General features: G+C 48.3%; 1 protein-coding gene and 2 non-coding genes across 3 annotated transcripts; 2 read left to right on the forward strand and 1 right to left on the reverse strand.

Annotated features, from left to right (window-relative positions):
• Positions 1–24,065: 24,065 nt before the first annotated feature.
• Positions 24,066–55,125, forward strand: MAP2K3 (mitogen-activated protein kinase kinase 3). Its single transcript, XM_049776929.1, has 12 exons — positions 24,066–24,270; positions 38,684–38,750; positions 39,026–39,074; positions 40,427–40,540; positions 40,919–41,038; positions 42,280–42,396; positions 44,081–44,132; positions 45,294–45,421; positions 45,830–45,907; positions 51,891–52,030; positions 53,994–54,039; positions 54,571–55,125. The coding sequence occupies exons 1-12, from the start codon at positions 24,222–24,224 to the stop codon at positions 54,652–54,654; spliced, it is 1,044 nt and encodes a 347-aa protein (XP_049632886.1). The 5' UTR covers positions 24,066–24,221; the 3' UTR covers positions 54,655–55,125.
• LOC126014918 (U2 spliceosomal RNA) lies at positions 42,742–42,927 on the forward strand. The gene has a single exon (XR_007497866.1). It is a non-coding gene; the product is annotated as a U2 spliceosomal RNA (small nuclear RNA).
• Positions 55,126–69,661: 14,536 nt separating the features above from the next.
• LOC126015116 (U6 spliceosomal RNA) lies at positions 69,662–69,768 on the reverse strand. The gene has a single exon (XR_007498011.1). It is a non-coding gene; the product is annotated as a U6 spliceosomal RNA (small nuclear RNA).
• Positions 69,769–71,030: the final 1,262 nt, after the last annotated feature.

Genomic DNA, 71,030 nt, shown 5'->3' on the forward strand with positions numbered 1-71,030 from the left:
TTTTTTTTTACTTTGACATTAATCACATTAATATATTTGGTTAATAGATTACAATGCTTTATAATCTAATATATTAAATTAACAACCAGCGATAGAGCACATACCTTCCAGGTGTGTGAAGCCTTGGATTTACTTTCTGGTACCATGTACACATTAAAAACAAAACAAGGGGGCCCGGAGAGATAGCACAGTGGCGTTTGCCTTGCAAGCAGCCGATCCAGGACCAAAGGTGGTTGGTTCGAATTCCGGTGTCCCACATGGTCCCCCGTGCCTGCCAGGAGCTATTTCTGAGCAGACAGCCAGGAGTAACCCCTGAGCACCGCCGGGTGTGATCCAGAAACCAAAAAAAACCCAAAAAAACAACAAAAAAAACCAACAAAAAACAAAAAACAAAACAAGGGGGCCGGAGAGATGGTATGGAGGTAAGGTGTTTGCCTTGCATGCAGAAGGACAGTTTTCGAATTCCAGCATCCCATATGGTCCCTGGAGCCTGCCAGGAGCGATTTCTGAGCCTAGAGCCAGGAGTAACCCCTGAGCGCTGCCAAGTGTGGCCCAAAAACGAAAACCCAAAACCAAAACCAAAACAAAACAAAACAAAAACAAAGAAAAGCAAACAAAGCCAAAATAACACCAACTTTTGCAAAGGTGTTTGATAGAAAAAGCACACAGAGGGCCAGAGCAATAGTATGGCTGATAGGATGCATGCCTTGTACATCTCTGGCATTCCATATGGTCCCTGAGTACAACCAAGAGTGAATCCTAAGTTCAGAACCAGGAGTAACCCCTGAGCACCTCCAGACCTGCACCTACCCACCCAATAAAGCACATAGAAAGATACCATCTCCTGTTATCTCCACAGGCACCAGCCCATCTGGCCAGGTGGAGAGTTTCACCAATGGTATGAAAATTCCTTTTATTTTATTTTTGGTATTTAATTTTTATTATTTTTTTTGAGGGGGGCCACATTTGGTGGTGACCAGGTGTAACTTTCAGTTCTGTACTGAAGAATTACTCCTGATGGTGTCTGGGGGACCATATGAGATGCTGAGGATCAAACCTATATTGTCCCGTGCAAAACAATTGCTCTATGAGAAATACTGAAGTTTCTTTCATGTCACAGACCCAGAGCAGATGGGAGCATTTTTTCCTGAAGGTTCCAGTATGGCAGAGAGTGAGTGGCAGAGAGTAGTTCACATTAGCTGTGGAAAAAGCTGCATTTGAGGTATGGGATATCATCCTCCCATGACTTGAACCATCTCCAAGACAAGGTGGTCACTGCAGCTGGCTCTGATACTGCATTTCTCTCTCAATCTAAATACAGGCTTGAGTCACCAGCCCATGGGAACACTGCTCGCTGGTTGGGAGAAGCAGGGCAGTCATGGAACTAAGTGAGTAATAGGCATCCTGGTTGCCTCCTGCAGATGTCTGAATAAGTCTCAGTTCTGGGCAGGGTTGGGGGTAGGAAATGAATTCCTCCATTATGGCCTCAAGGGCTCTCCAGCACCCTCACCCCCAAACAAATTCTTCTTTCAACCCAAGAATATTTACTGCCACCTCCATGGCAATTTCCCAAGATCAACCCCTTCAGCCCTTCTCCTGCTTCCCACTCCTGCTCTGGGCTGGAACAGACCTGGAAAACAAGTATTTCCGAGAAAGGGAGGTGTCAGAGCAGAGTTGGTGTGACCTGCAACCCTGGTCAGTACTTCATTCTTGGACTCTTCCCCTAGCCTGTTCTCCTGGCTTCTCAGGAATTAGCCATGCTTGTCTGAAGAACTTTCTATGCTCTGTGAAATAAATGATAAACAACCCCACTGTTATGTTTTCGGTCCACACCTGGTGGCGCTCAGAACTTACTCCTGTGCTCAGAGATCACACTTCCTCTCGGGAAGACTATATGGGGTTGAACATGATTCAGCTGCATACAAACCAATTGCTTTACCTCCTGTACTATTTCTCTGGCACACCCCACATTTTACAGATCTTTTCTTTCTTTTTTAGAAGAATATATAAATAAACTCCAGCTAGGACATAATTTATTTAACTTTAAACCAGTCTTTTTGGTTTTGGGGTCACACCTGGCAGCACTCACAGGTTACTCCTGGCTCTACGCTCAGAAAATTGCTCCTGGCAGGCTTGGGGGACCATATGGGATGCCGGGATTTGAATCATCTTCCTTCTGCATGCAAGGCAAACACCCTACCTCCATTCTATCTCTTCGGCCCTTGAATCAGTCTTTTTTTTTTTTTTTTTTTTTTTTTTTTTTTTTTTTTTTGGGTCATACCCGGCAGCACTCAGGGATTTCTCCTGGCTCTATACTCAGAAATCGTTCCTGGCAGGCTCAAGGGACCATATGGGATGCAGGATTCGAACCTCCGACCTTCTGCATGAAAGGCAAATGCCTTACCTCTGGCCCCTGAACCAGTCTTTTTAAAAATAATATCTTTATTTAAGCACCATCATTAAAAACATGTCTATAGTTGGATATCAGTCATAAAAAGTACACCCCCTTTACCAGTGCAAACTTCCCTTCACCAATGTCCTCTATCTCCTTTTTCCTCCACCCCCTGCCCATCGCTCAGGGGATACTCCTGGCCCTTCACTCAGAAATCGCCTCAGGCAGGCTGAGGGAATCATATGGGATTCTGGGAATCAAACAAGAGTCCCTCCCAGGTTGGCTGCATGCAAGACAAATACCCTACCATGTGCTATCTCTCCTGTCCCCGAGACAGGCATTCTATTTCTCTCACTATCATTGTCATGATAGTTGTTACTGTAGTTATTTCTCTAACTGCACTCACCACTCTGTGGTAAGCTTCATATCATGGGCCAGTCCTTCCAACTCTCATCTCTATTGTCTCTGGGTGTTATTATACTGTCTTTTTATTTTTTTTTAAATCCCACAAATGAGACTATTTTGTGTTTTATCTTTTTCCCTCTGACAGTCTCTATGTCCATCCATGTATATGCAGATTTCGTGATTTTATTTTTTCTAACAGATGTGTATAGTATTTCATTGTGTAGATGTACCACAGTTTTTTTTAGCCACTTATCTGTTGTCAGGCACCTGGTTTGTTATCAGATTCTGGCTATTGTAAATAGAGCTGCAATGAACATAAGAGTGCAGGGGCATTTTTGTGTTGTGTTTTTGTGTTCCTAGTTTTATCCCTAGGACTGGGATAGCTGGATCATATGGGAACTCAATTTCCAGTTTTTTTGTTTTATTGTTTTTTTTTTGGTTTTTGGGCCACACCCGGTGACGCTCAGGGGTTACTCCTGGCTATGCGCTCAGAAGTCACTCCTGGCTTGGGGGACCATATGGGACGCTGGGGGATCGAACCGCGATCTGTCCAAGGCTAGCGCAGGTAAGGCAGGCACCTTACCTCTAGCGCCACTGCCCGGCCCCCAATTTCCAGTTTTTTAAGGAATCTCCATATTGTTTTTTTATTTGGGGGGCGGTGGGTTTACACCTGGCGGCGCTCAGGGGCTACTCCTGGCTCTTCACTCAAAAATCGCTTCTGGCAGGCTGGGTGGACCTAATGGGATGCTGGGATTTGAACCATTGTCTGTCTTGTATCCTGTGCGCAAGGCAAACATCCTAACACTGTGCTATCTCTCTGGCCCCTCTTCACATTGTTTTCCAGAAAGACTGGATTAAACAGCATTCTCACTAGCAGTGAATGAGAATTCCTTTCTCCCCACATCCCTGCCAGCACTGATTGTTTTTGTTCTTTGTGATGTGGGCCAGTCTCTGTGGCGTGAGAAGGTACCTTATTGTTTTGATTTGCATCTCCCTGATGATAGGTGATATAGAGCATTTTTTCATGTGCCTTTTGGCCATCTGTATTTCTTCTTTGAAGAAGTGTCTGTTCATTTCTTCTCCCCATTTTTTGATGGGGTTAGATTCTTTTCTTGTTAAGTTCTTCCATACCTTGATATCTTAGATAATAGCCCCTTATCTGATGGGTATTGGATGAATAGTTTCTCCCATTCCATGAGTGGCCTGAGTCAGTCTTAAATGTAAAGCTAATTAAGGAAGGATAAAGAACTCTTTGAGGAAGGAAAAAATATAATTGGTTCTCAATTACAAACAGAACATATTGCTATTAGAAATATAAAAATATGGGCCCGGAGAGATAGCACAGCGGCGTTTGCCTTGCAAGCAGCTGATCCAGGACCAAAGGTGGTTGGTTCGAATTCTGGTGTCCCATATGGTCCCCCATGCCTGTGTGGAGCTATTTCTGAGCAGACAGCCAGAAGTAACCCCTGAACACCGCCGGGTGTGACTCAAAAAAACAAAAAATAAATAAATAAATAAAAATAAAAATATTGGGGCTGGAGAGATAGCATAGAGGTAAGGTGTTTGCCTTTCATGCAGAAGGACGGTGGTTTGAATCCCGGCATCCCATATGGTCCCCTGTGCCTGCCAGGGGCGATTTCTGAGCATAGAGCCAGGAGAAACCCCTGAGCGCTACTGGGTGTGACCCTAAAACCAAAAAAATATATATTATATATATTTTAAACAAATTCTAAGGCATTAAAAAAAGTATATCATTCATGAAAACTTCTTTCAAAGTAAAAACGATTATTTTTAGTTGATAAAAATACTGCCCAAGAAAATCATCTTAAGGACAAATGAAACCTGTAACACCTTATTTGAGTATAAAGTAAATATCCTTAAAACATGCGATTGGGGGCCCGGAGAGATAGCACAGCGGCGTTTGCCTTGCAAGCAGCCGATCCAGCAAAGGTGGTTGGTTCAAATCCCGGTGTCCCATATGGTCCCCTGTGCCTGCCAGGAGCTATTTCTGAGCAGACAGCCAGGAGTAACCCCTGAGCACCGCCGGGTGTGGCCCCCCCCAAACAAAACAAAACAAAACAAAACAAAACAAAACAAACATGCGATTGAGGGGCCGGCGAGGTGGCACTAGAGGTAAGGTGTCTACCTTGCAAGTGCTAGCCAAGGAAGGACCACAGTTTGATCCCCTGGTGTCCCATATGGTCCCCCCAAGCCAGGGGCGATTTCTGAGTGCTTAGCCAGGAGAAACCCCCGAGCATCTAACGGGTGTGGCCCGAAAAACCAAAACAAAACAAAAAAAAAAACCAAAAAAACATGTGATTGCAAAAACAAAAACAAAAACATGTGATTGCAGATACTAGAAAACAGAATGAAATGGAGTAAGCAAATGCAAACCCAACTGAAAATGTGAAAAGATTATTTCAGAAGTATCAAATTAAATGCCCAAAGTAAAATTTTATTGTGAATATATTAAGAATCACCGAATAGAGAATAAAATAGATAAGAATAAAAACCTAATAAAGAGCAGGGGAGGTAGCCCTTATGCTTGCGCCACTGCTCTGGTCCCCACCAGGAGTGATTTTTTTCTTTTTTCTGGTCTTTGGGTCACACCCGGCAGCGCTCAGGGGTTACTTCTGGCTCTGTGCTCAGAAATCACTCCTGGCAGGCTCGAGGGACCATATGGGATATTGGGATTCGAACCATCGTCCTTCTTCATGCAAGGCAAATGTCTTACCTCCATGCTATTTCTCCGGCCTGCAGGAGTGATTTCTAAGCAGAGAGCCAGGAGTAACCCTTGAGCACTGCTGGGTGTGACCCAAAAAACAAAAACAACAACAAAAAAGTTTCACAACTAGAGTTCCTTGAGAAGCCAGGAAACATACTTTTTTTTTAATTGTTTTATTAAACACCATAGTTTACAAAGTGGCTCATAATTGGGACCAGAGCGGTGTTACAAGAGGTAGGGTAGATGCTATCAAGGATGGACCTCGGTTTGATGTCCCATATGGTCCCCCAAGCCAAGAGTAATTTCTGAGCGCATAGCCAGGAGTAACCCCTGAGTGTCACTGGGGTGTGGGCCTAAAAACAAAAACAAGCAAACAAAAACAACAAAGTGGCTCATAATAAAACTGTTTCTGGCACTTAATATTCCAACACCAATCCTATCAGCAGTATACATTCCTTCCACTATTGACCCCAGTTTCCTACCATTCCCCAAGACTGCCCTTGGAAGGCAAAAACAAAAGTTATTTTATATTGTTTGTTATAATTGAATAATAATGGAATTAAAAAATAACCCTCAGTAAAAGACAATTTGTAAAAATTGCTTGTTTTAGTTTTGGGGCCATATCTGGTGCTAATGGGGGTTACTCTGGGCTTTGCACTTAGGATTTATTCTTGGTAGGCTCATGGAATGCTGGAGATCAAACCCGGGTTGGCTGTGTGCAAGGCAAACGCCCTATCTACTTAACTATGGCTTTAACCCTGTGAATTTTTTTTAAATCTCAGGAGGCAAACACCCTATCTACTGTACTATGGCTCTAACCACAGGAATTTTTTTTAAATCTCAGAGGGAAATATAAAAATATTTATAAATATAAATATAGAACTATTTTAAATATTCTTAAGTCATTGTCTGAAGGTTTCCTAAGAGATTTGCTTCTAGTTGATCATTTTGTGCTGTTTCTGTTTAAGGTTAGATGATTTCTAGACTACTTTCCATCTAATTTTCTCTCACTGGGGTGTCAGTATTGAGGAATTGGAGGTGTTGTGTGGGTGCATATACAGCTGCATGCTCTAGGAAATCTATGACTATTGGAACTGAGCAGATGATGAGTTTACATGGCTTTGGCTTGTGGAATGTGGGTGAAGTTACTGAAGCTTCCAGAAGTATGAGGGTCAGGGGAGGTTGCCCGTCCCAACTTAGAAGACCCTAGAATTATTTTTTTTTACCTCAAAACTGTTCTTGGAGTTTTTGTTAATCTTCAGAAATTAGTTATGAAACATGTCGTGGCTCTGTGTGTGTGTGTGTGTGTGTGTGTGTGTGTGTGTGTGTTACTGCTGCTAGGACTTCAGCAGGGCAGGGACTTAGTTCACACTCTTCCCAAGGGAGCCCCAAAGTTTTTCATCAGAAGATTGGTGTATTCATAAAGTTAGTATGAATCTGTGGAGTTGGACCAATGAGTTTACATGGCGGCAATAGCTCTTTATTTCCTAGAAGTGCTTGTTATAGCGCTCTACTGAATCCCTATCCAGGATAATCCTTGACTTCAGACTAGGCAACTTGACCCTCAATCTCTCTGTGGTAGGTCCCTCCAAAGGATTCTCCAAGGGGTCCTTTTCCCAATGTGGCCATCCTGCCAAGACCAGAACCATAAGTCCCCAGCCAGATGCTGCATTATACTCCCACCCGCTGGGTTCCAATGTGCCTGACCCCTTCAGGACAGGCTTCTTGTCTAGTAGCAGGTGCCAATCTGGACATTTATCTTCCTGTTCCCACCTCAACTGGGGTCTTTCCCCTCCTGTCCTAGGTCCTGTATCCCCTGACCAACAGCACAGCCTTGCAGATAGCAGCCATGGCCCCCAGGAGAGCATGCTGGGGTGGGGGAAGGTCACTGTGCCAGCTCAGAACTGCGGGCTTGGCCTGCAACCTGCCTTGGCTGGAGTGCAATGCAGGGATCTGCTGGGTGTTAGCTCTGGGCCCAGCAGTGGCTGCTTTTACAGAGTCTTTGTGCCTCAGCTCTGGGCAGAGACTTGTGGCTGAATATATGGTTCACTTTAACTGTTAAAGTGTGTTAAAGTGAAGCAGTGTCAAAGTAAAACAGTTCCACAAGGCTTGTGAGTACAAGCCAATAGCTGGTTTCTCCCACATTTAGACCAAAAGGAATTGGGCATCTAATGCAGTGAGTTTTGTTGTGGACTCTGCGAGCCAGGGTCTCCTGAGACAGACTGAGGCTGGTCCATCTCACAGCTGATATTCTAGTGGAGTCATCTCCAGCTCTTTACTCTTCTTTCCTCATTTTGCAATCATCTGTTTATACTGCTGTTTCTTCTCTCTATTTTTACTGATATGGGGGCCACATCCAGTGTTCCTTGTGGGCCATGCTGTCTTGGAGGAGGGTCACAGATAAGGACTGAATTATACTTAGGGCATGGCTGTGAATGGAGGCAGTGTCCCCTTAGCCTGACAGAGACATGTCACACAGCTATATCCTGGTGAAGTCAGGACACTCTTCAGATTTGAAAGCCATCATCTGTATGCAGGCATTGGGGGAACACTAGAGATATCCAGGCAAGCAATTCTGGCTTGATTTCTCCTGATCAAGTAATTTGTCATTTTGTGGGGTTCAGATAAATTGTGGGTTAGTCATTTGTCCATGACTGCAGTGATTTCTTAGATACCCCAGTGGTTGGAGTAATTCCAAGATCCCAAGGATTCTTGGTAATAAGTTGCATCTTCTACTAGAATCAGGCTGCTCTGTGGGATGAAGGTATGTTTCCTTCCTGGCATCAGGACTGAGTAAGCTGCCTGAAGCCTGGTACCTCAGTTACCTTGTCTGCAAGATAAGAATTTAAACCACTATGATTAATTAAGAGCCAAATTATGGGGTTGGAATGCAACATTATTGGTCAACTCCTGATCCCATTCTCTGCCATGTGTGAGAAAAGCTGGGGTTCCGGGATACCTAGACCCACCATTAAGGTGGCCATTGTGTTTTGGGGTCATCCTATATTATTGGGGTAGGACAGATACAATATTCCCACCATCAGCGGCAAAGAACTAGTGTCTTTCCAAAAGGCAATGGTGGTAGGAGAATGGCGGGGGATGGGTGCTTGCATTTCTCAGTAAAAACAGAGGGGACTGCAAACCATGTTATGGAAGTTTAGGGGGAAAAGGTAGGAAAATTCTCCAGATGACAGTCCAGCAAGAGTTTTGCTATTGCCTGCAGCCTTTGATACCTCTCTCTGAAACTCAGTTTTCTCACCCATTAAATGGAGAGGATGATAACTGTATGCCTTGCTTGCTAGGTTGCTCAATGCTTCTCTCTATTCTGCAGTGGTTCTGTGGGCTTGTGCCATGTACAGGGTACACTGGAGGGACCAAAAGAGAGTCCTGGTACTTCTGTAGCCTGTATCTTACTGAAGATGCCCAGAGGATGGACTATGACAGATTAGCACCTTAGCAGATGCTCAAAAACAGCACTTGCAGCAGCTGGAGAGAGAGTACAGTGAGTAGTGTACTTGCCTTCCATATGGCCAACCATTTTCTTCTTCTTCTTCTTCTTCTTTTTTTTTTTTTTTTTTTTGGTTTTTCGGCCTACACACATTTAATGCTCAGGGGTTACTCCTGACTAAGGCTCAGAAATTGCCCCTGGTTTGGGGGGACCATATGGGACGCCGGGGGATCGAACCGCGGTCCTGATCCTTGGCTAGCGCTTGCAAGGCAGACACCTTACCTCTAGCGCCACCTCGCCGGCCTCTTCCTCTTCTTCTTCTTCTTCTTCTTCTTCTTCTTCTTCTTCTTCTTCTTCTTCTTCTTCTTCTTCTTCTTCTTCTTCTTCTTCTTCTTCTTCTTCTTCTTCATTTTTCTGGGTCACACTCGGCAGCGCTCAGGGGTCACTCTTGGTTCCATGCTCAGAAATTGCTCCTGGCAAATTCCAGACCATATGGAATGCTGGGATTTGAACCACCGTCCTTCTGCATGCAAGGCAAACTCTCTACCTCCATGCTATCTCTAACATGGCCCTCTAACCATGTTCTTTTATCTATGGCATCTAATATGGCTCTGAGAGCACTGCTAGAAATGATTCCTGAGCATAGTATTAGTAGTACCTCTGAGCACCACAAGGTGTAGTCCAAACTAAATATATAAAAACAAGTTAATTAAAAACAAAAAACAGCACTTGCTAGGGCAAGAGAGATAGGGCACTTGCTTTGTATGTGGCCAACCCAGGTTCCCGCATAGTCCTTGAAAGGGTAAGAAGATGGAAAAAGCAAGCAGGCCATTCCTGACCCAGGCAGCAGTGTTTGCAGAGAGAGGTTTGGGAAGAAAACCCTGGGCTGGGAATGGTTAGACTGGGGAGCCAGCTGAAAATTTTCTGTTTAGGGAACCTTGACAAGGATTGGAACTTGGCCAGCCTATATTTTAGAAGGCTACCTCTGGCTGAGAAGGAGCTGGGAGCTGGAAGCTCACAGAGTAGGAGGAGGAGGTGGAGAAAGAGGAGAGAAGGGGACTGAGACTGTCCCCGAGAACGCCATAGAAGAAACAGCTCCTGTTCTGCCATGCTGGCTCTGGTCAGCAGAGGGCGCCATGGCCAGCCAGCAGAGGACGAGCCAGGGGGAGCATGCAGACAGCAAAGTGTGTGGCTCCTTTCTTAGACACGTGTGTGGCTCCTTTCTTAGACACGTGTGGTACTCCGTGTGCATTGACTCCACATGACTGAATATACTTGTATGTGGCACTGTGTTCCTGTGTGCGCACGTGTTTGGGTATTTATGTTTCCTTTCTTCCTTCCTGAGGTTCATTGCTTAGCTATGAACCTCTTAGCACGTTTTTGTGGTGTCTCACAAATTCTGTTAGCTCATATCCTCATTCTTATTACTTCCAGAAATCCTTTTCTATCTTCTCTGATCCTCTGGTTGTTCAATAGTGAGCAGTTTAATTTCCGGGTGCTTGAGTTATTTCTTCTTTTCTGCTTGTGATTGATTTTACTTATTTTTAGTGCATGCATCATTGCCTGAGAAGATAGTTGATACGGTTTCATTCTCTAGACTTTAAGGAGTTAGGTTTTGTGGCCCAGCATTTAGTCTATTTTGGAGAATGCCCTGTGGATTGACTAAGAAGGCATATTTGGCTTTTAGGAGGATGAAAAGCCATATATATCATCTGTTAAGTCCTTCTCTTCCATTTCTTCTTTTAAAGCCAGTATTTCCTTGCTGAGTTTTAGTCTGGTTGATCTCTAGAGAGGTAATCAGAGTGGTGTTAAAGTTTCCAACTATTATTGCTAGCAATGTCTTCCTTCAAGTTTGTTTGTTTGTTTTGGGCCACACCTGACAGTGCTTAGGGGTTACTCCTGGCTCTGTGCTCAGAAATCACTTCTGGCAGGTTTGGGGGACCATATGGGATGCGGTGGATTGAACCCAGATTGGTCACATGCAAGACAAACACCCTTCCCTCTGTGCTATCGCCCTGGCTCCATATGCAATTTCTTAAAAAATTACACTAATTTTGTAATTTTGTGTAAAATTGCGTCATGTGTAAATTGTGTAAAATTGTATCTTGGAGTTTTTCTAGTTGGGTTTATTTTTGCTGGGACCCTTGAGAGCGATGAGTGGATAAGGAGTATTTATCCACTCATCTGTTTTTGAGCATTTGTGTTGTTTCCAGATTTTTTTTTTTTTTTTGGTTTTTGGGCCACACCCGGTAACGCTCAGGGTTTACTCCTGGCTATGTGCTCAGAAGTTGCTCCTGGCTTGGGGGACCATATGGGACACCGGGGGATCGAACCGTGGTCCATCCAAGGCTAGCGCAGGCAAGGCAGGCACCTTACCTTTAGCGCCACCGCCCGGCCCCTGTTTCCAGATTTTGACTATTTGTAAATAGTGCTGCAATGAACATAATGGTATAGATGTCTTATCTGGGTTGTGCCATTGTACCCCTAGGGGGTTTGTTCCAAGGAGTGGGATTGCTGGGTCATATTGAAACTCAATTGCTAGATTGTTGAGTAATGACCATATTGATTTCCAAAAAGGCTGGATCAGTCAACATTCCTACCAACACCGAATGAGTTTTTCCTTTCCCCATGCCCTTTCTTATACTGGTTGTTACTGTTATGTTTTTGATGGGTGCCATTCTCTATATGCTGCTTTCAATATTTTATCTCTATCCTGGATTTTCATCTCCTGATTAGGATGTGTTGAAGTATTTTTTCTTTCCTTTTCTGGGGAGATGGGCACACTCAGTGGCACTCAGGGTTTACTCCTGGCTCTGTGCTGAGGAATCACTCCTCTACGACTTTGGGGACCATATGAGATGTTTGGGATTGAACCCAAATCAGCCATATGCAAGGCAAACACCCTCCCCATTGTGCTATCTCTCTGGTGCCCTTGGGGTATTTTTATTTGTGTCTCTTTTAGCTGGTCTGGTACCCTTGAATCTGGGTGTATGTACTCTTCAACTCTGGAAACTTCTCAGTGATTATTTCTTTGACTTTAGACTTTTTATTTTATATTAAAACAACACACTGGTAAGAATTTTCCATAGTTGAGGAGTACAGGCACCCATATCCAAGAACTCTGAAAGGACCCAGCAATCATAGACCCAACTAGAAAAACTCCAAGACACATTGTACTCTGAATTCCAAAACCCAAGGCAGAATATTGAAACTCAGAAGAAACTCACATACAAAAGGAGTCCTGGAAGATTCACAGATCAATCAAATGGAACTTTGAGCCAGCAGGAATGAAGGTTATATAGAAAAAAACACCATGGAACTCAATGGAGTGAACTAGTCACTGAGAATATTCTATCCAATGAAATTATTCTGATTTAAAGGAGTGATACAGAGCTTCATGTACAAGCAGCAGCTTAGACCATTCATAGCCTTGAAGTAGGGAACTCCTGAATGGGGGTCCATGGGAGGCTGTTTCAGAGGAAATGAGGAAGAAACAGGTAATCAAGGCAGCCCTCATGGAAGAGCATAAGTAACCTGACAGGCCTTACCAGCATGCCCTGCCTCTCATTGGCATTCATGACATCACAGATGACCTCATAGAGCAGGGGCTTTCAGGTCTCCTAATTCTGAGGGGTGAGGAGCCACAGAAAGTTCTGTTGCTGAAAGAGAAACAGGAGTTTCTGGAACAGGAGTTTCAGTTGAAGCAAGAGGTTGTCGACCACAAATGTGGTGCAGCTCATTCTGCTGTTGTATTGTGCTTGCTTTCTGCTTAGGGAATGGAAGATTGTGCCATGTAGGACTCTCTCCCCACTTCTCTGCTCCAGAGGGAAGAGCAGAACACCCTGGCCTTTTCTATCCTCCCACCAGACAACCTGAAGGAATCAGAGGGAGACTCTCAATGGACAGCAGCGCCTAGCACTGGCCCCTGGATGACGATTACTCTGGATCCAGCTGTCACCTGGGCATTTCCTGCGACTCAGAGTCCCACAGTCTTTCTCCTGAGCACGAAGCCCATTCAGAGTCCCACAGCCCATGGAGCTCATGGGCGACCACGTCACATCTAGCTGCCAAGCTCTCTGCTCCATGGTCAGGCCCTATCTTTCCTGGGCATCTCTGCTCCTGGTACAAGGTCGACACCCCACCTCCCTTCCCCGTTTCACCAGGAACCTAGACTTGGGCACCAGCAATGCCAGTGAGGTCAACTCCTGTGTGCTGAGCGAATAGCAGGGAAAAAAAGATGTCTACACACACAACCACACAGGAAACAGACACGTAGTCACACAGACTTCATGTGAAGACACATAGCCACACATGCATATATAGTCACACAGAGACATGTGTGATTAGAGAGACATAGGAACATGTATGTAGATAGACATAGTAAGACCCAGACAGTACATAGACATACAATCACACACACAGACATGTGCTATGGATTCCTGGCCTCCCCTTCCCTCTCCACAGGAACCAGGCATGTGAGGCCATTCTGCACCCCAGCCTGTCCCCACTTCATGCCCACTGTGGCAGCCCAGACAGCCACAGTCCATGCAGTGGTTCGCTTCTCTCCACCTTATGTTCATAAGGTGCTATGTACCCCCAAGAGTACTTGTGTGTCTTTCTCCTTGGAGCACATCTTTCATTAGTCCGAACTCCTTCAGCCCCGTCCTACATTGCTCCTCAGCACCCATCCATGTCCCTGGGTCCAGTTGCAGCACTGAGGTGAGAGTACCTACAGGAGTGGCCAGGCCCATTGTCAGTCTGGCTGGCAGGTCCATACCAGGATGATTACACCAGTCCTCATGACCAGGTGGAACTGACTACATATTTGCTGCCAGAGAATGGCCAAATGCCCATTCAGAGGGAACTGGAAGATGCGACTCAAGAGCCCCACAAGTAACCAAAGCCTGCCACTCTTTCCTGTCCTCCACAGATGTTGGCCCCTGCATCAGCAGTGACAGTGAGAACAGCAAAGGTGGCAGCCATGGTGGGGACTTTGAAGACAGGGCAGCATCAGGGACAGTGGCAGTGATGGCATGAGCAGCAAAGGCAGTATCAGTGATGGCAATGGCACTATAAGAGGCAGCAGCAATGAAGGTGGTAGCATCAGCAGAAGCAGCAGCAGAGGCAAAGGTAAAGGCGGTGATAGCAGTAATACTAGTGGCAGCAGCCGCTTTGGTGACATACGGTGCAGCAGCAGCAAGGCCAGCAGGCCTGGTGATCTCAGCATGTCCAGCATCATCAGTTCTCTCAGCAAGGCCAGCAGCATCAGTCTAAATGGGACACTAGCTTTGATAGTCTCAGCATGTTTACTACCATCAGTGCTCTCAGTGGGACCAGCAGCATCAGTGTTCTCGGTGGGTCAAGAGGCCATGGTGGCCTCAGCAAACCCAGCGGATTGAGCAGTTTGGGTGGCCTTGGCAAACCCAGAGAACTGAGTGTCTTGGGTGGTCTCAGTGGATCCAGTGGCTTGGATGCCCTTGGTGGACACAGTGGCTTCAGTGACCTTGGAGGACCCAGTGGCTTGGGTGGCCTTGGAGGATCCAGTGCCCTTGGAAGTTTTAGCAGACCCAGTGGTCTCAGAGGTCTCGGTAGACCCAGGGGCATTGGTGATGGCAATGGCAATATCAGAGGAAGCATCATCAGAGGGAGGGGCAGAGGCAGAAGCAGAGTTAGAGGCAGCATCGGTGGTGATTTTACTGGCATCAACCACCTTAATGATATCCAGAGCAGCACCAGCAGCAAGGCCGGCAGCATGCTAGTCTCAGCATGCCCATGAACATCGATCTTCTCAGCAAAACCACAGCATTCGTGGTCTCGGCTGGTCAAGTGACAGAGTGGTCTTGGTGAACCCAATGGCATGGGTGGCCTCGGTGGAATCAGAGCAATCGGTTAACTCAGCAGAACCGGTAACACTGAAGATGGACTTTCCAAAGAAGGTCAAGTCTGTGGGCTGGGTCACCTCCTGATTATAGGGCTTTGGGAGACACAGGCCCAGAGTCTGGCAAGTGCTGCCACCAGGGACATGGTTTAGAGGCATCCTGAGTTTGGGGAGAGTGTGAAGGTGCTGATGCCTCACCGTGGCCATAACTGGGTGTTCAGAGCTCCCCTTCCCACATATACATCCACATACCTATACACACACTTGACACGCACATACCACACTAGAGGCACATATGTACATAACACACACTCACATCCCTCCACATACATGCTCAACATATCTATGCTTAACACAACATGCCTATACAACACTTTTAAGCACCTACCCACACTGAACAGTCATACTTCACATTCAAACATCCACAAGCTCATCCACTTGTGCCCAGGAGTTCCCCTGGAAGGGTCAGGAGAATGGCAGCTGCCCAAGCAGTGAATGGCAGGACAGGGTGGGAGAGAGAAGGAATGGAAGTTTTCGGCAGGAAGGTGTGTCCTTGGTGGTGCAAAGGAAGCGAGGCAAAGACGCCCTCTCCCCAGAGCAGGCCAATTTAGCACAGCATAGGGGGCCTGGCTAAATCTAACATCCCCTCCAAGGAGACCCCCAGAACTGGCCCCGGCCCTGTTGAGGAGAATGTGTGAGGGAGTGTGCCCAAGAATCCTGCCTTGCATTACAATGAGTGAGTTTGGTGCACTGACTGGCTGAGATCCATTTTCCAGGTCCAGACTGTTGACCTCCTCAGTGCCTGAGGGCTCAGATAAGGCTGGGGACAGGCTCTGCCTATGCTGTCTCCTCACTTCATCACATAATAAAGGCAGACTAATGTGACTTGATGTGACTTTTTTTTTTTTTTTTTTTTTTTTACAAAAATGCTCCCTTCGATCTGGTCAGTGGATATACATATTTACAAGGACAAAATAGGTGAGGGAAAGGGAATCTTCATTATTCAAATGGGTTTGTCCCGAAACCATCCAAGGCCCTGACAGACTGGCTTGGTCTAGCCTCAGCCCTAGCTGGGTCCCCAGTCAGGGAGGAAGCAAGTCTAGTGGGTAGGGAAGAGTCGGGGAGGGAGAAAGTACAGGGAGAGGCCCCAGTCAAGGGTATGTCCAGCTGGAAGGGGATTGTCCTGCCCCAACCAGTCCCAGTCTGGAGTGGGGTGTCCAGCTTTGACTGGCCCAGAAGGGAGGCCTGAACTCTGGTAGTAGTAGCACCGGGTAGTAGTGTGAGAGGAGCTAGCGAGTACATCCTGGGAGGGTTCTGGGAACACTTGCACTGACTGGGCCAGGAGGTCACCCCCCATCCCCCAACTGACCCTGTTAAGGGGAGCCAGAGGGTTTTCTGGCTGCAGAGCTGTGATGAGGGCACAAGAAACATAAGTGGGCACTGCCATGGGTCCTGCTGAGACACTAGCTGGAACCCTCGTACCCACACCAGCTCGAGCCACACTGGCTCCTCGGCCCTGAGGCCCATACTGCTCTGGGTGTCCTTCAGCTCCTTTCCTGCACATGATGAGCCCATGAATGAGCCACATTCAGGGGCCTGATGACCCAGTGTCAGAGACGACAGCAGTGGGAGGACTCCCAGATAAGGGAGCATCCCGGCTCACACATACCCACACACCGTGTGCACTGATGGTCAAGTCAGCTGGGAGACTGTCCAGACCCCAACATGACCAGCCCCTCTGCATGCCAAGGGAGGAGCTTGCTGTGGCAATGGATCCATTGAGGTGCTAGTTCAGGCTGACTGAGTTCCAGCCAGTGTCATCTGGGGAGAGTGAGCAAGACAAGCAGGACCCTCTGCAAGCACTCCAAAGAAGAGGTAGGAGGAGTAGCCTGGCTGTTAGAAGGGCCTCCACCCAGGCCATGGACACAGGAGGGCAGCACACAACAGTTTTCGTGGAGGTTCACATCATCCCTCTACTGCAAACACAGGCTGGCCATGACACAGGTTCTGGTCAGGACTGATACACTATTGGATTATTGGTCCCACCCTAATCAATATTCATACTCTAGGGCAATGGTCCTTAAACTACGGCCCGCAGGCCACATATTGTATTTATTCCCATTTTGTTTTTTCACTTCTAAATAAGATATATGCAGTGTGCATAGAAATTTGTTCATAATTTTTGTTTTTCCTATAATCTGGCCCTCCAACAGTCTGAAGGACAGTGAACTGGCCCCCTGTTTAAAAAGTTTGAGGACCCCTGAGTCTAGGGTGTAATCTGGTGATGGGATTATTAGATTATTCCCTATTTGGTATTCCTCTTCCACCCTAGGTGTGGCTTGGTTCTTGTTAATAAAAGCAGGAGTCAGAGGAAGGCAGGCGCTCATTCTTCGGTATTCTTCCACTAAACTGCATTCCTTCTTAGGAGCAGAAAGCTTGTATGGTAGGATTCTTAGCTTGAGCACTGGATTTCCTAAACCTGTTGTACTTTTTTTTAACTCTGTGGATTATTTCCTGCATCAACATTTGCTTCCAGACCCGGTCTCACCAGACCTTCATTCTGGAACAAGGCACTCCGGTTAGAGATGTCGCATGATGGACCTGAAACTGTAAAAGGAATATGACAGGGACTCTGCCGCCGACTGGTGAGCTGTTCATTTTGTTGCTTCTCAGGTGGATTTGCTATTAGTCTTACGAATCTTTTGGTTCAATGTGATGTCATTTGCTTGTGCTTTGGTTGAAGGACCCTGGCTTTTCATGCATTAGTGGTGGCTTTCCTTGTTTTTTTTTTTCATTTTGTATGTATCTTGAGAATCAAAAGATTCGGGTTGAATTCTCTAACCTCGCATTAAAATTTGATGAGGCGCAGACTGATTATTCTAAACTTGCTTTAAAAGTTTTTGAAGCTCTTTCTAATAGTTCTAAAAGGTCTATAAAGCCAAATATTGGAAAGTCATTTCCTGGGGCCAGAGTGATGGTGCAGTGGTAGGGCATTTGTTTTGCACATGGCTGACCCAGGACATACCTGTGTTCGATCCCAGGGTTTTCATATGGTCTCCTCAATGTCCCGCACCTACTCCCATAATGCCATGCACCACATTCCCTGACTAATGTTGTTTTTTTTGTTTTTTGTTTTTTTTTTTTTTGTTTTTGGGCCACACCCGTTTGACACTCAGGAGTTACTCCTGGCTATGTGCTCAGAAATCGCCCCTGGCTTGGGGGGACCATATGGGATGCCGGGGGATCGAACCGCGGTCCGTTCCTTGGCTAGCGCTTGTAAGGCAGACACCTTACCTCTAGCGCCACCTTCCCGGCCCCGACTAATGTTTTTTTTTTTTTTTTTTTTTTTGGTGGTTTTTGGGTCACACCCCGCAGTGCTCAGGGGTTATTCCTGGCTCCATGCTCAGAAATTGCTCCTGGCAGGCACGGGGGACCATATGGGACGCCGGGATTCGAACCGATGACCTTCTGCATGAAAGGCAAACACCTTACCTCTATGCTATCTCTCCGGCCCCCCGACTAATGTTTTTTAATCAGAATTTTATTCCTGATTCTCTGGGTTCCTGATGATTCTTTTATCACCCCCGGCAGGCACAGGGGACCATATGGAATGCCGGGATTTGAACCAACAACCTTCTGCATGAAAGGCAAATGCCTTACCTCCATGCTATCTCTCTGGTCCCTCCTGATGATTCTTATGTTGTTCCTCTTGAATTCATTCTAGAGTTCTCTCATTTGTTGTTCATTTAATTTGAGCCTTGTCCTATATCTCCAGCTGTTGTCTGGATATTTTCTGCATTTCATTTTGGAGTGCATTGATATTTTCCTCAGCTGCTGCTGTTCTGCTACTAAGGCCTTCCAGCGAGATTTTCATTTTACCTACCAAATTTTGTTTTGTCATTTGTTTGTAGTTTTCTGATTTCTGCTTTCAAATTGCTTTATGCTTTATTGGCTATAGGTTTCATTGTTTTTTGGGGCTCGGTAAACAGCCTCAAAATATTTCATCTAGGGGCCGGAGAGTTAGCACGAAGGAAGGATGTTTGCTTTGCATGCAGAAGGACAGTGGTTTGAAAATTGGCATCCCATATGGTCCCCCGAGCCTGCCAGGAGCGATTTCTGAGTGTAGAGGCAGGAGTAACTCCTGAGCGCTGCTGGTGTGACCCAAAACCCCCCAAAATTCATCTAAAAGGTCCTTATCTGAGATATCATATAGATGGTTAGAGCTGGCTGAGTTTTCAGGGCTCACTAATATTTCTTTGCACACTAAGTGTGGTGGTTTTCTATTCTATTTTTTCATTGAACCTGCTGCAGATTGGGCATGTGTCTACCCAGTTCATGATTTGCACCCCTTCACCATGGGGGAGCTCTTTAGGGGAGTCCTCTTGTAAATTCTCTCTTCACTCCCTGTCAATAATTCCATATTCTGGATCTGAAATAGTGGTAAAGTGCTTGCATGGACCTTGTAGTGCCAGTGGGATGAAGATTTTGCTGTCATGGTAGGCTGGGCTCTAGAATTCTAGAACTTTGTGTGTGTGTGTGTGTGTGTGTGTGTGTGTGTGTATTTGTGGCCAGCAGTGGGCTCAGAGGCCAGCAGCGCCACTGAGGGGTTACTCCTGGCTCTGTACTCAGGAATTACTCCTGTCAGGCTTAGGGGACCATATGGGACGCTGAGGAGAGTACCACATTGGTTACATGCAAGGCAAATGCCCTATTCTCTGTTTTTTGTATTCTGTATTTTGACCCCTAAGTTGATTTAAATATAGTGTGCTTGAGAGCAGCCATGCTACTCTAGACTGAGTTCAATATAATATTCCACTGTTCTTCCCTGTAAGACATAAAGTGAAACACATCCAAACATTTTGGGAGTTGGGCAGGTTTCTGGGTTGGTGCAAGGCATGGAGTGAAAAATGCACATCCTACTGACCTGCAGTAGATGGATATCTTCATTTGTGTTTGGGCTGAGGAAAGGGGGCTTACAAGACTGTGACTGTGAAGGGCATGTGAAAGAATATCTGAACATGGGGCCTTTCCTCTCCTACTGCTCTATTATTCCTCACCAGTCACTCAGCTTAGTCCTTTGCACATACTGTTTCCTGAGCCTGGAATGCTCTTCCCTGATCTCCTCAGGCCTGTGCTAGTAGGTTGCCTTCTATGACTGCCCCTTTTCAAGTTACAGCCTCCAGCTCTAGACACATCCTGTCCCCTTCCCTCCTCTTCCCTGTGGCACTTAACTTGTTCTGACTGAGATGACTGAATATGGGTATTTTGCTCCTCTGGCTTATGCACAGAAATCATCACTACCAAGAGAGAGAGGGGATTATTTATTGGGGTGCCCTTGCCCCAAATGATCCACACATTTTAAGTGCTCAATAAAACACTGTTGAATAGCTGGTTGATAGTTGAATGAAGAAGCGATCCTCTTAGATCCTGACTAAAGACTAGCTTTTCTCTAGCTACCTCAGGTCTCAGTCACTTCACTTCACACCCACAATTCTACTTGTTCATACCCCTTTATGCTTCATGCCTCAGTTTCCCTGGTCCTTCAGAGAGGAACACTTGGGACTTTTCTTCTAGCAGTCAGGGTAGGAGACAGCCATTTGAATTTGTTGTTTGTTTTGGTTAGCCACAGCTAGGGATATTCAGAGATTACTCCTGGCTCTGCACTTAGTAATCATTCCTGGCAGTGCTTGGGTACCGTATGAGATGCTGAGGATAGAATGCAGGCTTGCTGTATGGAAAACAAATGCCTTACCTGCTACACTACAGCTACAGCCTCTGAGGCAACCAGTTGTGATTCGCTCCAATGTCCATTCTAGTTTCAGAATGGAGGTACTATTCATTCCTGGTCCTTTTCACTTCTTAGAGGCAAAGGAGGCTAACAGGTGGTTGCTGCAAGCTCTTCACCTGCTGGGAAGAATATGCAAAGCTTCACATGCTCACATAGCAGCAATGTAGCACCACCACTGCTTTCAGTCTGAGCTCCACTCTTCAATCCTTTTCAGTTTCTCTCTCACTTTTCTTTCAGTGTTTCGGGCCATCCCTAGCAGTGGCCAGGGACCTATTCCTAGTTCTGTGCTCAGGAATCATTCCTGAGATGCTGTGGGGACCCTATGTGGTACTGGGATTTGAACCAGGGCCGGTCACATGCAAGGCAAGTGCCCTTGCATGTATATTATCTCTCCAGCTATCTTTCTGTTTGGCTTTTGGCCAATACCCAGTAGTGCTCTGGCTCTGTGCTTGGAGAACCGCACAGTATCCGGATCAAGCCTCCTGCATCAAAGTATGCACTCGGCCTACTGAGTGATCTCTGCAGCCCAAGGCAGTTTCCTTCTTCCCTGTCTTCTCCAAGCTCCTACTGGTTCTTAAAGTTCCTGCCTCAAAGTCACCTGCTTGGAGGAGCCTCTCCTGACCCAACTAGATAAAGTCTGGCCCTTGCCTGGGACTCTTGCTCATGTCTATTTATAGCACTGCACATGGGTTCTGTGATTTTTGGGTTGTCTGTCAGACTCCCTGACTAACCATGAACCTCTTCAAGTAGAAGGCCTTGTATGAGTCATCTGGGCAGCACAGGACTAGAGTCGCTTCACTCATGTTGGTGGCATGTTTTCCATTCTTCCTTTGGTCATTACTCAAATATTTAGTAGGCACCTAATATTTTCCAGGCCGTGTGCTATGTGCCAGTAATGTGCCAGGGAATGAGTTGGGCCAGATTCCTGCTCAGGAGGAGCTGGCTATCTACAGGGAGAGCAGATTGAAAACAGAATAGGCAAGTCATCAGTGGCATGAGTGCCCTGTAAAGAATGAAACTGACAGCCCGGAAGTCCCCTTAGGGGAGTGCATTTAGAGCAGGCTGCAGAGACTGGGGGTGTGGCTCTATGGCAGAGAACATACCTCATGTTTGGGTCATTTTTGGATCCCTGGTACTACCACCCAGGTTTAAAATAGACATCGAGGATGGGAAGGATCAGCTTTGGCATATCCAACACTAAGACTTGAATCAGGCAAAGAGCAGAGAAGTTGGAGAGGAGCAAGGAAAGGACTGGAAGGCTCAGTGGTCAGCAGGGACCTGAGCCTAGAAAACCTGCTGAACCTGACTTGCAGTCCTGGTAGAGAGCTAGCTACTGTTGGGGTGCCCATTTTACTACTGGGGAAGTGGTAAGTCCCAGGAGAAATGACCAGCTCAAGGTCACACGGTCCATTTGGGACAGTGTCTTGGGCCAGGATGGTTTCCTGTAAAACATAGCCCCCAATACTGAAACAACAAAACAAAACAAAGCAGAACCCAGGTCTTGAGCATGTAGATCCTCTCAAGTCTGAGTTCCTGAGTTATTTCAGAGAGGCCTCATTGTCTTCAAGGAAACAAGTAAGTCAATTGAGTCTTGGAGAGGCTTGATGACTTCCAGCAAGAACAAAGTCTGAGGCCAGAGCTCATGGCCGTCCACCGCTGGCTGCAAAGGCTTACAAGAGAAGCAGGAAGAGAAGAATGATAATTATAAGGTCTTCCCCCCTTATCTCATTTGGCCCTCTCCATCATTGTGTGGGTTGGGCCCACACAGATCACCCTGACTTTACAAACGGACCTACAGAGGTCAGTTCCCTGCTTGGAGCCCTTCAGCAGGTGGTGGATGCTGCTGCCCTCACGTGAGGTTCCTGGCAGGTCACACATTCCCGCCTGCCTACCTGCCTGGAGGTGAGGGGCTGACCGCTTGCTTGACCTCTGCTAGGAGCTTCCTGTCCTCACCAGTCTGTGACTTTTCCAGGTCGTCACCTGACCCAAGCACCAAGTCGGGAAGAGATTCCTGACTCCTCCAGCTCCAATGGAGCAGAAGGAAGAACTGGCCCATTTGGCCATGATCAAGATGGGGCCCCTCAGAAAAGGCTAATAAAGGAGAGACCGACGAGATATTGCAAAAGGATGGAAACTGCAGAGAAATACCATTTACATTCTTCGAGGTTCAGCTTCCTCATGTCTGTGAGGAGTTGCTGGCTTCTTTCTGTAGTTAGGGGGAGTCCCCAGCTTCTTTTTTGTACTGGGGGGGGGGTCCTCCCAGCTTCTTTCTGTACGTGGGGGAGTTCCACCCTCCAGCCTTCAGCATCCACATTGTGCCCCAATTTCTGCAGGCTTGGCTTGCTCCTGGTCCCAGGTCTGTTTCCATGTCTGAACATTGGCCTGCCCCTTGTTGTCTTCTTGTCTTGTCCAAGGAGCAGGCCGGACTGGAAATTTTTGCAAAGAGGTGGTTTTTGATGGCAGTAGGATTTGTCATGAGGGGAGCTGTCCCGACACAGGCCTTTTAAATCTGCACTTGCTGCCTTCTTTCTCATTAGTCTATCGAGGGTACAGTGTGCAAGTGTACTGCAGCCCAGGGGACACGCGCACGACTGGCAAAGGCGGAACATTCAGTCAACAAACAGCTGCCAGCGTCTGCGAAAGCAAAGCCCGCGCGTCCCGTTTGCAAGAGCAGCGCCAGGAGGCGGAGCCATCGTGGTCTCAAACTCCACAAGTCCCTGAGACCGTGTAGGGGCCGAAGCCCAAGTCCCACCTGGGGGCGCACTTTTTTATTTCTTTCTTTTTGTTTTGTTTTATTTTTGGGTTACACCCAACAGCGCTCAGGGGTTCCTTCTGGTTCTACGCTCAGAAATCACTCCTGGCGGGGGACCAAATGGGTTGCCGGGATTCGAACCACCGTCCTTCTGTATGCAAGACAAACGCCCTACGATTAGGCTATCTCTCCGGCTCCCCTCCCCGGGGGAAGGCGCACTTTTAACCCCGCCTCCCTGCTTCCCTGACAGCCAATGAGAGGACTCCTTTAATGAGGCCCGCCTGAGGCGCACCTGGACTGAAGCAGTCGGATAGGGCTCGCCCGGAGTGGGCGTGGCCCCACGGGTGGGCGTGGCTTACATCCTGACCGGCAGCGCGGAGGAGCCGGGGCCGGCCTGGAAGGGGCGGAGCCTGACTGGATTTCCCGGGCGGGCGGCTGAGGAGGAGGATATGACTGACGGTGGGAGGTGCCCAAGTCGGCACAGGCCAGTGGGCGGGGCTTGCGCTTGACAGGCAGGGCCAAGTTCGCTCCTGATAGGCGGAGGAAGCACCCTAGAGACGGGAGGACCAATCGCTGAGCGGGGGCGGAGCTTCAGCGGCGCCGTCCGGCCGCAGCCCCGGCGACACTGCTTAGTTTAACTCCGGCGCCGCCCGTCGCGGACGTGTCCTCCTCGCCGCCGCCGCCGCCTCTGCTGCTCGCCCGCCTTTGCTTCGCACACCACGCCCCGGGGCCGCCTGTCTGTCCGTCAGCAGCCATGAATGCCCTCGGTCCGGGTCGTCGAGTCTTTCGATCTCTAGAATAATCTTCCCGCTGCCCCGAAGCCCGTTTGCACCATGGAATCGCCCGCCTCGAGTCAGCCCGCAGGCATGCCCCAATCCAAAGGTAGGAAGGAGCCCCCCGGACCCGGGCAGCGTCTTTCCCCCATTGCTCTGCGATGCCCAACTCCGAACCTCTCTTCTGGAGTGGTCCCAGCTCTTGCTCCACGCGCACCCGGGCATCTTCCTGAGCCTGGAATTCTTGACATTGTCAATGTCTCTGATCCAAGCTGGGATCTCACCTGGACAAACTCCCCCCACCCCCCCAACCCACTCAACCCTCAATTTCGATCTTGAGTTTGCATGCAATGCAGGCCCCGGGTGGAGAATTGAGACTTGAACTATATGAACTCTGTCTGCATTGCAACTCAAGAAAAGTTGAGTTTTCATCAGGTTGGGATTCAAGCTTATTATTATTATTATTTTTTTGCCTGCACCCAGCTCGCTTTCCAAGCAAGGGCTGGTGGATCGATCTTCGTGTGCACCCTAATTCTGTCCTCACCCTGTCCTGATCTCTCTCTCTCTCTCTCTCTTTGGGTTGTCCCAATCCGTGGCCAGCATGCATCTCTTGCAGACCAGTCCCCCAGAGAACTCACTGCCCTCACAGGTCACTCCTCTGTCCACCAGCCCCCTCTTGATCAGAGTTGTTGGCTTCTTTCTGTACTTAAGGGGGGGTGTCCCAGCTTCTTTTTGTGCTTGGAGGGGGTCCCACCCTCCACCTTCCACCTTCCACCTTGTGCCCCAGTTTCTGCAGGCATGGCTTGCTCCTGCTGCTTGCTGCCCGTGGTTCCCAGGACAGTTTCCATGTCAGAACACTGGCCTGCCTGGTCGTGTTGTTCTTGTCTTGTCCCAGGAGCCGGCCTTCCTGGAAATTTTTGCGAGGAGGTGGTTTTGGTGGCAGTAGAATTTGTCATGAAGTGGGTAGAGGTGGAGGGGAGGGGAGACTTGGAGGGCGAAAGGGGGATTTTTTTTTTTTCCAGGAAGAGGAAAGGATGTTTTTGGCATGTCAGAAGTCTTCTGCCGTCTGTTTTTTTTTTTTTTTGGTGTGGGTGATTACCAAACTGGACATAGTTGTAATGAATGGGAGGCTTCCTTCTCTCCCTAAAAAGCTCCCAGCAGGGGTGTCCCTGGACCTCAGCTTCCTTATCTATAAAATGGGAGGAATCACATTTGCCCTTCTTGGACCTCTGGGTATGATTTGTGATGATGTGGGCTGGAGTTTGACAAAGCCAGGGTGGTGGGTGACGGGACAAATGCAGAGCCCAGCTGGGCTTTGGGTCCCCCTTGGGAGCATTCAGGAAGAGACCCCCTCTCAGTCTCTTGACATCTTGTTCTCATTGCTGTTTTGGAAAAGTCTCAGCCACGAAGGTCAAGACCTTCGTGCGGTTGGGTTGCAGCTGCAGAGTGGAGGGGGGCGGCGACAGCACTCTCAGATGACAGCTCAGGGTGGTCCCTGCTTACCTTTTTCCCTGGCAGGGCTCAGGGTCTTGGGAGGGTCTCTGGCCCCTGCTTCTGGTGGCTGCGATGGCTGTTGTGGACCCAAGTTGGGACGGCTGGGTGGGCAGGGTAATTACGTCTTACATAAGTGGGAGGCCGGATCCCTGACCATTGCCTAACCAGTGTGAGTAACTCAGGAGGCACTCAGAGGGGGAGGCTTGTGGGGAAGACTTGCTCAGCACAGTCCGCGTGGAGCTTGGGAACCAGGAAATCACACACTTCTTCCACTTCTCCTGCTCAGGATCTAGGCCGACTTGGTCTGCACAGTGGGACTTAGTACAAGTCTTGCAACCTCTCAGGACCACAGTGCTTGCTTGGGTTTCAGGAAAAGAGGATGGAAACAACATGTGTGTTCCTCAGAGGCTCATTTTGTTCTTCCAAGCAGGACACTCCTCATCAAAACCAAAGTTAAGGGCGAGGGAAATGGCTCACAGGGTTATATGCTGAGGTTATATGCTTTGCATGCTGAAGCAGTGGGTTTGGTTCAATGTGATGCATGTTCCTTTAAACACAGGAATAGGTAGAAGATTCAGAGCACTACCAGGTGTGATGCAAAAAAATCTTGTGGAAAAAAGAAAAGAAAGGTCAGAGTTGCAAGGTTGTGAGGGAAAGTTGTGATGGTGTGCAGGGAGAAATAATTTCCCCTTATGCTGTGTAATTGGAGTCCTGGCATTGCCCTCTCTGAGCCTCTCTGCAGAAAGAGAACAGTATTAAATTCTAGTTTTTGAGTAGAAGGAACAGGTGATGCAGTGTGGTAGGAAAGAGGGTGGGAGGCCTCTCTAAGGCGCTGCACCCCATTAGTTTTCTTGAGACTGTGAAAGATGTGATGGGAGAGCCACATGGCACCCTTACTAAAAATTCTTGTTTTTGTTTTGTTTTCTGGTTTTGGTCTTTGGACCACACCTGGCAAATGTTCAGGGCTTACTCTTGGCTCTGTGCTCAGGGAATACTCCTGGTGTTCTTTGAGGGATCATATGCAGTGCCAGGGATCAAACTCAGGTTGGCTGCATGCATGGCAAATACCTTACCTGCTTTACTGTCTCTCTAGCCTCCTTGCCAGAAATGTACCCAGCTTTTTCCCCCATATCTCTCTTGCTTCCTATAGTCCTATTTACAAAAGCAAAAACAGACCAGAGGCATTTGATGCCTTGCTTGGGGTCACATCACTGTGTGATAGATGGGGTTCTAGGGTTCCAGCCAGGATTGTATGCTCCAGAGGTCTCCACAGTAAAACCCTGTATCTCATCCCTATGCTGATTATTTGATTTTTTTTTTTCTGCTGGGGTGGCTTGGGTGGGTAGGGCATGCACAACAGCCATTCTCCGGGGCTGCTCCTAGCTCTGTGCTTAGGGATTGCTCCCAGGTTGCTCAGAGGATCATGCAATACTCTGCCTGCAAAGACTGAGCTCTATCCTTCGATCCTGTGCTGCATATTTGAACTGGTCTGGTGGGATAGACCTATTTCCTCTTCTCCATGTTTTCCCTCTGTCCAGTGGCTCTTCTCAGGGCTATGCCCTCCCCACCTTTTGCAGTGGACAATTTGCATGTTCACTACAGTCCATTTGACAGATGATAAAACCAAGGTCAGATAGGAGGAGCCACTGGGCCTGGTTCGAAAAGCTTGGGTGTTCCGTTGTATCTTCCCTGACTGCTGCATAGGCTCCAGCACTGTGCCCTTCTCCTTCCTGGAGGAATTTAAATAAAGCAGGGCGTGGTTGGTACTTGACCTTATGGAGCTTTACGTTGGAGCTTCCTGCCTTGCAGCTGTGCTCTGCCCTGTCCTCCCTGCCACAGGCTTGGGGAGATTTCCATGAGGGCACAGGCCCCAAGGCCCTGGCCCTGCAGTCTTTCCCAGGCACTTGACCCACCTGCCATCTTTGACTGGGGTCAGAGGCCAGAAGAGCTTGTGTTTGGGCCAGTGGAAAGGGGCACATTTGGTTAGCATGGTCCAAATCTCTCTTGTCCTTGGGAGGTGAATCTCACTGTCCCTACCTTGATGACAGCCTCTGTGGGCTCTTCGTGGCTGATTTTCATGTGACTCCCAGTTGTCCTATGGAAACAGTGAAACTGCAGGAGCCCTAGCTGTGTCCTGGCAACCCCTTTTCCCCCCACCCCCTGTTCCTGCTGTAGGAAAGACTGGAGTGGAGGGTGGCACCTTGGGGACTTTCCCCACCCCTGGTGTGACGCACAGGAAACTCTCTATCAGCCAGCCCGTGGCTCAGGGCCCGAAGGGAGCAAAGTTCTCAGTTGCCTGTGTGAGGAGCGGGCCAGGGCAGCAGGAGGTTTCCGGTGGGTGAGTCAGCGCCCAGTGCCCGCTGACTCACCCACCAGGCATGCCAGCCAACTGGCTTCTGCTTAAAGGGGCGATGCCTTGGGGCTGAGGGCGTGGGGGGCTCTGAGTTCCTGCTGGCAGGTCAGCAGCTAGCCCTGAGCAGGGGGCATGGAAGGTAGCCTCTTCCTCTTCCTGACTGGGCTGGGACCCCCGGGCATGTTCTCCCTGCCCTGTCCTTGCCCCACCCAGGAACTTCCTCTGTGAGGCAAGGCCCTGCTTCCTCTCGCTCACTGAGCAGGCCCAGGTGGCTGCTCAGTATCATTTCTTTCCACCTGTGGCACACCAGGGGTCCTCAGGCTCAGATATCACAGGGTTGGGGGACACACTCAGGAGGGGGAGGGACAGTGGTGGTATAGGGTGAAGTGAAGACTGGCCTGAAACATATCCAGTCTGAGCTCCTTTTGCTGATGGATTTCAGACCCCTAGGCTTGGCCCAGCCTTTATTTCTTCCTTTGCAAAGTGAAACTGGGGAGCTGCGTGGCTGGCTGCTGGCCATAGGCTGAATACAACAGTTGCTCCAGTTCACTGTTGCCCAGTGCCAGTTATTGGACCCAGCAAGACCACAGCAGGACAGAACGTGGGGTTTGGGGCTGGATAGGCCTCATTCAGATTCTGATTTGAGGTGCAGACAATAGCTCAACTCTCTGGAGTGCATGCTCTGTGTGTAGGAGGCCTGGAATCAATTCCCAGAACCTCTGGCTCCCCCTGAGCATAGAGCCAGAAGTAACACCTGAGCACAGAGCCAGGAGTAATCCTGAGCACAGAGCTGGGAGTATCCCCTGTGGACTGCCAGGTGGGGCCCTATAATCAAATCCAAAGCAAATCATTTCTGACTTGTTACTCTGCTTTCCAACTTCCTCATGTGACCTCTCTGACTCTCAGTCTCCTCTTCCATAAAATGGGAATAAAGATTTTGCTCTAGGAGCGTAGTGGTAAAGATTGGAGATAGAGTTTTATCGGGTAAATGACATATGGGGTGATTTTCTGCTGGTGGTCATGGCAGATGAATAAAGAATCCTGATACCTCTTAACTGAAGGGCCCTTAAGTGCCAACTGGAGCATATCAGGCTCTTTGCTCTCAGGTCCCCAAGCTGAAATTTTGGACTCCCCATGGTATCTGGATCCTTCATTGAGGAGGACAAGTGAAGCATGGAGTGCATGCACTCTGCCTCTCAGCTACACCTGGGAAGCTGGCATCTAATCCAAAACCAAGACCAGGAGTGGGGATAATGGTGTGATGAGGTGGGCCTGTCCTAAACTTTTCTCTCTAACTTTGGGGCTCAGCTCAAGCTGCCTGGACTGTTCAAGCCCCCTCAAACCCCCAATCTGTGTTGCTTGCCTTTCTGCTGCTTCTGCAGCTGCCTCCTTGGCAGTGACAAAGCTCTGAACAAGCTATTCCAGGCCTTGCATCCCACTAGGGTCACTAGGCTTCTCCTGCAGGGGCTTTGTTCCCTTAGGCCTGGGGTGTCATGGGTGGGTTGGCATTTCAGGGGCTGTTCTGCATCTTGAGGGAGCCCATGCTCTGCCAACCCTTTCTGGACCCCTCTGTTCTATCTAGGTTGGGCCTATGTCCCAGAATGGTGCATACCATACTGGCCAGTGAGGCCTCCATTCCTTTTTCATTCTGTAGCTGTAAGTTCAGCATGACCACTGAGAAGACATGCAGACTGTTAAAACTAAGTAAATGAAATGACTGATACCTGATACTGACCAATAGAACTAATGTTTTTGTTGCCCAAAGTTTCTCCAGAATTGCATCCTTACAACTGTCTTGACTTCTGTGAAGATATTTGTCAATTCATTTCTTTATCATTATTATTTTAGGATTTGGGACTACACTTGGCTATGTGCAGGTCTTTTTTTTTTTTTTTTTTATGTGCAGGTCTTACTACTGTTTCTATCTCAGGGATCATTCTTGGTGGGGCAGGGGGAACCTTATGTGGTGCCAGGATTAGAGTGGGGTCAGTTGCATGCAAGGCAAGTACCTGACCCCTATTTCTTTATTACATTTTAGAATTGAACTCTAGTGTAAATATGCAATGTCAGGCTTACTATTCTGTAGAATCCCCAGGTAGGTCTCTGCTACAGAGTTCTTTGGCCTGCACTGATATGGTAATGAGGAGGAGAGAGCCAGTCCATTGAGGTCTCTATCTGCCAACTGTAAGTCCTCAGTTTCCTCACCTGCAACCAACAAGGAGATGACACTAGGACTTAAGCTGCAGATTTGTCATAGGGTTCAATGTATTAATCTCTGGAAATGCTAAGTATGAGGGCTGAATTTATGGAGGGTTTTCAATGTGACTGAGGAGTCACATTGAAGTGAATCTTCAATTCCTAGACCTCCAGAGTGCAATGCTCATTCTGGGCAGCTGTATTGACAACCCTGACAACTTGTCTGCGTCATTGTGCTGTTGTCTGTAGCTATGAAGGCTTGCCCTGAGGATTGCATGAACTTGTGAGTGTGAGGCACTGAGCCAAGAGCCTTGCATGTGAGTGGAGGTGTTTGGACCAGAATCAGGAAGTCAGAAGTGGGGAGGCAGTGGTCCTATACTCTGGAAGTTTGTATTTCTGTGGTCTGTGACTGTGGAGGCTAGACTGCCCATGACAACTTTGGCTTTGGGGGTTGGAGAATGTTCCCGGCTCTCCTTATCCTTCTCTGTGTCTGTGACTTGGCCTTCTGGTCTACTGAGTACTTGCCAGCAGCTGGCACAGCCTGCCCCATTTGATGTTCCTTGAGGACAGACCCCAGTGTCCTTGTGGAGTGAGTCTATGGGTACTGTAAGGGAGAGGGGCTATTCTGGGACATTCTGCAAGGATTCTCATTGTGACCTATTGGAGGCAGTCTCTTTTCTGTCTGGACCAAGAGAATGAAAATACTCACCTCTCAGAATTGCTGGGGATGTGGGGAATGGGCTAGGAAGGAGCAAGACCCATGGAATCCGGAGTCTAGAGAGGAGTGTTGAATTTGAACTTGTATCAAGTATAAACAGATCTATGGGCATCATCCCTCTTGAGGAATTCTCCTCTTCCACTCTATATTGGATGCTTATGGCAACGAAGGCAAGCCAGGCAATTGTTAGGGAACATGTTTTTTTTTTTTTTTTTTTTTTTTTTGGTTTTTGGGCCACACCCGTTTGACGCTCAGGGGTTACTCCTGGCTATGTGCTCAGAAATCACCCCTGGCTTGGGAGGACCATATGGGACACCGGGGGATCGAACCGCGGTCCATCCGCTTGCAAGGCAGACACCTAACCTGTAGCGCCACCTTCCCGGCCCCAGGGAACATGTTTTATTGCAGGAGATGAGCCTGCCTTCCCTCTGGGTGGACCTGCATGGCTGGTAACTGGGTTCAGCCCAAGTGTCCTCTACTGGAAGGCTGTTCTTCTTGGGACCTGTAGGAAACTTGATTGTCACTTCCCTAGCCTGGCCCTTTGGCTTAATAGAGGGGGCCACCTGCAGTTTGGGCAGTCTGGGCACCTGGGCATTCCCCAGCCTTCAATTTTTCAGCCACATGGCAGTTTTTTGGAGTAAGTGCATGAGTGGGGAGTGACTTGCCTAAAGTTACTAGGTCATACCCAGGAGGCTGGCTTTTTGGGGAAACCTCCTATGTATGCTTTTCTGCATTAAGGGAAGAAGCAGAGGCTCTGAGAAGGAGTATAGCTCCCCCACCCCCAGATTGCCCAGAAGCTCCTGTTTCTGCCCCCCACAGCCCATCTCTCCCACTAGATCTCTGCCAGCCTGAGTGGCCTATTGGTTATGTGTGTATGTGGTGGGGGGCACAGTCATGACTGTGGCCGAGAACCTGGTTGCTCCGGGGAAAAGCTCTGGATGGGGACCTGTGCTAGAATTTTGGCTCTGCTACTGCCTAGCATGTAAAATTAGTGTGTCTTAGAGCAGGCCCTGCTGTTAGGGGACCTGGGAATGGCAGTGAGCAGGGACACCCCTGGGGCGCAGTGGTGCAGAGCTGAGCATAGCACGTTACCTTGGGTTCTTGACTTCGCTTGCTCCAACCATGCGCAGGGACAGCACGAAGTACAGAAAGTCAGTTTCTGGCTTTTCTGCTTCTTATTGGAGTCCTTTGAATGGGATCTATGTTTTCTCTCTTGTCTTTTCCTGCAAGGACTCTGAACCCTTGTCCTCCAGACCTGCAAGCCTGGGAATGGGAGATGCTGAGAGAGTTGATGGAGGTGCAGCAGAGTCAGTGTTGCAAGTCTGACCTGAACTTGGCCTAGAAGGGCAGGTCCTGGTCAGCTCCCTGCAGACCTGGATGAGAGCACATGGGACAGACACAATCTTTAAAGCAAACCTTCCTTCTAGTGCTTTGCAGATGGTGCAGGAAGGCTCCACAAGGTGGAGGTGTAAGGGGACCACTGAAGGTCTTGCAAGCCACATTTCCAGGGGAAATTGTGAGATGTGTCAGGAATACCCCAATGTCGGGGATGGGAAACAGATTAGAAGATATTGCTTCTGTTGATGGTAGCCACTCAATGGAAGGGGGGGGCGTGTGCTGCCTTTGTAAGCTGAGATATAGGGTGGATTCTTCCACTCCTTTTATTTTGTCTCCCTGGGTGTACCCCAATAGTGATAGCAAAGCCCAGTTTATTTAGCATCTCTAAGGTCCCTGGCAAGGACTAGGAGCCCCCCTCACAAGCTCTCTATCAGCTTTTATTTTACTTTTTTTTTTTGGGTGGAGGGGGCCATACCCAGCAGTGTTCAGGCATTGCTCCTGGCTTTTCACTGAAGAATTAATCCTGTCAGAGGACCATAAGGATGCCGGAGATCAAACATGGATCAGCTGCATATAAGGCAAAAATGCCCTCCCCACTGTACTCTGGTTCTCTCTGTCAGCTTTTGTCAGGCCACTCCAGATGCTGTCTGTGTGACCTTTGTTCCCTCAGGAAGACAAATATGACAGTTCCTGCTGAGGGGCTAAAGAGGGGTGGCAGCTAGGATCTCTAGGGACATAAGCCCCCAAAGCTGTTGTCTTTTGTCCTTGTAGTCCTGGCTGCCTCTCATTCCTCTCAGGGATCCAGCCTGCTCTGGGCCTTCAATTCTGTATCACAGAGGCCTTGGGGACTGGGGACCTTCTCAGATGGGGGCTGTATTTCAGAGCCCTTCATAGCTTTGAGTTGCTTTAGGGTCTACTCTCAAATCTTCCCAGTTCACATGACTAGGACCTCTTTGGCTCCCTGCAGTAAGGAGTCTGGGTTTCCAGAAGGTTCTGTTTTTTCTTAAATGGTAGGAGGGCCAAGGCATGGCACTGATAACTTAGGAGGCTTTTTGTTTGTCTTGGAGCTACACCCAGCTGTGTTTAGGGGTTACTCGTAGCTCTGCGTCAGGAATCACTCCTGGTGGTTCTCAAGGGATTTCAGGATTTCAGGGACAGAGTCTGGGTCTGCTGAGTGCAAGGCAAATCCCTACACTCTGTATAATCTTTCTGGCCCCTCAAGAGGCTTTTTCTGTTATCTCCCTTAAACCCTCAGAGGCCTCTCTCAGGTTGCACTCAGAGAGGTTCAGTCATTTGCCCAGGGCCACGCAGAGGAGAGAGCAGAGCTGTAACCTGAACCCATGCTGCTTGGCTCCTGCTTCAGTGCCCATCAGCGCGGTGCTTGATGCTGAGAATGAAAATAGGGGTTGGGGCCGGAGAGATAGGATGGAGGTAAGGCATTTGCCTTGCATGCAGAAGGACGGTAGTTCGAATCCCAGCATCCCATATGGTCCCCCGAGCCTGCCAGGAGCAATTTCTGACCATAGAGCCAGGAGTAACCCCTGAGCGCTGCTGGGTGTGACCCAAAAACCAAAAACCAAAAAAAAAAAAAAAAAAAAAAAAAAAAAAAGAATGAAAGCAGGGGAGAAAGGACAGTGACCTGAGAGTCCCTGTCAGTGGGAGAACCAGTAAAGGTGGAAATTGCAGGCCTGGCATCCTAGGAGAACGAAGTGTGTGTGGAAGACCTTCGGAGGAGGCCCTTTGCAGGACAGGAGGGGAAGAGAGGGCTGGGTGGGGTGCTGGAGTCTGTTTGTCACTCCTGTCTTACTGCTTCAGGTCCATGGCCGAGTTCCCTGTCTCCTCCCTGGGGTTCTCTGGAAGGCGGGAGCAGGCTGAGGACACAGATGCTGGCACTGTGCCCACCTGCACCCCAGGCTCTACAAGCTCAGACTGGTGGCTGCTTGTGATTTGTTGGTGGTGGCCTGAGAATCTATTTGTTGTGGTGACGGTCACCCAAGTGGGTCTGCACCTGGGCCGCCCTGGCTGCCTGACCATCTGGGCCTCATCCTGACGTCGGTGGCGGCTTGTGGCCATGGCTCATGGCTGGTGACTTGTTGCTGGGTTTTCTTCAGGGTGGCCTCCCTCCTTTCCCCCTTCCCTCAACAGCTGGCATGGCTGCCCCACGGGGTCTGTGTGTCAATGGCTCCCACAGGGCTGGTGGTTCTGAGGCAGGCCTTTGGGAGATCAGGGCCTGTGGGTGGTGGCCTCTGGCCTTCCTGGCCAGCCAGGAGCAGTGGGAGCATCGGTCCTTTCACCTGCTCCTCACCCACGTGGCCCAGTTGCCAGTGTGGCTCTCCCAGGGTGGGGTGGGGTGAATACTGAGGCCTGGGAAGTATAATGTGTCTCTAGGGTAGAAGATGAGCCTGCAAGGTTAGAGCCAGAGAAAGGGAATCAGGAAGCCAAGAGCTACTACTAGAGGAGGCTGATCTGTGAATCCCCTCACACCCTGAGTGGGTTGTTGCTTAGTATTACTGTTTTTGGTTTGGGTTTACACCTGCTAGTGTTCAGAGGTCACTCTTGGTGGTGTTTGGGGGACCATATGTAGTTTTGGGTATTGAATCTGGGTTGGCTGCATGCAAGGCAATTGCCTTAACTGTTTTACTATTTCTCTAGCCCTGCGTGGTTCGTATGCTTTTGTTTGTTTGTTTTTGGGTCACACCAGGCGGCGGTGCTTGGGGTTACTCCTGGCTCTGTGCTCAGAAATTACTCCTGGCAGGCTTGGGGGACCATATGGGATGCCAGGGGTCGAACCCGGGTCCATCCTGGATCAGCAGCATGCAAGGCAAATGCCCTACCACTGTACTATCGCGCCGACCCCCCCTATGTATTTTTTTAGGTTATAAAAAGATGAATGAGGGGCTGGTGAGTAGCGCTAGAGGTAAGGTGTCTGCCTTGCAAGCGCTAGCCAAGGAAGGACCGAGGTTCGATCCCCCGGTGTCCCATATGGTCCCCCCAAGCGAGGGGCAATTTCTTAGCACTTAGCCAGAAGTAACCCCTGAGCATCAAATGGGTATGGCCCAAAAGACCATAAAAAAGGATGAATGGGGGCCCGGAGAGATAACTGCCTTGCAAGCAGCCGATCCAGGACCAAAGGTGGTTGATTCGAATCCCGGTGTCCCATATGGTCCCCCGTGCCTACCAGGAGCTATTTCTGAGCAGACAGCCAGGAGTAACCCCTGAGCAACGCCGGGTGTGGCCCAAAAACCAAAAACAACAACAACAACAACAACAACAACAAAAAACAAAAAAGATGAATGGGAGAGAGAAAGAGAAAGAGAGAGAGAAGAGAATTTACCACAGGGCCATGCTGGGTGAGAAAAAGGGAAGGTAATTGGGGAAATAGATGACAAGAAATGAACACTGGTGAAGATATGGTGTTGGAACATGTATGACCGATATTCAGCTATCGAAACTTTTTATCTTTGTATCTCATGGTGATTTAAATATAATAATAAGAAAAACTTTTAAATTATAGTATAGGTTATAGGACTTTTACAGTGTTCAAATGTCTGATATTATTATTTTTTTGTTTTTGTTTGTTTTATTTTTGTGGGGAGGCCACACCTAGCAACACTCAGGGGTTACTCCTAGCTGTGTTTCTCAGAAATCGCTCCTGGCAGGCTCAGGGGACCATATGGGATGCCAGGAATCAAACCAAAGTTCATCCTGGGTCGGCTGCTTGCAAGGCAAATACCCTACTGCTGTACTATCTCTCTAGCACCAAATATCTGGTATTAATGTATAAAGATACTCTCCAACCCTACCACTAAAGTGTCCACAACCATCTCCCATCCCTCTGCACTCTGGGCCAATGTTCACTCCCATGCCTACCTTTATGATTTGCAGGGTTTATTTATTTATTTATTTATTTATTTTTTATTTATTTATTTATTTATTTATTTATTTTTTTGGTTTTTGGGTCACACCCGGCAGTGCTCAGGGGTTATTCCTGGCTCCAGGCTCAGAAATTGCTCCTGGCAGGCACAGGGGACCATATGGGATGCCGGGATTCAAACCGATGACCTCCTGCATGAAAGGCAAACGCCTTACCTCCATGCTATCTCTCCGGCCCCTATTTATTTATTTATTTAAATTAAAATTTCTTTTGGGTTTTTGGGGCACACCCAGTGACACTCAGGGGCAACTCCTGGCTGTGCACTCAGAAATCGCCCCTGGCTTGGGGGACCATGTGGGATGCCGGGGGATCGAACTGCAGTTCGTCCAAGGTTAGTGCTTACAAGGCAGGTGCCTTACCACTAATGCCACGGCTCTGGCCCCTTATTTTAATTTTTGTGCCACACCCATGTGATAGGGGTTACTCCTTTAGGTGCTCAGGGTGCTGAGGATATAATCCAATCCAGCTGCATGCAAGGCAAGCACCCTACCCACTGTACTACCACTCCAATTCAGGTTAATTTTTAACTTGAGATGCTTTAATGTTTGACCACAGAAAGCACTATGGCAGGAATAGAAGTTCCCTGTACTTCTCAGTATTCAGGGTGGATTTTTCACTTCTGAGAAAGCCCTGATAAGAACCATGGCAGCTGTTCATGGGCCGGGCTGTTACTGCAGGCCAGTGTGATGTGCATAGAAGGCCTCACTCCACAGGGTGGACCATCTGCTTTTCTGCCTGCTCCAGTTCACAGCTGCAGACCCCGAGCCCCAGGGAACAAGAGTTATCTGGCCTTAGGGTTATGCACAGGCTACTTGCCCAATGCATGGCCTTTGAGCAGGCCACCCACAGTCCTGAGCTTTCTGCATTCTTTTGCTATGCAGAACGAATTTCTGAACCCCAGGAAGCCCAGGGAGGCCATAGTGCAATGGACTGGAAGCAGAGCAGGTTTGACCTTCACTATTCCCACTTGGATCCAACCCTGTGGGATCTCCAAGGCAACATGGCTGGGATTGAGTAGCTGGACACCTGCATGGTGCTGCAGCTGCACAGGGAGTCTATCTCCCCAGTCAGTGAGGGGAAAGCTTATTGAGTGTCTAGGGGACACTTTGGCGGGAAAGCTGCTGCTCTGAGGCCTGAGCTGACACTTTGTTTTGGGGCCATATCCTGCCCTGCTCTAAATGCTACTCCAAGCACCATAGGGAGCAACCCCACACACTGAATTTGGAGGCAGCAGACTGGGCCTGGGAGGTTGAGTGATGATACTCTTGAATGAGCAGCCATTTCTGCAGGAGTGGTTTTGGAGGGCACTGGTTAGGTCACAGCTCAAACCCCTGTGTGCAGGGTAATCAGACAAGGCCTTCCTTCCCTTCTCTGGAACTTGAACTCCATCATCTGGGTGCTCAGGTGCAGGGCAACCAGAGTCAAACTGGCCTGTCTTCCTTCTAAATGGTTGTGCTGCTCTCTGCAAGTGACCATGCTGACTGAGGCCTGGCGGATGTTGGGGCTTATAGAAGCAGAGCCCCTTCTAATTACCGAGACAGTGGAGAGGGAAGCCCCTGTCTAATGCCCTGCTAGGGTCAGAGATATCCCACAGGACCCTGGAGAGGTGGCATAGGTAAGTACCTGACAGAATAGGAGATAGAGACCACCCTCTGGTCTCTAGGTGCGTGGTCCAGCCAGAGCCAGTGCTGGGAGCCACCTAACTTGGGGCCTGGCCCTACTAACACTTCTCATCTCTTACCCTTGTGTCTGGATCTCCTCATGGTGCTGAGCCTCACCTCCCACCCATAGACATGAGGCCCTAGATAGTGCTGGCTGGACCCCACAAGGATCTGTCTCCCCTACACTTCCTTTTGGTGAACAAGGTCTGGAGGCCAGAGCCATAGTAGAGGGGCAAGGAGGATGGAATCTCATAGCCAGGTGTTGCTGAGCTGTATTCTCTGAGCTCAGGGATGGCTGTGTCCAGGCCTTCTCCTAGGGCACCACACTTAATCTCTCGCCTATGCCTGTGTCTCAGGGTCCAGAGTTCCCATTAGAAAGATCAGAGGATACCTGAGAGACCTCCATTTACTGCATCTGAACAGGTTCTTCCTGAGTAGCTCTAGACTGTGGTATGTGATTCAACTCTTTGTGGAATTGTAGGGGCTGGGTTGTCTGCACCAGGTGGAGACACAGGGTCCTGGTGGCAGTCTCAGCTGCTTAGATTGTCTCTGTTTCCAAGGTGGGTGCTCAGAGCAGCCTGCTCTGTGCCCTTTTGGGTAGGGCTCCCGTGGAACAGTCATGCTTCACTTTGAGGTCCCTCTTGCTCAGGTGACTGTGGGGTGATGATCTGCAGCTAGTTGCAGATGACTCTAACTCTTAGCACCTGTGCCCAGAGGCCCCTAGAGGATGGGTGCTGTTGCTTCTGTACCAGCTCTGTTATGCCAGGTGGCAACCTTGGTGATGTTGACCAAATGTGGACCTGAAACCTCATCTCCTCTTCCCTTTAGGAAAGGCCAAGAGAAAGAAGGACTTACGAATATCCTGCGTGTCTAAGCCACCTGCACCTAATCCCACGTGAGTCTGCCTCAGTTTCTCCTCTAGCCCAGTCTGCAGAGGTTCCCTGGAGTGGATCCAAAGGAGGGGAGCAGGCAGGGTCAGTAGGCCCTGGCCAGCCCCTTTGGGGTGGGGTGTGTGGCGCAACCCAAAGGCCTCGTGCTGCAGAGGCTCTGGCTGAGGCAGTGAGGTATATCCCTTCCCTATAGCTACTTCCTCTGTGTTAGCTTGCTCCCTTTCTTTGGGTATGGGTACAGCTCCCTCGAAGACTCATGAGGTCTGCCTTCTCCCTGCAGGCCCCCCCGGAACCTGGATTCCCGGACATTCATCACCATTGGAGATAAGGTAGGCCAGGTCTTCTAGTTGCTCTGTTTGCTGTGACACTGGTGGCATCAGCCCTGGGGGCCACAGTGAAAATCTGTGGTGTGGAAGCTGGTGTATGCATCTTCCCTGGGCTGACTCATCAGCTGGTCCAGGGACAGTGATCTGAGGGCCTCTGGTGGCAAAGCTCTCAGTTTGTGACCACAGGCACCTGGCCTTGCCCAGACCTGGAGCAAACTTGCAGGACTAGTTAGTACATGCGAGCCTTGGCTGCAGATGTACCTTTTTGTGGCTTGGGCACCAGTGACTGGGAGTCCTGCTCAGAGACCAACTGTCAGCCCCATGAGAAGCTCAGGGTTTCTGCATAGAGATCTACTTTGGGGGCCTCTGCTTGACTAACAGCCTTGTCCCTGTTTTTGCTCCTATCTGGAGGCTTCTGTCTCCTTCCTGTCCTTTCTCAGCATCTGAATTCCTTTTAGTGGACCTGCATTTTCCTTTTTTGGTCTGCCTTGTGATAGAAAGCTGGAGAGGGAATGGGGTGCCCCTAGCACAAGCCTTCTACTGATTGTAATGTCCCTTAGAGCCCCATGACCTCAAACAAGGAATTGCACTCAATAGGTGTTTGACCAGTCATGTTTAACACATGAAGCACCCAAATAGGGTGTGGAAGAGCAGTGACACCTCCAAAGCCCCCCTTTCAGCTGGAGCCCTCAGGGCTGGCAGGCCCTCTTAGCTCACTCTTTGTTGTTATTGACAGTCCTGGACTTTATTTCCTTTTTTTGAAGGGGGGGGTTTCTTTTTGGCAGGAGTGGGAAGTTGGGAGAGGAGTGTTCAGGGCTTACTCCTGATTTTGTACTTAAGAGTCATTACTGATGGTACTTAGGGGACTGTACAGGATACTGGATATCAAACCCTGATTGATTGTGTGCAAGGCAAGCACCCTACCTATAGTTCATCACTCTGGCATCCGTGGCTTAGTGATTCTTTTTTGGTTTTTTGGTTTTTGGGCCACACCCAGCGTGGTGCTCAGGGGTTACTCCTGGCTGTCTGCTCAGAAATAGCTTCTGGCAGGCACGGGGGACCATATGGGACACCGGGATTCAAACCAACCACCTTTGGTCCTGGATTGGCTAGCTGTGCTATCTCTCCGGCCCGGCTTAGTGATTCTTTAAGAAAGGGTTCCACATGGCCCAGAGAGGGTGAACCATAGCCCCAGGTCACACAGCTGAAAGGAAGTAGTTGGTGTAGGATTTAAACCCAGATCTGACTTATCAGTCCTGTTTTTTTCAGCATCCCAGTGCTGTTTCTACTGGGAGAGATGTAAAAGTTGGTCTGACTTTACAACTGCTTATCCCCTCTCTTTTCTGTTTCCCAAGAACTTTGAAGTGGAGGCTGATGACCTGGTCACCCTCTCGGAGCTGGGCCGTGGTGCTTACGGGGTGGTAGAGAAGGTGCGGCACGCCCAGAGCGGCACCATCATGGCTGTGAAGGTGAGCAGGGCCCTGGCTGGCCAGGGAGCATTGGGCTGGGGAATGCCTGGAGGTGGTCTGCAGGAAATGTGCGGCCTGAGCCTGTCCATGGTTGCCCTCTCACAGTGCCTGGCATCTGATGGATGGGTCTTTACAGTGCAGAACTTCCCAAAGTGAATTTGACCCCCTCCTTCTATTGAACAATTCGGGGATGGAAGTGACCTTAGGCTCAATTGGGGGGGGGAGTGCTTTCTGTTTGTTCACTAAAATAAGGAAAGTGTGGAAAGTGTGGGGGGGCATTTAGTGAAGTAGTTCTTCCCCACTTCTTCCTCCCCATGATGAGAGGGACTGGGTGGGAATGGATGAAACTTTGCCTTGAGTGACAGCTCTCTCCTATAGCGGATCCGGGCCACTGTGAACTCGCAAGAGCAGAAGCGGTTGCTCATGGATTTGGACGTCAACATGCGCACTGTGGACTGCTTCTACACTGTCACCTTCTATGGGGCGCTCTTCCGAGAGGTAGGACTTGGACAGCATGGGAGCTAGGGTTGGGTGGGGAGTTCAGGCTACCCGTTCTCACCTTCTGAAGTACTTGCCTACCCACCAGCCAGCACTTCTGGGGCACCTAAGAGCTTGGTCCCTAAAGCAGGATCATCTGACCGTACTTTACCATTCCTCAGTTTCCCTTTCTGCCCCTTGCCACATAAGTCATAAAAAGGAAAACCTGGCATGGAAGTGAGAGTGCCAAAGGTTCTACCTGTGTGCTTGCTGCTGCATTTGACATGGCCAGCAGGGGGCGCTTTGAGCAGGGAGCTGTGGGAGGTACCAGCTAAATTCACTGGGCAGACCAGAGGCAAGAGGATAGGATGTTTGGAGTGAAGGCTGCGAGTGTGGTATTGGGATCTGAGGGGAGAAGTTCCTATGCAGCTAGGAGAAAGGAAAGGCTGCTGTGGAGTGGATGCGCTAGGTTTGCTGGGATGACTGCATTGCTGGAATTTAGGAGGGAAACTGGATTGTTTTCCTCTGTCCAGACTTAGCCCCTGAACACTTAACAGGACCTGGGGCTAGCTGGGGTGAGCAGACCTGGGATTAAGTGGTGGCGGTGGTGTGTGGTATTAGTGCCTTCACATCCCTGGTCTGCTTGTCTAAGCTGCCCCTCTATGCTGGGAACAGTCTGTCCCTGTGCTGTTGGGCTGACAGACACACAGGCCTTGCTTAATGCCTGCTCAGAGGCCTGCAGCGACCCCCAGGGAATGCTGCACCCAGTTTTCCAGAGTCATAAAGGCAACACAAAAATTTCCTGGGGGAATGGGTGTCAGGAGAAGGTTGTCCTAGGTAGAACAGCCGCTAGAGGGACCAGCTAAATTGAGGATAAGATTTGAATCCAAAAATGTGTATGGGCCTATAGGAATTGGGGCAGGATATGCAGGGCTTTCCCCACTTCCACTCCCCCATATTGCTGAGCTGATGATGCCAGATCTGGGTGAGGTATCTACTCAGACATGCATGGAGTGCAGTACAAGCCTGGAGGTGGAGAGGCAGGTAGACAGAGACAGGGCTGAGAGAGAGAGAGAGAGAGAGAGAGAGAGAGAGAGAGAGAGAGAGAGAGAGAGAGAGAGAGAGAGAGAGAGAGAGAGAGTGCAGGGAGCTAGGAGCTCAGAAAATCCTCATGGGAGATCCAGCTGTGGGAGAAGGGGTGTGGGGAGATAGACATCTGGGTTGGGTTTCTTGGCACATCTAATCTCAGCTGACCCCTGTAGGGAGATGTGTGGATTTGCATGGAGCTCATGGACACATCCCTCGACAAGTTCTACCGGAAAGTGCTGGAGAAGAACATGACGATTCCCGAAGACATCCTGGGGGAGATTGCTGTGTCTGTAAGTGGCCTTGATCTGGAGGGGCTGGGGGTTCTAGGCACATATCTGATGCCTCAGCCCTATGCCAGAGGGCACTAGGCCTGGCCTGCTGCCAGTATCCGAGCACAACTGGAGAACCATATCCCACCCTACACCTTGTTGTCCAGGCATAGACCCACACCTTCTTGCTTGAGGAGATCCAGGAATGTTCTGAATCTGGCCAAACTGACTTGGCAGGACTGTGGGATCCTAAACCTTCGATGTAGTTCCTGTTCTAAACATAGCTTTAGTGTCTATAGCAGCCCTTAGGTAGGTAGCCAGCTGCTAGAGGGACCAGCTAAATTGGGGATAAGATTAGAATTCAAAATAGCTTCTTGGCTTTTGGCGAAGATCAAATGTAGTATCTGTTCTTATCAGTTTAATATCTGATATGTCCTCTAACTGAGGACAATATATTCAATGGATTTTTGGAGCTGGAGTCAGAAGAGCTTGCTCCATCTGCTCCATGCATCAACCTGGTATTGAAGTACCCCTGGGAACTGTGCACCCCCTCAGAGCGTTGAAAAAAAAATTAGAATTCAAAAATGTTAGCCATGGGGCCGAAGTGATAGCACAGTGGTACAGCATTTACCTTGCACATGGCCGACCTGGGATGGACTCAGGTTCAATCCCTAGAATCCCATATGGTTCTCCGAGCCTGCCAGGAGCAATTTCTGAGCACAGAGCCAGGAATAACCCCTGAGTGCCACCAGGTGTGGCCCAAAAACCAAAGCAAAGCAAAGCAAAGCAAAAAAATGTTAGCTTTTTCAGGATGAATGTACTAAAATAGTATAGAAACTCTGATAAAGTCCTTGATCTTTGGAGACTAGAGTGATAGCCCAGGAGGTAGGGCATTTTCCTTGCACGTGGCCAACCCAGGTTCAATCCCCGGCATCCCATATGGTCCCCTGAACCTGCCAGGAGTGATTTCTGAGTGCAGAGCCAGGAGTAACCCTTGAGTGCCACTGAGTGTAGCCCAAACTCCCCACCCCGCAAAGAAAAATGAAGTCCTTGATTCTGCTGGCTCTCTGGACTGAACCTGAGAAGTTTTCAGGCTGGTCTGTAGGTGTGAAACATTGAAAGCAGTAATATTGGGCCAGAGTGACAGTATAGAGAATAAGGCATTTGCCTCACATGTGCCCAACCTGGGTTTGATCTCGCACCCCATATAGTCCCCACCAGGAGTGATCCCTTAGTACAGAGCCAGAAGTAAGCCCTGAACACACCACGTGTGCTCCAACCCCCCTCCAAAAAGGAAAAAGAAACCACTGGTGTCAGTTTCACCTTTTTGTGGGCAGCAGTCTTGATTGTGCTGGCTGGCCAGACTCTACAGTGTCTTCTGGAGGGCACTGATGCCAACCTGCAGGCACTGGACTCTACTTCTGGAGAGGAAAGGCAACAGGGAGCTGGTAGAGGCTGTGTTTTACCTCTAGCCTGGCAGGGTGCATCTGGGGTGGTCTGGAGGCAGATCACAAGTATCGGATTCTGCAAGGGTTCCAGGGTGAATGCAGATCCAACTGCAAGGCCCGTGGAGTGAGATTTAGGGTTTAGGTGCCAGCCTGGCATTGGGGTGATCTGGGGAATGGGTGGGAGAGGGTCCTGGGCCAGGTGCAGCGGTTGCATTGTCTTATCTCTCATGTCACTCTTCCTTCCATTTTCACTGCAGATAGTCAGGGCCCTGGAGCACCTGCACAGCAAGCTGTCCGTGATCCACAGAGGTCAGTTATGTCTGGGGGGGTGACAGGTGACCCTAATACAGGCAGGGCTTCCCTCCTCATACTCACTGTTCCTGTGGAGTTTGAACTGCTTCCCAGTCAGCCATTTTGCACATCTTTGGGCCCCTTATCTCAGTTGCCCCAGCCCATTACTGATCACTGGGTTTGCTCTCCTCAGAGCCAGGGCACTGAGGACTGCAGTGATTAGTGTTTCTGACTGGCTGCCTTTCTTAGGTGTGTCATGTCATGGGATGTTGAGACAATTTGGATGATCTGAGCAGTTTATACTGTGTGATATGACCCCAGAGACCTAAGAAAATTCCCTTTGTGGTCAGCCCCTGCCCCCATGCCCCTAGCCCTGAGGGACCCTTATTTGAGTCCCTGCAGTAGATGATTTGTTTTCCTGCTTCTCTAGCATCATGGGAATGGCCTTGTGGCATATATGTGTCCTCAAGATCACCTTTCCTCAGCAGAATATGCTAGTGATGCCTAGGCCAAGCTTCTTAGGCTTTTTCTTTTCTGTACCCAGTGGCCCCTTTTTTAGTCTTATTGCTTTAGGAGTTAATTTGAGTAAGTTCTCTTGGTCTGTTCTGAGAATCCCAGCCCTGCATTTGGGCCTGAATCTCTTGGGTCCTTGGGTGTGTTTCTGTCTGTCCCCACATACCCGTACAGGCCCACAGACTGATGGTATCACATACATGCTGTAGTCCTCATCTCCTAACTCTGCTCTAGGATGGATTCCTGTGGTAGGGCAAGCCCAGAGAGTATATGGACACCCATATACCACCCACTCTTTCTTGCCTTTCTGTGGGTTTTGTTGGGTTATAGGTGTTTATTCATCAGTCCACCTGAGAGGGCTTAGAAATGAGAGGTTCTGTAGGACTTGGAGGCCACACATCTTGGCTCCACATCCATGTCATTGCATATGCTTCTCTTGACTTTTGATGGTGTGTGAGGAGGCCAATAGTGGGGCCTCAATTCCCAACCCTCCTCCCCAAAAGGTTAGTGGCCTCACTCCTGCTGTGCTAGTTTGAGCTGGGTGCCTCCCCTGGGCCTGTCAGCATTTGTTCTTGTCCCCCACCCCTGGGTGAAGGGTATGAAGGAATCTGTGGGTCTCCAACTGCTTAGTGGCTGGAAGCTGAGAAAGGTCTATATCCCTTGCAGACGTGAAGCCATCCAATGTTCTCATCAATAAGGAAGGCCACGTGAAGATGTGCGACTTTGGTATTAGCGGCTACTTGGTGGATTCAGTGGCCAAGACGATGGATGCAGGCTGCAAGCCCTACATGGCTGTAAGAATCTCCTTATGCCTTAATAACCTTAGTGTGGCTGGGTCCTCTGTCTTTCAGGGCAGATTCTTCGTGTTTTGCTATGAAGGGGGGAAGGGTGAACCTCATTATCCCTCTGCTAGTAACTCTTTATCAAAGGGAGCATTTGGAAGATAAGTTTCAAAAAAATACCTCTGGAGGCAATTCATGGGGTCTCTGCAGGTTCTAGGTCATGCTTTGTGTCTGGAAGGTGGGAGCCAGGTCTGCCTGGTGGGTTTAGTTCAGGCAAGGTTCAGCACTTACCTATGGCCTATACAGGCCTCAGTTCCTTGTCTGTGCTTTGGGGAGGACCAGGATGAGCCCTGGTCCTTCTCTTTGGGAAGGGGTTGAGACTAGACCTGGGCTGTTCATACCTTCTTGTTCCTATTCCAGCCTGAGAGAATCAACCCGGAGCTGAATCAGAAGGGCTACAATGTCAAGTCTGATGTCTGGAGCCTCGGCATCACTATGGTACTGTCTGGCTATGGGGGCTCTCTTTGCTGATGGGGTTGGGGGCCTGAAAAAAAGGACCAGTGCCCTGACCAATGACAGTATATTGAAAGGAATGTCTGTAAGTGACATTGTCTCCTTCAGGGGGAGCTGTGGCCTTATCTATGTTAGGACATCTCCCTAACACACACACACACAACACACACACACACACACACACACACACACACTCACACACACATCTCCCTAACACACACACACACACACACACACACATACACACACACACACACACCCGGTCCATGTCTCTAAAACACATACAGGACAACACACACAAACACACACACACACACACACACACATATACACATCCATGTCTTTACTGTGGGGGTCCTGGTGGGCTTCCTTGACTGTGGTGTGTTGCAGTGGCCCTTACTGCTGAGCCACAGGCTGAGAGGCCTGGAGTAGGACTGGTACCATGTACCTCCTATTTTTTTCTAGATCTTTCCAGCATTGTCCCTTCCCCATCCCTCACAGTTGAGAGTCTCCCTCAGGAAGTGGCGCAGGTTTAGTCTTCTGAAACAAAGCACAAGTTGTATGGGCCTTATGAGGTGGGAAGGGACAGGGAGCCTCTGGGTTGTGATCTTCAGCCAGTGCCAGAAGCTGTCCCTGGTCCTCACAGGTGATCAGTTTAGCTGTTGTGATCTGAAGGCACTGCTGAGGAGTGAGGGGCTGGGTCTATTTCTGAGGCTCTGTGGTGACAGGAGCACCCTGGCCCCAGCCTCTCTGGTGTTTTGCTGTTAGGGGTAGGTCCAGGTTACCTGTCAGTGGACATGTGGTGGGAAGGAGCATGGACAAGAGTCAGACAAGGTAGGGTGACTGATCCTTTGTGGCCAGCAATGCAGATCTGACATGGGCTGTAGGTTGCAGGGTTCTGTTTTTCTTTTTTCTTTTTTTTTTTTTTTTTTGGCTACACCTGTTGATGCTCAGGGGTTACTCCTGGCTATGTACCCAGAAATTGCTCCTGGCTTGGGGAACCATATGGAATGCTGGGGGATCAAACTGAAGTCCATCCTAGGCTAGCACTTGCAAGGCAGACAGACACCTTTCCTCTAGTGCCTCCGCTCTGGCCCCGGTTGCAGGGTTCTGAGCAGAGGCTCTGGGAGGAGACTTGCATGCCTGGGAACCAGGTCTGATGAGCTGGGAGGAAACTTGGTCAGTGTTATCATGCTTTGCTTTATTGGTCCTATTGTCATGAGCCTCATCTTTGTGTGCCTATAACTTTATGGGCTGTGTCTGTACATAGTGACTGGGAAAGGATTAGAATTATTTTCTCAGAGATGTGTTGTTGAATAGTCCCTTCAGTTGTCCTTTTTTTGGGAGGGGGGCTTATTTTGGGTCACACCCAGCCGCACTCAGGGTTACTCCTGGCTCTGTACTCAGAAATTGGTTCTGGCAGCACAGACGACCAGGTGGAATGCCGGGATTTGAACCACCATCCATCCTGTATCGGCTGCTTGCAAGGCAAATGCCCTACTGCTGTGCTATCTCTCCAGCCCCCCTCAGTTGTCCTTTGTTTGTTTGTTTGTTTGTTTTTGGTCACACTGGCTCTGTACTCAGAAATCGTTCCTATTAGGCTCAGGGTACCATATGGGATGACGAGAATCGAACCTGTGTCTGTCCAAGGTCGGCAGCTTGCAAGGCAAATCCCCTACTGTTGTGTTATCTCTCCAGCCCTTTTCAGTTGTCCTTAATGTGATTGACTTGTCATTGTTTTGTTCAGCTAGATTTTTTTTTTCTTTTTCAAGAAGGTCATTTAGACGAAAGGTGATTACTTTGGCTGCACATAAGAGCTTGCCAATCTGAATTAAATTAGTTTTTTTTTTTTTTTGGTTTTTGGGCCACACCCTGTGACGCTCAGGGGTTACTCCTGGCTATGAGCTCAGAAATTGCTCCTGGCTTCTTGGGGGACCATATGGGACGCCGGGGGATCGAACCGCGGTCCGTCCTAGGCTAGCACAGGCAAGGCAGGCACCTTACCTCCAGCGCCACCGCCCGGCCCCTAAATTAGTTTTAAAAAATTTATTCTTAAATTTTGTTTTATTTTGGTTTTGTGTCATGGGATTTTCTTCTGTCCCTGTGCTCAGACATTACTCCTGGTAGGGCTTGGGCCCATACATGGTGCTAGGGCTTGAACTCAGACAGCCATATGCAAGGCAAGTGCCATATCCACTGTACTATTGCTCTGGCCCTTCAATTAATTATGCTTTAAAAACTCTCAGTCTTGGGTTATAACAAGGCCATTTATGGCCACATCTCATATATACATTCTTCTCTCTGTCCATCCCTCCTTGTACTTGTTACTACTCATTGTCATTATGGGGTCTCACCACAACATGATGACTTTCTGAAATCTCTGGTGGAATTTGGACAAGTGTGTGCTAAGCACACACAAAGTCAGTTACCAAATGCCTTGACAACTGTCCAGAACCAGCAGTAATAGATTGTTCATGTTTGGGTTTGGACTGAATTCAACAGGGTGATTCTTCTGCCCTCCCTGGCACTGATTGGGTCAGGGTTGGCGTCACAGACTTGTGACGATTGGGATCTGGCTGAGATACAACTGGAGTCATGACTTGACTGGGTCAAGTCTTTCAGAGTGGTTGATATGCCCAGAGAAGGGCTCTTGTTGATTTTTGTTTTTTGGCCACATCCACTGGTGCTCAGGGTTACTCCTGGCTCTACTCAGAAATCACTTTCGGAGCAATAGGAGTACAGCGTTTGCCTTGCATAGTGCCAACCTGGGACAGACCTGGGTTTGATTCCTGGTATCCCATATGATTCTTTGAGCCTGCCAGGAGTAACCCTTGAGCGCTGCCAGGTGTGGCCCCAAAACAAAATAAAATAAAGAAATCACTTCTGGCTAGCTCAGGGGACCATATGGGAATATGGGATATTGTGGATTGAACCTGGGTCAGCCACATGTAAGACAATTGCCCTACACACTGTGCTATTGCTCTTGCCCAGAGAAAGATTCTTAAGTGTTAGATCTGAAACTGCCACAGGACCACTTCTTCCTCCTTGTGTTGCTCAAAGCCTACACAGGCCAGCCTAGATCCAAGGGAAGATCTCCTGAGGGGCACATGGTGTTGACAGGGGCACTTTGCTGGCCATTGGGTGATAGAGGGTCAGTCCTCAAAAGCCACAAAAGAAACAGAAACAACATAAACAGAGAAAGGTTAAAAAGGAAAACCACCTTATTTATTCTCTCAAAGACACATCCCCCCTCTTCTCATTGTCAACTGTCAACATTCCTGCCAAATGTTTTGCCTGTAGCAAAACATTTCGTTTTTATTTTGCCTTTTTTACTTGGCATCACATCATTCATATCTCTCTGGATCATTAGAAATCCCAGCAGGGAGTTTCCTCCAAATTCCCCACAACTACCTGCCCCATCTACCAAACAGCCCTCATTGGGATAGTCACTTGTTTCTGAATTTTTGTTATTTGAGAGACATTAATTTTATTTTTATTTTTCTTTCCCTCCCTTCCTCCCTCCCTCCCTCCCTCTCTCCCTCCCTCCCTCCCTCCCTCCCTCCCTCCCTCCCTCCCTCCCTTCCTTCCTTCCTTCCTTCCTTCCAAAAACACACAAAATTTTTTTCCTTCTCATTGCAACTCTCTGGCAGTCTCAGAGGAGTGGGCCTGGTGTCCTGTTGTGGGCACCCTCAAGGTCATCCTGAACCCATTTTCCTCTCAGCAGATCCCTAACTGCAGCCCTCGGGTGTGAAGGGTACAGGTAGCCCAGAGCTGTGATGTACACAATACTGCACAGATCTCATGATTACTTGTTTGGGATGTCGCAGGGATCCTAGCTCTGGATGTCATTTAACCCTGTTGTGAGGCTGGTCCCATGGTGCTGGATGTTTATCATAGTCCCACATGACATGACAATCCTCGCTGCATCTCTGTGTTCGGAAGTTTATATTTTGAATTTATTTATTTATTTTGGTTTTGGGGCCACACCTGGCGGTGCTCAGAGATTACTCCTGACTCTGCATTCAAAAATCACTCCTGGCAGGCTTGGGGGCACTATATGAAATGCTGGGGATCAAACCTGGGTCCATCCTGGGTTGGCCGCTTACAAGGCAAATGCCCTGCCACGGTGCTATCACTCCAGCCCCAGGACTTTTTGGGGCTGGGTAGAGAAAAATGGCCAGAAAAGAGATTCCTAGGTCAAGGGTTTGGGCACTTTATTTTCCTCATTATCTGTGGTAACAGCCTGCTGGGCCCTTCTTTGGATCCCATGCAGGATCTTGCCTCTGCATGCTACAATCAGGAACATTCTAGGAAAAAAGCTTTTTCAATTTGCCCTATGAAAACCCTACCAGATGCCACCCACCCATCGAATTGTGTTACTCTTCCATCTGTGGCATGTGTTGTTATCTTGGTTGGAAAAGGGCCTTTAGCCTAATGGGAAGGCCCTTTCGAGCACAATAATTAGTATCTGCTCATGCACTGGTTGCCAGCTTGGAGCATTTGTTTGAGCTGAGGTCTCTTCCGTTCATTACGGTAATTATGGCCTGTCAGGATGGGCTCAGCTATTCCAGGCAATGGCCTGGGCTGACCTAATTCATTGTTTTGTTCTGTTTTTTTTTTTTTTTTGTTTTTGTTTTCATCTTGGCAGTCAAAATTGGAACTCAGAGTTGATCGTCTACTTGCCAGTCATTTCCACAAATGACTTCCCACCAACTGCCAGCAAGGCAGGGGTCAGGGATATAAGGTGCTGAGCTCTGGTGCCCATGTCAGGCAGTCATTGTGTCACCCACAAGGGAGTGTTTGGTCCCCTAGAGAGACTAGTCCCCAGTAGTAGACTCTTTAGGAACTAGGAAATCTTGCAGAGGAAGACCAATGGCATCAGGCTGCTCAGGATGCTGGTGGGTCGATGGTCCAGGTTGTTGGGAAGAGGAAGGACAGCAGATTCTAGTTTCTACCCTGTTTCTCTGAAAATAAGATAGTGTCTTACATTAATTTTTGCTCCCCAAAATGGGCTAGGTCTTATTTTCAGGGGTCTTATTTTCTCTCGAAGAATACACTACATATTTATTGTTAAATGAAAATAAAGGAAATTTATTACCTATATACTGTATGGTGTCAGGACTCCACATAACGTCACTGGTTTCTAGATGCTAGTCGGGGTGGCCCTAGCAATCAGTATACAGTAAATTAATTTTCATTTTGAGATAGAGCCTAGGGGACTTTATTTTCAGGGGGGATGCCTTATATTTCATTCAGAAGGAAACCTGCAAGTAGGTCTTATTTTCAGATGATGTTTTACTTTGGGGGAAACGTGGTAGTGTGACTTAGCAGGCCTAGCCTGTCCTATGAGTTCAGGGCCTCAGTCTTCCATGAGGCTGGGGAGAGAAAGGCAACTGGGAACCATTTCATTTTTGTGTCTGTTGTGACAGCAGCAGTGCCTACACTCATGGTAGCAGGTGTGTGTGAGACAAGATAGAGACATATAGGGGCAAAAAGGAGATTCCGTGGAAGGTACTCCTGCTGCTGGCTGCATATGGGCAAGTGGCCTTGGCATGCCCATTCCTCAAAATTTTCTAGATGAGCTGGGACCTGGGTATAAAATCTTATGTATTCAGATGGTTTGAAAACTGTTGGTCAAACCCTTCATAGTTGAGAGCTGGTGGGGTCCTGATCAGTGTAGGATGTCAGCCTTTTTTTTTTTTTTTTTTTTTTTGGTCACACCTGGCAGTGCTCAGGGGTTACTCCTGGCTCTACGCTCAGAAATCGCTCCTTGCAGGCTCTGGAGACCAAGTGGGATGCCGGGATTCGAACCACTGACTTTCTGCATGCGAGGCAAACGCCTTACCTTCATGCTATCTCTCCAGCCCTGGATGTCAGCCTTTTGATCTTCTTGCAGTCCAAGTTCTGGAAGATTCCTCCAGTGTCCTGCTTCTAGGTGTCCCTGACCAATGCCTTTGTTGCTCTGCAGATTGAGATGGCCATTCTCCGGTTTCCGTACGAGTCCTGGGGAACCCCGTTTCAGCAGCTGAAGCAGGTGGTAGAAGAACCATCTCCCCAGCTGCCCACTGATCGTTTCTCCCCTGAATTTGTAGACTTCACTGCACAGTGGTGAGTCTTCAACCCTGGAGCTCCTTCCCTACCCATATTCCATATTCCAGCCCCTTCCTGGTACAGTCCCCTTTCCCATAACTGAGAGAGCCTCCAGACAGCATTATCATCAATGTAAAAAAAAGGCAAAAAGTGAGCATGTGGAAAATTGGATAGACTAATCCTGGGGAAGATTTTATTCTAGTTTTAGAAACCAACAGATCAGTTAGACTGAAAAGAAAATCAGAAGCATGTGGAGAATTTGAGTAGTATAAGAAACAGATTAGGGGGCCGGAGAGGTGGTGCTAGAGGTAAGGTGTCTGCCTTGCAAGTGCTAGCCAAGGAAGGACTGCATTTCGATCCCCCGTCATCCCATATGGTCCCCCTCAAGCCAGGGGCAATTTCTGAGTGCTTAGCCAGGAGTAACCCCTGAGCATCAAACGAGTGTGACCCCCCAAAAAAAGAAATAGATTAGGGGCCTGAGAGAGAGCATGGAGGTAAAGCATTTGCCTTTCATGCAAAGGTCATTGGTTTGAATCCCGGCATTTCATATTGTCCCCTGAGTCTGCCAGGAGCGATTTCTGAGCATGGAGCCAGGAGTAACCCCTCAGCGTTGCCAAGTGTGACCCAAAAACAAAACAAAACAAAAGAAACAGATTAGCTTTTCTTATATTTAGAACTCTACTAAATTAAAGATTGTCCATAGGAACCTTATAAAAATTCATCATGTTTGAGGTTGCAAAAGAAATAGAGGAAAAGAAAAAAGAACAGCAGATCATGTTCTCTGACCATCATTACTTTGAAAAAAATTTTTAGTATCTAAAAGGGAGAAAGTTAAATGGGAAGTAAAAGTAAGTTTGTTTCATTGACCCTTGGATTACAAATGAGAGTTAAAAAATGAAAGAGAAAAAAAAAACCCCAAAAAATAAAAAAAAATGAAAATCAGGGGGCTGGAGCGGAGGCACAAGCGATAAAGTGTCTGCCTTGTGCACTAGCCTAGACAGACCATGGTTTGATCCCCTGGCATCCCATATGATCCCCAAGCCAGGAGCATTTCTGAGCACATAGCCAGGAGTAACCCCTGAACATCACCGGGTGTGGCCGAAAAACAAAACAAAACAAAAAATGAAATCAGGGGCCGGAGTGATAGCACAGCATTAGGACTTTTGCCTTGCACGTGGCCAAATCCAGGACGGACCTGGGTTCGATCCCTGGTATCACATATGGTCCCCCAAGCCAGGAGTGATGTCTGAGCGCATAGTCAGGAGTAACCCCTGAGTGTCACTGGGTGTGGCCCCCAAACAAAAAACAACATAAACCATTATCAAATGGCAGTGAGAATACAACTTATCAATAGCTGTGTGTTGTAGACAAAGAGATACTCAGAGGAGAATTGATAGCTTTTATTTTATTTTTTGATTTTTGGATCACACCTGGCAGTGGTTTTCTTCTGGCTCTATGCTCAGAAATCATTCCTGGCAGGCTCGGGGGCCCACATGGGATGCCGGGATTCGAACCACCGTCCTTCTACATGCAAGGCAAACACCTTACCTCCATGCTATCTCTCGGCCCCTGCTTTTATTAAAAACCAAGAGAGGTTGAAGAGGAGTGAGCCTAGCCTCTAAAGAGCTATTGATCATCTTAACCTCTTCCTTAATTGGGGCCTTTCCCCTCCTAAGGTCTATGATAGGGCGTTTATGCTGCCACTTAAGGATATCAGGTGTTTGGTGGTTGACTAGCTTTTGGGTTTCGTTTAATATTGGGATTGTTGGGTATATTCTAGACCATTCTAGAAACAAAGTAAAGATTTCAAGGCACAAACAAAGTTGCTGTGACAATTCTGCCCTTCTTCTGAGCCCTGGGAGCATGTGGTCCTCTTACTGTTCAGACAGGTGTGGGCATAGCATGGCTTGGCTGACCTAGAGAGGCGGGAAATCTGTCTTCCACACCAGCCTGGCCCCAACCTTCCCCTGTTTTCTTCTAGCCTGAGGAAGAACCCAGCAGAACGTATGAGCTACCTAGAGCTGATGGTGAGTGTGGAGTGGGAATACCAGTGTGGTTGGGTGTTCTCTGGAGCTCCATCATTGATTCATTTAGGGACTTGTTTATTCCTTCACTAACACCTGCCTCTGTTGGCTTCCTCTGGCACTGAGGCAGCAGTAGAAGTTACAGAGAGCAGGAGATCAGGGGGATTATTTTATTTGGAGGCACTGGGATAAATGCCTCCTGATACATTTATCAGGTACCCTTTGAACTGGCTTGGAAGGATTAATAAAGATTTTCCTATTGGTAGAGAGAGGACCCTTTACACAGAAGGTTTGGGTCTAGAGGGGACACTCTAATTGAGTATGGCTAGAAGGTCAAGAGGGAAGCCCCTGGAGGGAAGTTTCTAACAAGGATTACTTCCTGGGACAGAGATCCTAGAAGGTTGAGTAGGAGTTTGCCAGGCAGGAGCAGGGGTTGCTTGGGAGAACTCAGACTAGAGTGGGGGTGAGGAAGGAGACACCTGTACTTTCCATCTCTTCTCACCCACTGGAACTATCCTTTCTTCTTTCCTGCAGGAACACCCTTTCTTTACCTTGCACAAAACCAAGAAGACAGACATCGCTGCCTTTGTGAAGGAGATCCTGGGAGAGGACTCATAGATATGGGGCCAAGACTTCACACTGCCTCCAGGCATCATGGCTCCTTCTGCCAAGGCAATGCTTGCCCACATCCATAAGCTACCAGCACCTTGGATTCTGGAGGAATGAGGGGCCTGTGTTCACCCAGCTAGGTCCGCATGTGCCTCTGTCCCTGCTGCTCTAAGGACCCGAGTGTCAAACCTCCGCTTCCCTGGACTTGGAAGAGCCTGGATGCCCCCGCAGATGCTACTGGCCCTGGCAGAGAAGGCAGCTGTTGCTTCCAGCCAGCCCTAGGTGCCACCTGAGTTGTACATTTTTTTTCTATCAACTGAATGAACTTTGCATACGTTGGCCCCGGGCAGCCACTCCTGTCGCAGCAATGGATTGAAGGGGCTTCAGGGAAGGGATGAGCCAAGGGAATCCCCTGGAGATCCCTACATGGAGGACACAGGAGCCACCTCAGACCTTCACACTATATTGCAGGGCTTCTAAGGGGCCATGACAGAGCTTGCCCCCCCTTCTCTCTCTCTCTCTGTCTCTCTCTTTCTCTCTCTTTTAATTTATCCTTTTGATTTTTTCTTTCTTTTGCTTTTATGGGTTTGGTGGCTTTTCTTGCATGGTTTGGAGCCGATCACTTTCTGTCACCCCTTAGAGGACCAGTTGGCTGAAACCTACTTTTGCTCAGGCTGGAGTATCCGGGTCTGAGCCCAGGTCTCTGCTCAGAGAGGTGCTAGGGAGCTGCCCAGCTCATAGTCCTCGGGGACCGGCTCTGTAGGGACTATGGTTTTGCTTTTGGTGTTTTTAACAAAGGAAAAAATATATATTTTTTTGAAGAATGGATACCTTCTCTGGGTCCTCTCCCTGATAGATTGGGGCTAATGCCCAGTTATTGGTTTAATTTAAAAGCAAAAACAGTGGGATGAACGGTGGTGTGAAACTCTGTCATGGCGACAATCCCTGCTTCCCCCTGGAGATGATCAGTGGCCCCTAGGAGGATGTGTTCAGGCCCGCCCTTGATAGCCCTGTCCACCTAGGGGAGCCCATGTATCCCCAGGGACCATGGCAGGGCAGAGCAACATGCAGGTCTAGTCACCTGTCCCACTATCACTGGAGTTTGGTGATAGCTAGGCACATATAGCCATGATCAGTGCCGGGGACTATCCCTAACCTGGACACCTCACCTCACTGGACCTTGGTGCGTTTCCTGGGTCACTAGGGAGGAGCTGGCCACTTGCCTAGAGCCACACACTTGTTAGACTGGGGTGGGGTGAAGAAAAGGGGTGCTTCTCTGAGGTAGTCGGATGTAACGTGAGGCAATCTTGTTTCCAGGTCCCAGGCCCTTTGACCTGCCAGGCCTGAACCCAAGCAGAGTGGCGTAGTACCACACTGAAGTGGAAGGTGGAAGGAAGCTTCATTGTTCCTACTGGATTCAGTAGCCCCACGAGTTCCCATCTCCCTTTATCCCGTTTACACTCCCAGCATGATGGCCGATTGGGACTCAGTGGCTCCTGCCAGTGTAGCCCAGGGAACTGAAACCGGTGGAAGTCTTGAGCCATGCATGGGCTAGACTAGAGGATCCAACATAGGGAGGCAGATCCTTCATTTTCAGGTCTCAGCAGTGCTTCTTACCCACACCCCCTGGATACCTGGGCAGGGTTCCAGAAGGAGGTGGGCCTATTCCTCAACCACCCTTCCACTCCGTGGTCCAGCTTATTCTCAGAAACTCGAACTCTGGGGCATAGGCCTTTGCTACCCAGTTTTTCCCTGCTCTCAGGCCTTAGGAATGCATAGACATTCTTTAACCCATACCTTTACCCTTAGCAGGAGGCCTGGTCTTACCTCTAGGTTCCTGGGTTGACGGTGTCCTCTACCTGGGATGCGCCACCACCCATCCCTGCTCTCCCGTATCCCCTCTTTGGGGCACCCCTCGCCAAGGTGGCCGGGAAGGGGTGTGTTTGCTATTCAGACAAATGTAACATGCCACCGCTCCATCCACACCTAGAGCAGGAGTACATGGCCAGTCTCCAACGAACACACGAAGGAACAAGTACACGAAAGAAAGCACGGGTCAGTGAACGAATACCGAAACCTCATACGGGGGTGTGCACAAAATGTGCTTGCTTGCACGGATCAGCCTGCGATTGTCCAGCCTTGGCCTTTCCAGTGCCAGATGCGAGGCCATAGGATGCGGCCCCCGTAATTTTTGCTTCCACCAGGAGGCAGCAGAGCACAGACTGATTACTTGTTCCCGAGCCACGCCTAGTCTCCTCGCCCTACACGCCCTTTCCCCAAGCCCCGCTCGAGAGCTCAGTGGGGCGGGAACCCTCTGGATTTGCTTCTCAACCTGTCCACGCAAATTCTTCGCCACGGAGAGCTCGGGGGTCGATGTTGGTTTGCTGGGCTGTGGAGGCATGACTCATTCCCCGATGATCACGGGTCTACAGCCGGCAATCACTACAGTGTACAAAGCTCTAAAGTCAAAGCACTTTGCAGTTTTACGAAGCTGCATCATTTACCAAACACAGTTTACAAAGTGTTTAGTAATTGCAAAGTGTAAAATTACACAAAGTAATTTAGTTTGCAAAACCCTCTCCAGGATTATAAATGACTTTACAGTTTACCAAACAGTTTATCATTTGCCAAGCATTGGCCGGATTAGGAAATACTTTCGAGTTTCCAGAGCCCTCTCCTCAACCATGCAATCGCCCTTTGTTTCAGACTCAGATCCCTTTTAGGGGACCCTGCAGCTTTGACAAAGGGTATGAGAGTGGGGCTGGAGAGTTAGCATAGCAGGTGGGGCCCTTGCCCTGAACTGAAGGTGTCTACATTCCATATGGTCCCCTGAGCCCTATCAAGAATGATCCTTAATAGAACCAGGCATAAGCCCTGAGCATTGCTAAGTGTAGCCCCCCTCAAAAAAAGTCCCACCTCAAGAAAACCAAGTACATGATCAGTCTCCAGGCACGGAAGATATACACCCTGTGACCTCAGTGAAGGCCCTGCTTGCCTTCTGGAGGCCCCACTTGCCCACTGGAGGCAGGGCCGCCTCTGCCTGGTCCTCTGAGCTGCAGACACAGGGACCAGACCTTGCCCTATGGTGAGGTGAAAGCATTTCCTTCCAGACAGCAAGGTCAGGCAGTGTCCAGCCCAGAACCAAGGATAATGATTCTCTGAACTGACAAGCAGCTGGTGGAGGCTCATGGCCTGTCTGCAATGACAGCTGCAAGGGCTCAGCATCTGGCAGCATTCAAGGTGCAGCATTCCTTCCTGGAATAAAGCATCTGTCCGAGTCCTGTTTTGGAGACCAGGACAGGCAGCCTTCCTCTCAGTTCAGGGTAGAAGAGAGAGCACAAAGGGCTGGGGCATAGGTTTTGCATGCATGCAAAACGGCTCAGGTTCCATTCCTGCCACCTCATAGTCCCCTGATCACATCCACAAGAAGACCCTCTAAACACAGCCTGGAGCAGCTTTTGATCTGGTTTCCTCTCTGTCCTGTACTTCCCATGAGCCCACTCTGGCCGCCCTCAGCCATACCCCTCCCTCTACACACATGCTTTAGTCATAAGGCATTCAAATACCAGGTCTAAGGAGCTGGAGTGATAGGACTGGATAGGGTACTTGCCTATACATAACATGGGTTTGATCCCCAGCATCCCATATGGTCCCCTGAGCACCACCAGGAACAAGCAAAACACAATATACAACAACATAAAACCCAACATCATCCCCAGATTTGCTTCAGTTTCTGCATTAGCTTATCTCTGTCTAGACCAGGGTTCTCAAACTCTCGGCCCTGTGGGCCATTTTCGACCCTCCTTACAACAGTTTGTGGCCCGTGGCCGGCCTTCAAATATTACCGAATAATCACAATAAAAATCACAGTAGTAAGAAAAAAATCGCATTAAACATTCGTATACCCGAGCAGTTCTGTTCGGGGTATGCAAATGTTTAATGCGATTTTTTTTCTTACTAATGCGATTTTTTTTTTGTTGGTTTTTTGGTTTTTTTGGGCCACACCCGGTAACTCTCAGGGGTTACTCCTGGCTATGCGCTCAGAAGTCGCTCCTGGCTTGGGGGACCATATGGGACACCGGGGGATCGAACCGCGGTCCGTCCAATGCTAGCGCAGGCAAAGCAGGCACCTTACCTTTAGCGCCACCGCCCGGCCCCACTAATGCGATTTTTTATTGTGAATATTCAGTAAGCGAAATCCCTTATGTGGCCCTGCCTCACCCTGACTTTGCCTCCTGCGGCCCCCAGGTAAATTGAGTTTGAGACCCCTGGTCTAGACATTGGCCAAAGATGCCTCATGTCTGGCTTTAGTGTCCTCCAAGAGATCTGCGAACTGTCCTGCCAGATTATTTTGCTGTGTTTTTGTTTCCTTTCTCATCACTGTTGCCTCCACCTTGTGCCTGGGAGCGCTCCTAGGAACAAGCTGGGCATGTTTCCAGAGCCTGGCACAGTGCGCCAGGACAGAGGGAAAAGGTGGGAGGGACTCCAAGGCCATGCTTAAGACTAAGGACTTGGGGCTGGAGTGATAGCACAGCAGGTAGAGCATTTTGCCTTGCACATGGCCCACCTGGGTTTGGTCCCTGGCATCCCTGAGTTTGCCAGGAGTGATTACTGAATGCAGAGTCAAGAGTAAACCTGAGAACCACTGGGTGTGGCCCCAAACCAAAACCAAACAAACAAACAAACAAAAAAACTAAGGACTTGCCAAAATATGCCAGGTTTGATGATGAGGTAGAACTGAGGGAGTTTCAATTCTGCTGACTGTGATCTCACTGCAAATGCTCCCTGGAAAGTCAGTGCTCCCAGCCTAGCCTGTGGATGCCTCAGAAAGGAGAAGGGACAAGGTGGCCACGTAGAGCAGAGAGATGGGTGTGCAGGGGGTAGGTTTCTGCCTCCAGCCTTGCTTTTCCTCCCAACGACAGGCTCTGGAACCACAGACAGCTTCAGCAGAGCAGGCCAGCAGGTGGATTGACCAGACCTTCCACCTGGAAGTTTCTTTCTCTTGTTTTAGTTTTGTTTGTTTGTTTGGGGCCCACACCCAGCATGAGGGATGCTGGAGATGGAACCCAGGTTTACTGCGTGCTAGATGAGCACCTTTCTCTTGCTCCAACCCTCTCCTGAGTTGTTTGTTTGTTTTTGTTGTTTGTTTTTGGGCCACACCCAGCGGTGCTCAGGGGTTACTCCTGGCTATGTGCTCAGAAATAGCTCTTGGCAGGCACGGGGGGACCATATGGGACGCCGGGATTTGAACCAACCACCTTAGGTCCTGGATCAGCTGCTTGCAAGGCAAACACCGCTGTGCTATCTCTCCGGCCCCCTCTCCTGAGTTTTTTAATGGTGGTGGTGGGGAGAAACCTGGTTGTGTGAGGGTGGGAAGCAGCTAACAAGTGGCTGCCACCACCTGCTCATGTCAGGCTGTGCCTCTGTCTTCTTTATGGGCAGGGTGGGGGCTGAGTGAGTAGGGCTGGAAATGCCTCCTTTTCCCAGGAATTTAGCATCAGGTGAAACCTGCATAGGTGCACAGGTCCCTCCCTGTCACAGCCCACCAGTCTCTGCTCTCTGCTTACACACCTCCACGGATAGGAGGCTCATCTCTGTGCAGACAGGCTACCTGTAGGGACCTGAGATTCTTTTTTGTCCTGGCTCTGATCCCTGAGCTCTGTGATGAGGGGGCTCATGAGTAAACTCTGGCACACTCTAAATGCTCATTTCTTTGTCTCTCGAGAAAGCTGTTGCAAATCCTTTTGGAAACCAGGTGGGAGGGTCTATATATACATTAGCTGTGCTATGTTTATTGCATGGAGCAATAACACCATGGGCCAGTTTGGGTCTTTTGGAGGTTACAAAGTTCCAGTCAGGGGCTAGCTCTAGTCAGAGCCCCTCAGACAAGGAGACAGAACTGAATGAGCCCAGAGACTCTAGAGACCCAAGATTTCTGCCCAGCGTAGGTTCTGCCCCGCCCTAGAGAGCCACCTGCCAGGACGGGTTTAGCTGTCCCTGCCCCCGCCAGCTTTGCAGAAGCCGTGGGCTGCTCTATTCCTGTCCTGGACCTGTCTCCTGGGGGACTTGGGGAGGCAGCAGCTGCTTCGGTCTCTGCTAGGGGTACACTCATGGGTTCTGTACGTCTTGGCTCCCAGTGCCTTTGAGGTTGGAGGAGAAGGCCCAGTGTGAACATGACATCAGAAACTTTCCTTGGTGTTTCTCTGCAAGGCATAGGGGAGGCATGGCTTGCCAAAGCATCTTTTGGGTGCTGAGCTGGAGTTGGACCAAGATCTCAGGGAGTTCCCTGAGGACCTCAAACCCTCTGCCTCCCCCCCCCCCCTCCACCGCTGAACAAACTCCCAAATGCTCAAGCAAGAGTCTCCTAGCTCTCGCTTCTCTCTCCAGGATCCCTCCCTAAGGAGAAGCAAGTTAGGTGGAAATTAATTCATTAAAACGTAAATAAATTAGGCTTCATTCTAATTAAGACATTCAATTTGATTAATGAATCTAATGATTGAAAGTTAATCTCTCTCGCATGAGAAGACACCGCTTAGGATTCCCAGCATGTCCTGGCTCTCTCACTCTCACTGGAGGGCTTTTTTCACTCCCAGAGAACCTGCTTTGTTCTCACCTGGAGCATGCACAGCTGGGCCAAAAGGACTGAAAACTACTCAACACCCACAAAGGGAGAGGGGGACCCTACTGGGTGCAAGTTATGGGAGTCCTGTGGGGATGGGCACAGCAGTAGAAGAGAAAGATACAGGTGTGATTGAGCAAGTAGCCTGAGGCATCTGTGCAAAGGCTGGGGGTGGGGGCGAGAGAGGATGGGGTTACTGCAGAGAGGGCAGAGGACTGGATGACAAAACACAGAGCCCTGGAGCTTATTTTTAAGGTCATGTGGGAAGTCATGGACGGTTTTAGTAGGGAAGGGCATGACTTGGTTTACATTGAAAACATCAGTAACAGGGCCAAATAGATAGTACGGTGAGTAGGGTGTTTGCTTCATATTGGCTGGCTGAGGTTCAATTCCTAGCATCCCATCTGGTCCCCTGAGCCCAACGAGGAATGATTCCTGAGCTCAGTCAGGAGTAAGCCCTGAGTACTGCTGTGCATGGAAAACACACACACACACACACACACACACACACACACACACACACACACACACACACACACACACACACACACACAAACACATGCACACAAACACCCCAAAACCAAAACCAAACTAACAAAGTAAAACCCAGCAAAAAAAAAAAACAAACCCAAAAAACAACAATCCCCCAAACAAAACAATCCCCCAAAGTTAAAAAGAAAATGCATCAATACTGGAATTGGAGCATAGTTCTGGGGGCTAGAATACATACCTGGTATGCACCAGGCCCCAAATTTCATCCCTGTCATCACATCCCTTCCCAAACATTTCTGGGTATAGTTCTGATGTTCTCCAAGCACCACTGGGGTGAACTTGTGCACTCCCCACTCAGCTGCCAAGTGCAGCCTTGTTTACCCTCAAGCAACATCTGACTTAATTCGAGTCAATGAACCCTTAGTTAGGCCTGTAGAGGCTGAGATCGCTCAGAGTGGCCTCTGGATTCCTGAGCACCACTGGGCGAGTCCCAACCCCAAAGAACAGCAATACTACTATTGACCTTTATGAAAAAAAAGTCCTTATCTCTGCTGCCAATGCCTTATTTGCCTTCAGAGCCTGCCCACACCCATCCCAAGCTCTTCAGACTCTTCCCTAGCCTTTGTGGTTAGGAAATCATATACCCCTCTGGAACTTCGTTACTGCACATACAAATTGGAGGTGCCTGGTCAGGGACATAGTTGTAAAATAACCCCACGTGCCATATTTTCAATACACACACACACACATACACACACACACACACACACACACACACACACACGGCATACTGACTATGATCATTGTAGGGTGTCATTCCCCCAAACTTTGGAGAATGTACATGTCTACCTTGTCTCTGGAACTGGTAGGTGCTCAAGGGATAAGTGCACCTGTCCCACCACCCTGTCTCGTATCACATACTTTACAAGCTCTTAGTTTGCTCTTCTCCCCATAGCTGCCTTTATGTTTTGTTTGGGTTGGTTTGGTTTTTGAACCACATCTGGTGACGCTCAGGGTTACTCCTGGCTATGAGCTCAGAAATTGCTCCTGGCTTGGGGGACTATATGGGATGCTGGGGATCAAACCCAGGTCTGTCCTGGGTCAGCTGCATGCAGGACAAATGCCCTACCACTGTGGTATCTCTCCAGCCCTCATAGCTGCCTTTAAACCAAACTCAAGCTGTGCTCTTCCTAGGATACATGCTTTCTGGCTGACCTTGATCTCAGTGGGAGGTGGGAGGCGGATGGAAGACAGGCTTGCCCATTTGAGAACTCCGAGATTCCACAGGCCGCTGTGGCTGGGGGCAGTATACCTGCCCATCCTGGAGTCTCAGGCATCTCACAAGTTAGGACAGAGCCAGGCCAGATGCCGACTTTGTTGCAACAACTTAGTCCTTTGGCTCTTAGGTGACCTTCAGTGAGTCACCAGGTGTCTGAAAGCTCAGAGGCTGGGAGTATATGGGGATCACTGAGCAATCTGTGCCTTGTCTTTTGCTCATACCGGCTCTGCTGAAAATTTCAAGAGTCTTGGTGGCGAGCAACAGAAAGTGACTCTGTCCCTCCCAGCTAAGGGGAGGATTTCTTGCTCAATCTTAGGGTTTACAGAATGAATGAGAAAAAATTCTGGGCCCAAAGGGATTTAGGAGCTGGGTATCCAGATCAGTTTGCACAGTCCTTGTTCTAGATATAAGCTTCCATTTCAGGCTGGGTGGTCTTTGCACCAACACAAAGATTGTTCCATTTAGTTTCACAGTGGGACATGATGCCTGCCTGGAACTCTGCCAGAGATGCCTTAGGGGTCTGACATCCTCAAGGTGAGGTCAGTCTGCCCTCTCTGGCTTGCTGTCTGCTTTCAAGTAGCTGCTATCCGTCTCCAGAGCAGGTTGAGGGAGCTGAGTAAATAAACTTGCCTACCCACATGAAAAGCTCTAGGTCTTTCAAACGCACTAGTTGTTAGAGAAAGCACACAGGTCTCAAAATACTGACAAATGCTATTTTCAGAACAAAGAGCTGGGAAGAGTGGGAAGATCTTGTGCTCTGGGTCCAAGGGGAGAGAGGTAGCATTTCCCAGACCCATAGCCATGGGCCCCTCTGGTCAGTTTCTTCTGCAGACAGCTGGAAGAACCTAGCTAAGTACCCTTCCTGCTGGGTGCCATTGCTGACACAGCAGCTTGTGTGCAGAGAGGGACTGATCCAAGGAGCCTTCCCCACACCCAAGCCAGAAGAGGAGAGCAAAGCCATTATAAGGCTTCCCATCAGGATGGAGCCTCGGGCACCCCCAGGGCCACTGTGCTAAGAACACACACTTAATTGGCTTCTGCCACCCCATCTCCCTTCCCCATGGGTATTTCCCCGGATTTCCTGTCTCCAAATCCTCTCTCCTGTCTCATCTGATGCAGGGAGAATCTACAAAGAAGCCAGTGCCTCAGAGAAGTAAGAGGTGGGAGGTTCCGTTTCAGCCTCAGGACATGAACCTAAAGTTGAGAAAGGATCAGCTCCCCTGCGAATAGTACCACACTCTTCCTTAGGCTCTTCGGCTCACTTTGGAGTCTGGAGTCTCATCTTCGAGGCTCTCTAGAAATTTAAGGCATTTTTGTAATGTTACTTCTTTCCTTGCCACTATCCTGAGCCCCATTTAGCTGTTCGACATTGGGCTGATTGCCACACCTTTGGGGCAGGTTCTCTGCACATTCTCTGCTCCACATGCTGGGATCTGTTGCCTTCTGGGGCAAACATCAAAAGGTTAATTGGGCAACTGCATCTTCAGTTAGGATGCCAGTACTCCTGGTTAGGAAGCCAGGGCTGGGTCTGTCGGATAGTCCCTGGTTCACTTTGTTTTAGGACATGTAGGGAGGATGGCTAACCATGTTTGATGAGGGCAGATGATGAGGTGGAGACCTGAAAGGGACTGGAAGACTCTCCGGTGTGTGATGGCAATCACTTACAGCTTGCCAATCTCCTCACCAAGCCTTGACCAGAGGTGCCCACCACACTCAGTGCTTTGCTGCTGGCCACTTGCATTTGGAACCTGCTTCAGAAACTTGTCCTCAGCCCCCCACACCCTGGCCCTTGCCCTGAGCTTCCTGGCAGTAGAAGAGAGAATACTGGACAGCACGGACATCCCCATGCAATCTGGGCAGCAGCAATGTCCGGTCCTTTGCCACGAGCAACACAAACTCTCCTGGGCTCCAGATCAGGAAATAGAAATGTTTCCTGGGCTTTGCTGGGGCTAACTCCTATTTTCCCTTGGGTGTCATGGAGTGTTTTAAGATTATTTGTTAGGAGATCTAGTATGGCAGCTTATTAAAAGTAACAACAAAACCAAGTAAGTAAATAGTGGTTTAAACCATCAGAGGAACTCTGAGAACACTTTGAAGATAGTGGTCTTCACCCAGTGTGTCTGGATGTAAACTCCTTCCAGCTTGTTCTGCCATTCCTAAATTGTTAGATATCATCTTCCCTATGAATCAAGTTGGTTCCCCTCACCAGGCTCATATTTTAGTGAAAGAACAAAGGAAGACTTGAAGAGGTGACACATTCCTTCCCTTCAGTGAGTTTCCCTGAAGTTCAGCACATCATCGTTTTACATCCAATTGGTCATTTTCCAGTCAGATGGGCTTCAGTCACCGCAAAGGTGGCTGGGAAATGTAGTTTTTATTCAGGCAGGCTGGGACTGCCCAAACACTTGGACTCTTACTTTGGAGGAGGGTGGATAGATATAGGGTAAATACCAATTCCTACCACAGGTAATATTGACAAGGTAATGTTGTCAAGTTGGAAAAAAATTATTTTTCAGGGACTGGAAAGGTAGTACAGCTAATAGGGTGCTTGCTTTACCTGGGTTCAATCCCTGTAATCACATACCACATTTGCCCCCCCCCCCCATCCTCTCCAGGAGTGATCCCTGAGTACAGAGAGAGAAATAGCTCAAAGAAAATCTGTGTGTATTTTCTTCCCAAATATCTCTCTTAAAAATTAACTGTGGTACATGTACACAATGGAGTATTATGCAGCCATCAGGAGAGATGAAGTCATGAAATTTTCCTATACATGGATGTACATGGAATCTATTATGCTGAGTGAAATAAGTCAGAGAGAGAGAAAGACACAGAATGGTCTCACGCATCTATGGATTTTAAGAAAAATGAAAGACATTCTTGCAATAATTTTCAGAGACAAAAGAGAGGAGGGCTGGAAGTTATAGCCCACTTTGTGAACCTCACCACAAAGAGTGATAAGTTTAGTTAGAGAAATAACTACATTGTGAACTATCCTAACAATGAGAATGTATGAGGGAAATAGAAAGCCTGTCTAGAGTACAGGCGGGGTGGAGAGGAGGGATATTTGGGATATTGGTGGGATATTTGGGACATTGGTGGTGGGAATGTTGTACTGGTGATGGGGGGGGTGTCCTCTTATATGACTGAAACCCAATCACAATCATGTTTGTAACGAAGGTGTTTAAATAAAATATTACTTAAAAAAGACAAATATAATTATTTTTATTATAACGCCATGATTTACCAACTTGTTCATCATAGAGTTATTCCAGGCATTAAATGTTCAAACACCTATCATATCACCAGTGTGACCTTCCCTTCACTAGTGTCCCCAGTTTCCCACTCACCACCATCCTCATAGGCACAAATTCACTTCATATTGTTGGTTACACCACAAAGGTAAATGGATTTATCACTTAGATCAATAGGGTCAATTTAAACTAATATATCTCTCAATGTTATTACTAAAGTCATTATCTGAGGATTTATTGACTGGTTGGTGCTAGTTGAGTCTTCTGTGTTACTGCTTAAGCTCACTAAGTGTGTTGGTCTTCTATACAACTTTACCTTAAGGTTTGCTATGATCCTACTGGATTGATACTACTATAAAGTGTTCAGGTTTTCAGAATTTATAGATCTGGAACAAATTTGGTGGTTTGGCAGTTTAAAATAATGTTAAATTATGGAATTGGGCTTTTTCTGTCAGAGGGTATTAGGTGTGTCACTGGGCTGAAAGCTGGGCTGTAGCATTAGGCAGAGTGGTCATTGTTGTAGTGGGGAGAAAGATGGAGATAAAGGGGGAATCTGAGAAGGGCCCTAAGTTTTTATCCCAAACTAGACTACGGGAAGATTCAGTCAATGGACATAATTTTCCTTTGGAGCTTAGTAGAGAAACAGGGCCATTTTTCTGCTGGGAAGACCCCAAATTTCTTGTTTTCAGAGAGAAAGTTTTTATTTAAGGACCTAGATACTATGGACTTTGGTGGTGTGTGCTGTGCACTAACGTTGTTTGCTTAAAGAATAATGCTAACATTGTTATAAAGCACATTACAACAATAAGGAAAAAAGCAGAAACAATATGTTAAGTATTCTGTGTGTGTTTGTGTGTGTGCATGTGCGTGTGTGTTTGTGTGCGTGCATGTACATGTATGTGTGTATGTGTATGTGTGTACATAGGAGTTGTGCTCTTGTCAGGGTCCTAGAATAGCACCATGGAAATGTCAGAAGCCTCAGTGTTTTCAGTAGGATTCCAGGGTGTCCTGGGGCAAGGAGTGGGGGGACATGTGTATGTGATACGGTCATGGGGAGCTTCATATGAAGCTTACCGGTACTGCTTTACTTTTTAGTTAAAATGTGACATACAGCAGCTGGAGAGAAGGTCACAGTGCAGGCAAAGAATGGAGTGTTCATAGTCTTGCCCAAGTTAGGAGTTTCAGAAAATTCCATTGTGCCAGGCAGGATTGAAATAGTTTGATGTGAAATATTAACAGGTGGTTCCAGGAGTTGATAACTGGGTTCTGTTCCTCTCCCCCAGGAAATGTACATATGCATCTTGGCTCCATTGGCCTTAAGTCTGGGACTTCAGACCCACAGTGAACCATTTAACCTAAGAGGTACTTGGCTTTCTTTACCAAGATCACCTGCTGGGTTGGGATGTGATTTCTAGCTCTTCAGTTACTACCCTTGACCAACACATCTTTTTGTGAGTGTGGGGACACCCAGCCAGTGATTACTCCTAACTTTGTGCTCAGGGATCACTCCAGTGGGCTCAGGGGGCAAAGAGTTCACTGGAAATATGATTTATAATTTATATCCTTTCTGCCTATATATATGTACATATATTTTATATGTACCTACATTTGCTGGGGATCGAACCTCCATTAGAAGCATGCAAGGCAAGTGTCCTATCTTCTCTCCTTTCTCTGGCCCTATGACCTGCACATTCTTGATCAGGGTCAATCTCAGACTGTTGATGATTTCTGAGTATGTCCCCAGAAGACAAATGGGGTGAGGGAGAGCACACATGTCTGTAGAATCCTGGCCTGTGCAGTTTGATGGTTCAAGGTTCATCTATGCCAACTCACTGCTCATCTAGGTCCATGGGTTAAATCTTCTCTTCTCAGCGTTCTAAAGCATGGTTTATTCACTATAGAACTTTGAGAAGACTTTGGTCATCAGAACCACATGGTCTTCTGAATACCACCGGTGTCACCCCAAAACAGTAACCAAGAAGATTTAAAATAGAGAAAAGATAGAGCAATTTACTGAAGAGCTAGCTCAATGTCTGAGTGCATCGGTTTGGTTCCTGACACTGAACACCACTGGGAGATAGAACACAGACTGAAGCATAGTCCCTAACCACTGCCAGGTGTGGCCCTAATCACCCCTCCCTGAGAGAAAATTTGTCAATAGTCCCATTTGCCACATTTACAACTAGAATTAAAAGAAATTAATTTTTTTGTAGCAGCAGGGATCAAACCCAGGACTTCACATATACAAAGCAAATGCTTCATCACTGAGCTACTTCCCTGACCCTTGCTAGAATTTTTTTGTTTTGTTTTATTTTGGGGCCACACCCGGCGATGCTCAGAAATTATTCCTGCCTCTGTGCTCAGAAATTACTTCTGGCAGGCTCAGGGGACCATATGGGATGCCGGGGAACAAACCCAGGTTGGCCATGTGCAAGGCAAACACCCTCTACACCGTGCGATGGCTCAGGCTCCCTAGCTAGAATTTTTCATTTGTTCAAAAAAGATTGTTTTTTTGAAGAATATACCCAACTGTACTCAGGACTTACTCCTGGCTCTGTACTTAGGGTCAGTCCTGGTGGTGCTAAGGGGACCCTATGTGGCTCAGAGATCAAACGAGGGCTGGCTGCATGCAAGGCAAGCACCTACCCACAGTATTTGTTATCTCTTGGCCCCTGACTAAAAGTTTTTTAAATTTTATTTGGATATAATTGACCTAAGTTGTATAAGTTCAAAGTGTACACTGACATTTTGATTAGTAATTTATATTATTTTTACCTTTTAAAATGTACATACATTTATTGTACAAAATTTTGAATGCATAACCATTTTATTATGAAAGGTCAAACACTTACTTGCCCTAAGACAAAATGAGGGCAACTAAGTGATCTTCTAGTACTTTGCACCCCATTACTTGATAAACTTTCACCTTATTCCAGTGATCACTTGATTCACTCTCATCGCTTTTTCCTCCATACCACTTTCTTCCACAAATTACTGGGACTAAGTGAAGTGCCAATGCCAGACCCTCAGATTCTGCTTTCCTTTCTCCTGGTCCCACCATCAACCTGCTTTTCTCAGTTTTCTCCTGAGAGTTCCCAGAGTACCCGAGGATACTTCCCAGAGGACTCCCAGAGTAACCTCTAGGATAAATACTTATCCTATGGAAAGTAGAAGAGTGATCCTTGAGCAAGAAATCTGTCTCCTAAAATAAAGTGCCAGTTGGATGAAGACAATGTTATTGGCTCTGTTATAAGTAAAAAAAAATATTGTGGATGATTCAGATCAAGAAGAGGATATTTTTCCTAAGGGGACCTACTGGACCAAGATTTGGATCTAGAAGTGATCAAATTAAACATATTCATCATTCTTTTTTTTTTTAATATGGAACGCTTCACAAATTTGAGTGTCATCCTTGCGCAGGGGCCATGCTAATCTTCTCTGTATCATTACAATTTTAGTATATGTGCTGCCGAAGTGAGCACATGTTCATCATTCTTATAGTTGTGAAATACTATTTTTTTGTTTGCTTTGGGGTCACACCTGGCAGCACTTTTGGCTGGGTTACTCCTGGCTCTATGCTCAGAAATCGTTCCTGGAAGGCTCAGGGGACCATATGGGATGCTGGGATTTGAACCACCATCCTTCTGCATGCAAGGCAAACATCCTACCTCCATGCTATCTCCCCAGCCCCTTACTTGTGAAATACTATTATTGATTTGATGATTGATCTTCCTTATACAGAATCTGGGACAAGACTTCCATAATGTAAATGGAACCCATCTAAGTCACTTCCAAAACTTTTCTAAGAAGGGCAGTAGGGCCATTTGCCTTGCATGCAGCAGACCAGGAATGGACCTAGATTTGATCCCTGGCATCCTATATGGTCCCCTGAGCCTTCCAGGAGCGATTTCTGAGAGCTGAGCCAGGAATAACCCCTGAGCATCTCCGGGTGTGGCCCCAAAACAAACACAAACACACAAAAACTTTCCCAAGAAAGTGAAAGGCAATTATTAGTTCAAATTGGAGAATTAAAACATTCACTTACTAACAAAATGTGTTTTTAATCATGTTGGAGACACATAATCAGCCTCTATGTTGCTGTATTATAAGGCTATAATTTGAAACCTCATCTTTGAGTATATTACTTGAGTCTATAGTTAAACTCTGATAACACTATTTCATACTGAGATTTTAATGACCTAAGGGCTCCTGCATTGTGGGTATGGAGTCAGGCTGCTGAAATAGAGTGCAAGACATTAAGCTAAAGGAAATGTGAAACCATGAAGGCAATGTTTGCAAGATTCTTCTCACATTATAGGTGCTTTGCAATTTAGATATGATTATGGGTATAACAAAAGCTAATTGCTGTAAATGTTGCTACCTTTAAGCTAGAACTAGAAAGATTCTATGAAACCTAATTTTGACGAGTGTATGGGAATGCATACTGAGTTTTTGGCAAATGGTTTATGGAAATGGAGAGTTTAAACAGTTTAAAAGTACAATATGACACCACAAACACAATATTATCACCATATGGAAGTAATAGGGTGATTAGAGAACAAAAACAAAAATTGATTGAACCAACCCAACTTTATATAAGCTTACCCACCGGTGTTTTAGAATATATTTATGTCAAGCTAAGAACTTAAGAAAAATAATATCATTACTGAATACATTATGAATATAGCCAAATACTTATTTTTCTTTAAATTTAGAATTACCTCATAAATATCAAAATGGACTC

This window comes from Suncus etruscus, chromosome 7 (assembly GCF_024139225.1).
Source record: "Suncus etruscus isolate mSunEtr1 chromosome 7, mSunEtr1.pri.cur, whole genome shotgun sequence".
In the NCBI taxonomy this organism is placed as follows: domain Eukaryota; kingdom Metazoa; phylum Chordata; class Mammalia; order Eulipotyphla; family Soricidae; genus Suncus; species Suncus etruscus.

Bases quoted from the DNA above. Each gene is read 5' to 3' on its own strand.
- MAP2K3 (XM_049776929.1), top strand. From the start codon at position 24,222: ATGGAATCGCCCGCCTCGAGTCAGCCCGCAGGCATGCCCCAATCCAAA. The intron at 40,541-40,918 runs GTGAGCAGGGCC...TCTCTCCTATAG, and splicing joins GCACCATCATGGCTGTGAAG to CGGATCCGGGCCACTGTGAA. The intron at 45,908-51,890 runs GTACTGTCTGGC...GTTGCTCTGCAG, and splicing joins GGAGCCTCGGCATCACTATG to ATTGAGATGGCCATTCTCCG.